Source organism: Cupressus sempervirens, chromosome 8 (genome assembly GCF_028749045.1).
Source record: "Cupressus sempervirens isolate cs-2001-9-10 chromosome 8, ASM2874904v1, whole genome shotgun sequence".
Lineage (NCBI taxonomy): Eukaryota > Viridiplantae > Streptophyta > Pinopsida > Cupressales > Cupressaceae > Cupressus > Cupressus sempervirens.
The window spans coordinates 451,378,423-451,450,511 of record NC_143125.1 but is presented as its reverse complement, the minus strand read 5'-3'; the positions used below and the strand labels follow the sequence as shown (position 1 = coordinate 451,450,511).

The 72,089-nt window shown below is 33.8% G+C and overlaps 1 protein-coding gene across 1 annotated transcript; it reads left to right on the top strand.

The window, feature by feature from the left end:
- The first annotated feature begins 11,988 nt into the window (after positions 1–11,988).
- LOC149543166 (putative proline transporter 2) lies at positions 11,989–37,594 on the top strand. The gene is made up of 7 exons (XM_089798053.1): positions 11,989–12,472; positions 12,714–12,938; positions 32,105–32,199; positions 32,721–32,910; positions 33,096–33,220; positions 36,111–36,326; positions 36,996–37,594. Exons 1-7 carry the CDS (start codon positions 12,358–12,360, stop codon positions 37,374–37,376), a joined length of 1,347 nt encoding a protein of 448 aa, XP_089654179.1. The 5' UTR covers positions 11,989–12,357; the 3' UTR covers positions 37,377–37,594.
- The last annotated feature ends 34,495 nt before the right edge of the window (positions 37,595–72,089 follow it).

Sequence of the window (72,089 nt, the reverse complement as noted above, 5' to 3'; positions counted from 1 at the left end):
TGAATGTGAATTTTTTCTTGAAAATTCATAGTTTAGCGTTAGTTTAGGAAAAAAAGTGAAACCCGTTATTGTGGGTCCACCCAATATTAGCCTACCAAACCCATAAAGCTCTAAATTTCACTCACATTCCAAGGAATTGACCTTTCAAGAATAGCCCTAATCTTGGAAGGATCCACTAAAACTCCATAAGCAGTGATGATGTGTCCAAGATTGTGAATTTGTTTCTGATAAAAAGTGCACTTGGTAAGCTTCGCATACAACTTTCTATCATGAAGGCACTACAAAACAATATGCAAGTGTTCCTCATGCTCCTCCATAGTTTTTGAATAAATTAGAATGTCATCAATGAAGATTTCAACAAACTTATTTAGACAATCTCGGAACACACTGTTCATTAGATTCATGAATGTTGCAGGTGCATTCGTAAGACCAAAAGGCAAAACTACAAATTCATAGTGCCCATACCATGTTCTAAAAGTTGTCTTAGCCATGTCTTCATTGTTTATTCTGAGTTGATGATACCCAGATCATAGATCTATCTTTGAAAAAACCTTAGCTCCATTCATCTGATCAAAAAGTTCATCCATCTATGGAACTGGATATCTATTCTTTATGGTAACCTTGTTTAACATCCTATAATCAATGCATAGACACAAGGTTCCATCCTTTTTCTTTACAAAAATCACCAGTGCTCCCCATGGTGACACACTTGGACAAATAAACCCTTTGTCCAGCAACTCTTGCAACTAAACCTTGAGCTTGTACATCTCAGTGGTGGTCATCCTATAAGGCATCTTGGATTGTGGCTCAGCTCCTGGCTTAATATCAATGGAGAAGTCAAACTCTCTCTTAGGAAGTAACTCGGGTAAATCTTCAAGACAGACATCCCAAAACTCCTACAATATTGGGTAATCATCTATGGAAGGTATAGGATCTTCAAGATCTTTCACATGTGCAACAAAAAGCTAACGACCCTTCCTCTTATCCTTCTTCATATGCATAGCTGAAATATGCCTAAGAACTATTGGCCTCTTAATCCCGTTCACTATTATTGGATTTCCAAAGTCATCCAAGCATTCAACTAGCTTATCTTTGCAATTTACTATTGCCTTATGCTCAGTAAGCCATTTTATTACAAGTATGACATCATGTGACCCAAGTGGAGCTACATATAAATTTACTTGCATGTGAAAAAGTTGGAAGTTCTAACTCACTGCAAGATAAATATTGCTCTACTCGATGCTCTACCTAATTTCCATACTCAACTAACTAGGGTTTATCCATATAACCAGCTTTAATTGGAAGTTTAGCTACTACACTAGGATCTACAAAAGACTCTGTAGCACCAGTATCAATCAAAATAGAGACTTCACAACTGTAAAGCTTACCAATCAACTACAAAAGAGCTACCTAAAACTCTACTTGCCTCTGATCCATAGCTACATGAATTTAATGCTTGACCTTTGGTCCATTTCTAGGTGCACTCCTCTGAGGGCATCTAGCTGCACAATGATTACCTCCACATACAAAACAACCATCATGAGGTCCTAACTGAGCTATTGGTTTATCATTCTTGTTATTGTTACCACTGTTATTCTTGTTGTTGTTACCTCCTCTACTCTTGTTCTGACCTTGGATATTCATGTTATTGCCCTTTTATGATTCTTGTTGTCCCTTTCCTTTCATGTTATTCATTTGCTATCGACCACCCCACCACTTGTTATTATCCTAGAATTTCTTCTTGAAAGAATGGTTGTTGAATGCTTTTATTGGAGCTGAATCTTTCAATCATTGTTCCTATTCTAGTGCCTTTCTCAGTGCATAGTCCATGAAATCTGGCTCATGCATCTCCACTTCATTAAAAATCTTTGGACATAGACCCATGACAAACTTGCGAGTCCAAAACAAATCATCATTTTGGTATTGAGGAACCTATTTAACCAAATGGAAAAATTGTACATGATACTGTGTGACTGACATGACTCCCTAAATCAACTTATAGAACTCTGATGCCTTCTTATCATAAAACAACTGAGGTAACCATCACTTCTGAAAATGTTGCAGGAAGTCTTCCCATGATATCTCATCGTGTTGTAGCTTCTTCTCAGTCATAACATTTTCCCATCATGTTGTCTCTTCACCAACTAGATGAAGAGTAGCCCAAACTACTCTGGATTTTCCATTGAAATTATGAATATGAAAATACTTTTCCATGGTGGCTATCCAAGCTTCTACCTCTTCTTGTTGAGATCTTCTACGATTTGGACCCTATCATGAACTAATATAGCCATCCTTTGGTCAACTTCTTCCTTATGTTGCTCTTCAACCCTTCAATATTCATCTTGCTTCCTCTAAACCTCAAGCAATTGGTCCTCCTCTCTTTTCTTTTGTACTTCTTGTTGACTCAAAGCTTCCCTACGCTCATCCTCCTTAGCTTGTCATCCTCTTATGGCATTTTCCATGTCATCCATACATTGTCCCTGCTAAGTGAGGAGTGCCACAATTTGGTCAAGCCTTTGGTTTCCAAGCTCATCTTGAGAACCATTGTTCCCTCCACCCTTATTGCCTCTACGAGAATACATGATGACAGATTACTCCTATTCCAAGAGTAAACTATGCAACATCAACATCAATAAGACCTTAAGTTTTTGTGTTTAACATAGCTTTGATATCACATGTAAGAACTGAAAACTCTAACATAGCCACATATGCAAAAGAACCATAAAATACAAAAAACTAAAATTGAAAAGTCAAATATCAACTACATTTGCATAAGTACTTATTCCCATTTCATCAAAGTTGAAAAATTAATTACAACAACATCAAACGAGTCACAAAGACAAAACATGTCATAAATATCATAATTTTAGACATAATTAATGTAGATTAAATCCAATACAAATCTGACCACATGTTGATACTACAAATGCATGAAATGCTGAAAAATACATATAACACATCGATCTTATGTCACAAACTATGTCGACCTGCACGTTGAACATAAGCATAACATTAGTACATCATATGGTATAAATCATATGATAACATAAAACATATAAATAACATGCCATCAAACCTTAGTGTCCATCTACATGAAGTCATGTCTCCAACTCATTAGAATGTTGTCCATTTGCTATCATGAGACAGAAGAGTGGTCTAGGTGCTTTTACCGCCCAACCATGGAGTGGTTAGCTCCCCAAGATTATTTGGTTAAGAAGAACTACCCAACCTTGGCACGAGAAGGCTAGCAACTTGACAAAGGCTAGCAACTCAACACAATTGTATCGAAAGGATCTGGTGCAACCTAGTGCCTATCTGCTTACACATATGTCTAGTAGAAACATACACAAGGATGTGGAAGAGGGAAAACAATGTAAAATAACCAATGCATCTCAATCATATGCATAAATGTTTTATTGAGCTTGGCCAAGCATCATGAACCAATTTAACATAAAAGACTGGCAGGTAATATCTAAGAAACAACAAACACAAGTTTTTAAAATAATTACCCTCCTCTTTGATTTCCACATTCAGCACCCCTCCAAGCATAATACAATTATATCTCTTAAGAATGAATCCATTCAATAACATAAACATTAACCTATACAAATTTTCAGTTCACATAAATCTATTCCAACTACAAGAATTTTTTAAAAAGAACTATACATAGGACTCCTCATTCACATTAGATAAGGCAACATTTTAATTAGACTACTACTTAATACTACTTTGCCTAAGCATCGACTTCAATGTTTTGAATAGAACAATAAAGTATTTTTCTGGAAACATGTTTTCTATTATTTTCCATGGTACCAAAATTTGGAAGATATCAAAGTTTAAATTTGATTTCAAGAAACTATTTTAGAAATTCAAAATGCTTACACATTTTAAGATGAACATTTTCTAGTCTAGAAAGTTAAAGCTTTGGTAAAAAAAATTAAGAAATAAAAGCACTTTAATCTCAATCCACATCTCTTAAGTTGAAAACAAAATCACAGAGAAACCAAAAAAATAGAAAAAGTAATTTCCTAAGTTATCAAAATGAATGAACAGCCAAATGACTCCCATCTAGTTCTCAAACAAAAAATAAAAACTTTAAACTATTTCCTTATAGTTGAAGTATTTACTGCCCATAGAACAGATCAATAGAGTTGTGACGACAACAAATGATTAAAATAAATCCTAGCAATATTATTGCCTTAAACTAGTACACAATTTTTATACGCAAACATAGCCTATCTCCCTCACCTGATTTCGAAATGTTTGTTTATCTAAACTCCAAAATATGGTGCGCCTTGCTAAACTTATCAATTTTTAACAAAAATTGAACAATCTAAAACTTAAGCAAAGATCATACCTTCTACACTTACATTCAAAACTTTAAGTGGTAATCTCAACCAAAAACAAAATTAAAATTTGATATTAGCTGCGACTCCAAAGTTTTACTATTTTCTTTCTCTTTTCCTATCAAGCATATCCAATCAAAATAACCACATGAACAGACATAGAAAAGGCATGGGATTGGAAACGTTAAGGTAGATTATAACTGTGTTGAAGCACTCGACTTCCAAACAAATGAGTATCATAGAGAAATTCGAGAGAAAAAAAAAAAAAAAAAAACATTACATTTAAGATGCAATTAACTTTTTAAGGGAAATAAGTGAGGAACCTAAATTGGTTGTGCTCAATGTAATATCCTTGAGCTTCCTCTCTCTCCAATAATAGTCTGCCCCAATTGAAACGTTTCCCCCTACCAACTCCTTCCTAGTACTCTCGTTCCAAACACTTATTATGTCTTCTCTCCCCCAACATTGTCCTCCCTCTTATTAAGATATCTTACTTAGTTTTGCAGATCTGTCCCCAACTAAATGCTATGTTACCTAAATCAACTACCTTCCCTTTCAAACAACACTTCTCTCTTTCTCTTCAAAACTCTAATCCTTCCTCCCTTTCCCAAAAATCACTGGAAATTCTGTGAGCCCTTCGTGCTAAGGAAGAAGTCTTTTTTATTTTCCTCTTTCCCTACATTGATCCCCCTTTTATGTCATAAACAAAGTAAGTTCATCAATTCAACTCCCACTACCCCCGAGATTTAGACTTATGCTTGGCAACTAGAAATTTAAAACTTACAGTTCAATTAATTCAATGTTATCTAATTCATGACCATTTTCAAGCTTTTCATATTTGAAAACAAACTATTTATTACCATTTCAAATTAGAGTTTGTAATTACTAATATAAAATAAATTAAGAGTATATTATTTATTTTATAATTTTAAATTTTAATATTTTTAAAACAATAAACAATCTACACAATTTATTCAATATTTCAAAAGAAGTAAATACTGAATCTTTTCATTTAATCATTTACGTTACTCATTAATAAAACAAAATGTTAGTCCATCTAGATAAATTAAAATCCAAAGCAAATGATTTGAAATCAAATAAAACTATGTGTATGTGTGTGTGTGTTTGACTACACAATAAAAATTCCAGGCCAACCCTGCCAAGAGCTAAACTCCTCTACCTCAACCACTCTTTCACCTTCAATACCTGCACACTCTCAAACCGACATCATCCATTGAGTCAGTAACGATATCACCATGATAAACAAATAAGATCTTAAATATGAATTTTTAAAAATTCATCATATATCATCAAATTTAAACATTAAAAAAATGACAATTTTAACCATTGTATCAAAATCTCATATGATCAATCATATAACAAAATCACTACATCGATAGAAAGTAAAATTTATCCATCTAATATCATCGACTAATAAAGTCTAAACAAAAATATAAAAGCATCCGACTCAAGTTGAGCCATACATAGTCTTAGTCAAAAAGTCAATCATAATAAGTTCGAATAAAAAGCATGTTGAATTTTGAGTCGTGACACTAATTTGTTCACATAAGATTATATTTATAATCTCCATGATCTCCACATTAGCTCTATTTATTTAACTTTTGATTTTTAAAATTGATTTAGGTTTTAGTTTTTAAATTTTTTTTTTTTATATTAGTTTACTTTTTTAAAATATTATTTTTTAGTTTCTATAATTTATTTAGTCAATAGAATATTTGTTAGAGACATTATTTTTTCATATTATTATTTTGTATTTCTCTTATTATTTTTTCATAATAGATTTTTTGATGGGATTTTTTAAATCATATTTTTCCATATTTCATACATTGAATTTAAATAAATAATATTTATTAATTTATTTAAAATATTTTATAAATATTATGTTATTTAAATTGAAAATTATTAATAATTGAATTTGTTCACATAAGATTAGATTTTTAAAAATAATTTTATTATCGAGCACCTATTGGCTTATCGTTGCAAGCACAAAAGCTTGCAACTGCTAGTTTAAACTATTTGTTAAGAATTCCATTTGTTTTGTAAGGAATGTTATATCAAAAATTTCAATCTGGTGATCATATGCAATGAAAAGTTTATATACAATTGTAACAACATATTCTATCGTAAAGTTTGAAAAATGTGAAAAAAAAAAATCTTTAATCTTCAATATTCGATTTATTATTTCTTTTTAGACGATTGTTAGTCAAATTGTTATACATTTTAATTTATTTTTAGTGTTAGATGATTATTATTGAATTATTTTTACATTTCTAGCATCTGTATATTTTATTACTAAAACTATTATGAGATTGAGAACAAATTGAGTTGTTTTTAAATTCAAAATTGTATATATTATTTTGTTAATATTTTAGAATTATCAATAGAATGAAGGAAATAGATAGAGGTGAGGATGGATAAAAGAGAACAAATTGAACAACTATAAGGGAAAATAAAAGAAAAATTTGAGCATAAAAATATAAATAGAAACGAAAGATAAAAATCTAAATAAAGAATAAACTAAAAAAAAAAAAATGAAAAAGAAGTCAACAAAAATAAATAAATAAAAACTAAATAATGAAAGAAAAACAGGAATAATACATCAATGTCAAATAGGTTTAAAATTTAAGAAATTTTCAAATATGTTAAGATTTTAATAAAAAACTAAAATAAATATGTTATTTTATTATTTTACTTTTAGTTAGAATTTCTCTTCATTTGGTGTTGGTCTTTTAATTTTATTTTTGTTCTTGTACAATTTATTCTTTCTCACTCATACATTAATTTGCATTAAAAACCTATTGCAAAAGGTAGGACTCTAGCTCGTCAAGAGCTCTTGTTCAAATTGTAATTGACAACATAAACTATTATTCTTTTTAAATTTTCACATTTTGTATCATAATATTTCGAAAAAAATATTTATAGTTCTCTTTTTTAAAATTTTAAAATAGCCTTAAATTCTAATTTTTTTTAATTAATCTTTTTATTTAATAGTATTGTTTTGATTTATTGATAATTTTATTTAAAAAACTTTCATTTCAACTGAAAATTTTGTAAATTTTATTTTACAAGCATTTTTTGTAATCTTTTGAAAATATTTTACCAATTGTTAAAAAATTTGAATAAACAACATATAAAAAAACTTTTGCTTCATGAATTTAGATACAAAATTTGAAACTTTATCTCTGACATTCTCTATTTTTTTAATGACTTTTCTGGCCACTGCTATATCCATTGCCTTTCAGACCTCTTTATTCAAGTCCATTTATATTGACAGAAAGTGTAAATCTTCAACCTTTAGGGCTCATTTGGATCGAGGATTTGGATAGGAATTAGAATTTGGAATCCTTAAAAATTTCTAATCCACTGTTTGGGTATACAAAATGGGATTGGGAATTCGAAAAATAAATAGAATTCGGTATTCTCATTTACCTTTGAAAACTAGGATTTGGTCTTCCATCTAAATAGGTGGAATAAGTCAAAAACCCATTCTAATTCCAATTTGCCAAAAATGGGCATTCCAAATTAATTGAAACAAATTTGTTTTTGGCATCCGCTCGCGTTTGACACTCACTTCAGCTATGCAAACACGAGATTTTGAAACTTGTTGCCGCCTCTACTCATGTTTTAGATATGGATTGCTCAAACCAATTGTATCTATTGATCATGTTCGTTTCACTAGTGGATCATCCAAAGTTTTGAGCTTTAATATGTCACCTATGTTGCACTATGTGCAATGGCATATTTTTGGGTCATCTAGACAAATAAATCAAATCCCTTTGGGTACGCTTCCATCTATTTTTAATTTAATTTTAAATGGGTGTTTGAGCATGGCCTTGACAATGAGCACACATCTTTATAGTATGCACCTTTTGAGAATGGTGTGCAAATGATCTCGAACTCAATCCATATCGCAGACATAGACCCCCTGCTTAGCCTGCTACTGAATCCTTTATTAGGTTGCACATTCTATCAAACATTGCCAGACGCTTCCATTGGTGAGTGGTGTGGTTTTCATCACATTTCTAAGCTTTTCTAATACAATCAATGTTCTTGGTGTCTTCTTCTATGTGGGATTTTCTTTTATGGCAATTGTGTTTTGTGCATTTTTTTTTTGCCAAAGACGAAGGGAAAAGCCTTGGAGGAGATTGTGTAGTACTTTAATAACATATCCAAGGGAAAGAGTGATAGCCCAAGACAATTGCAGCTTAGAAATGACAAAATTAGTAAGAACAGATGGTGGAAAAGCTATTGTAAAAAAATTTAAAAATGCTTATTTTGGTTGCTATTCTAATTCTAGAAATTGGCAATCAAATGGAGGAAATGTTTTGTCATTATGAATTCTTGATGAACCAAATGGTCCAAATTAAATTCCTCAAACTGTCATCTGGATTTCAAGTTCTAGAATCTCAAATCCAAGATTTTGAATGCCAATTCTCAAATTATATTCCAACAACCAAACAAGCCCTTAGGATTTCAAGAGTAGGGTGAGAAGGCATCTGTTGCATCGGATATCATAGGGGAATTGCTAAAGTTGAAGGCAGTAACTCAGACCAAATAGGCTTATCTATGCCTATGCACTATTAAGAAGCCAATTCAAGCATAATGCTTTCAGATTGAACAACAGGTATTGAGTCACTACATATAGGTAAACATAGTGTTTTATCTTCTTGGTGCAGATGACAAGAAAATAATTTGTTGACAACAACTTCTAGGATTCCATGATATCTCTTTAAGTACATCAATCTGAGGGCTATAAAGTTTTCTAGAAGACTATAGCTCTGATGTTCATATACTTCTAAAGGTGCATAGCAAAGTCAAGAATCGACTTTTTCTAATCACCCATCAATTTCCTATTTTTATTTTAGGTACTTTTCTTACCATTAGTGTGAACTAGCTTATGGCTCTATCATAGTGCTACACTTCAAGCCCGAGCCTGATGCACTTCACTTCACTGCTCTTGTAGTTATTTGTTATTGCTATACTCTAGCCCAAATTTGATGAACAATAACGTAGGAATAGATTAGTATGCCATAGAAGATATGTTGTTGCAGGGGACTGTGTTCTGGTAAGCTTTGGTGCCTGTGTCATTGGAATTGAATTGTAAAGTCTTTTTCTTGTGTCTATGGAGAAAATATAAGCATTAGATAGAAGGTATCCTAGCAAGTATTTTAGGCCATTCTCAAGGCACAATTTACGCAACTTGATATGTTTTGAAATGCAACAAAATGTCTTGCCAATGGGCAAATCTAAAAGGAACATATTGGGCCTACAATGTATGAAGCTTCTAGGACATGTTATCAATGATAGGAAGTGTTGGAAGTGTCGAGATCAATGCACAAAAATATATGTTATTTTTTGAATTTAAAAAATTAGGAAATCCCAGCAAAATTAGAAATAGCCAATAGTAAAAAAGAAATTAATGAAAGAAAAATATTTTAAAAATAAATCAATTTTAAACTTTTGAGTTTAAGTAAATGTTAACTAAAAAATTAATTACAATCAAGATAACGGTTCCTAGATAATGTTTCCCTACCTATAAATAGGCAAGGACTAATAATTTATTAAGCTTTTTAACTCTAAAATTGGTTCAATCTACTTTTTGAATAATTTTAACCCTTAAAGTCACTTTCAAGCATTTAAACATTTAAAACTTTCTACTCTCTTCCCATCAAGTTATGAGACTGAGGCACACAATAAGTTATTTTAATTAAAATGTCAATATTTGTGAACTTAATTAAATTTAGCTCAATAATACACCCAGCTAGGGACAATGGTTCAAATGCATTTGATTTGAAATCTGACTCCATGAGAGTGATCTCATTAATAAAAGATGATAAACAAACTCGACTTGATGACTTATTAAAATTATATTTCTTAACAAGAGGATGTTTGTAAAAAGTAAACATGTGGGATGAGGGTAAGGGAAATAGTTATATTTGACATTGAAGAAAGTTAAAATATTTTTTTGTTTAAGAGAACATCCCACGATTTTGACATCTATTTTTAAAGTTTTATCTTAGAGATTTTTTTAAAGAATTAGAGGAAACCATGTTTGATTGTGGTTGATTTATTGTTTTAACATTCATATTAACATCACAATATGTACAATATGACCCTTGCTCCTCTATTGCCTCATATGGTACATTGATACCATCTCCTATTATTTGAGCCAACATCTTGCCTTGGGAATGTTTAGGGCAACGACTAACAGGTAAACTATTTTGTTTGCCCCTTGCCGCTATGCCTAGGCCATGTACCGCCCCTTTCCATTACTGCATTTGACATCTAACCAGGCAACCCTTTCTTGGGAGCTCCCCCAACCATTTCACACGTGGAGAAGTAGTTGAGTTTGGCATCTCTGATCTTTCTGTGGGGGTTGATCTATGAACAAAGAGGAATGAACTTGATCACAACAAAGATAGTGAAGGGTTGGTGCTCCTAGCTAAGGCTCTCCCACCACTGAGTCAATAGTAGCATAATCGACATTGAGATTGGGAAAACAACTGGATCATCTGCTCAACCTGCAGCAACCAATTGACCCCATATCCAACCGCCCCTCGACATATATTATTATCCCTCTCGACCTTGACTTCTAAATCTGTCTATAATAGAGGGGTTGTCTTGTTTTGGAAGCATAACCGTGAGCATCGACAGTTGTGTCAAGACACATTCCCTCAAAAAAAAAATGGCATTCCCTCCAATTTGAATAGCCTTAAATGTCTTGGCATTCTCTGCAAGCAGAAGTGAATTGAATCAATAACTATTTGTATATGCCAACCACCCCAATTTTAATATTAATATACACTAATGTAAGGATGACAAACTCAAGTCTTTTCTCCGCGTGTAAAATGGCAGGGGAGCTCCCAAGAAAGGGCTGCTCAGCTAGATGTCAGATGCACTGATGGTAGGGGGTGGTACATGGCCTAGGCATAGCACCAAGGGGCAAACAAAATAGTTTACCCTTTAGCCGTTGCCAATGTTTAGGAGTCTATCTCAATCAAGCCCTTAAATTTAATTTAGCAAGATTAGATTTAGGTGCATTGAAAATTTACAACTTGATGAATCTTGGATAAAAGAGGTACAAGTAATCAAAAAAATCATTAATAATTTTTTTCCATTATTACTACTTTAAATACTTATATATTACCTATGTGCTCAATTAGTTCTTTTAATTTCCTTTTTAACAAACACTTCTATAATTGTAACTCCCAAAAAAATCATAACCATATATTATAATAATAATAAGAAGAAATTACAAAAATAAGTTGTGAGCCTCTTATTAAAAGATCACAGACACAACCATACACAATTTTGTTGAGGGGACCACCAATGCACCCAGAAATAATAAAAAGTAAGCATTAAAAACATGGAACCAAGACTTAAAATGATAAACAACACCAAAGTAAATTTAAAAAAAAAAGACAATTTCATTCCCAAGAAAAGATAGACAGTGAATATCCACCACCCATTTGAGCTTCCGACCCATCACGAGGAAATATTGACCACTATTTATTATTAAAGGTATTTATAAATATTCCTTTCCTCGATAAATATTAAATATTAAATGGCACGGCCGAAGGAAGAGAAATAGAAAATAGAAAATAGAAAATAGAAAATTCGAGGGAATAAAACAACGTGTTAAAGAACGTCGGTCATGTTTTCAAAGCCCCGCGGTGTTGAAACTCGATAGTATTTCAACGCGTGGTTAGTCAATTTATTCCCCATTAATAAATAAATGTAAAGAAAATGACGGCAGGCGAGAACATTGGGACAATGCATGCAATCATTGTGGAGATCGAATGGCGGTGATAATTTCTTCAAATTTTTGATTTTGATACGTTTACGATTTCTTTCCACTTTCCACAGAATCATTCTTTGGGGGCACCCTGGTTATGCTTAAAGTCCAGGGTGTGGCATTGCAATCAAATTCGAGCGGAAGATAAACAGAGACAGAAAAATCTGTGTGTTTTAAGGGTTAAAACGAGCAGCAATGGCAGACGTGGCTCAATTTAACGGAGTTTCAGAGCAGCCTGACGAGAATAATACGGACAAAGCGTCTGCAGATCTGGAGGCGTCGGAGGGCACGGCTCATCTCATAAGTCGTGGTATGCTTAGCCAGGGGCCTACAGCAAATACATTTCAAATAAATTTAAAATCGTCTAATTCTTTGCAAAAGTTTGAGTTTGTCGAATGCTTTGCAGATCCATTTCAATTTAATTTAAATTAAATTCGTTTCCTTTGGTTCTTGACAGTTTTTGTCTGTCGTATGCTTAGCTACTCTACAGCAAATGCGTTTCAATTCGTTTGATTCTTTGCGAAAATTTAAATTTTTGGAATGCTTTGCAGATCCGTGGTATCAAGTAGGGTTCGTTCTGACGACCGGAGTGAACAGTGCGTATGTGTTGGGATATTCGGGGGTTATAATGGTGCCGCTCGGCTGGATCGCAGGCACTATCGGCTTGATTGTGGCTGCTGCCATTTCTTTCTATGCAAATGTCACCCTCGCACGGCTCCATGAGACGGGAGGGAAGCGGCATATTCGATACCGTGACCTAGCTGGTCATATTTACGGTACGCGTTTCACTCTCTCTTCATTTCTGGAATTTCAAGATTCAGCTTTTAGGTTTTAGGCTTTGAATGCAAAGAATAGTATCAAATACGGTTCATAGAATCATTGATGAATCAGACGTACTGTGGATGTGTACGAGAAAAAGGAAACTTGTTTTTCATGTGCGAGTAATAATAGGACGAGTTGATTACGTGCTATGTTAAGTTTCAATAAAATTGCTGTTCCGGACGGTGTGCACACCATCCAACTCCAACTCTCCAACCTTTTCTCCAATACGCAGCGTAAATTTGATGGTTGTATGGCTGTATACAGCCATTATTATCACAGTATCACGTAAAGTGAACCTGTATACAAGTGAGCAATAATAGGCGCAATTGCCTCAATAACTAATCGTCTCGACTGTGTGCATGCCGTCCAATTCCGAACCTTTCTCAAAATAATATCTTACAGCGCACCGTGAGTCGCTAATAAGCTTAAATTTGATGGTCGTATGGAAATTTTTTGGACGTGCAATTCAAATTCTGCAGGATTTATTTATTTTGCATATGAGATTTGTAATATAATTTAAAACAAGGAATAGATTTAAATTAGTTGAAATGAAATTTAGCTATGACAACTGTTACAAATTTGGTTTGACGGGCAGGATCGACAGTCAAATTGGGGCCTGTAAATTTATACAGGCTAAAATCACAGAGTTTATACAGAAAGTTCCCAGTTCTTTTTTTCTTTCTTTCTAAGCGGAGTTATTTTTACGTTTTAATTTAAGTAAACTTAAATTTCGGAATCATGAAACTATAATTAGAATTCTTTAAAATAATTATATTTATATAAAATGAAAATATTTATATATTATCAATAATAATAATTAATTTCAACAATATATAATAATCAATCTCAACAAATATATAATAAATAATCTTAGCTTCAGTCTATTATCCATAAAAGAAATATATAATACTTTATAAAATTGTGAAAAAAATTCTTAATTACAAGATACTAATAATATAATATATTCAATAAGTATTAATTAGTATTAGATATTTTAAATACATTTGTTTAAATAAATTTAAGGTATCAAGTTGTATAATTATATTTGTTTAAAAATTATTAATTTTTTTAATTTGTATTAACTATTAATTATTGATTCAAAGTTATTTAGTTGATTTTAGAATTACTAATTTTTATTGTTAAAAACCTTCACTCTATTTAATCATTAATCATTTTCTCATAATTATAATTTTTGAAAAAGTAATTGCTGAGCTCTTTAATAATTTTAGTTATTAAACTCATGTTATTCCACTATATGCTGCTACTGGAATTGCACCTTAGCACAATTTGTTTCAATTTTAATGAATGACGTAGTATGTAAAATGTCAATGAAGATTTACGATTGTCAACAAATTTTTATTTGACAGAAACGTAAAATTTGAAATATTAAACACTAAATGTTACTCTATATCATTCTAATTAAGTCAGAGATGAGAGTTAATTTGTAGAACTTTCAGAAAGGGTGTAACTGAGTTTTATTTGAAATATTCATTCTAAGTTAATTTGGGATTTAATGGAGTTTTACTTGATTTCAGATTATTGGAGGGATGCAACTGAATCTTCTTTGTAACATTTTAGCTTGTTTATAAAATTCACTAAATATATGTGAGTGTAAGATAAATTGGTGAAGTTTGACATTTGAAATGTTGTATTCGGTATCTGCTGTTTTTGCACATTTGAATTATTGTATTCAATTCTATTCTGGAACAGAAACAGGAACTTTCAGTTGTAAATTTCAAATTTTCTTCAATATAAAAGAAATTATTAAACATTCTTTAAATAAATAAACTAATAATATCAATTATTTTTATATAAAATCCAAACAAGTTTAAACATCATCACTATCAAACTGTAACCTCAACTTTTTTTGTTCCATTATTTTTCAAGTTTTTCTAAATTTTCTATACTTATCCTTCTTATTCTAAGTTACCGATTCAGATGCGGATTCCGGAAGCGGATACGGGATGCGGGGATTTTTTTTTTTTTTTAATGCGAATGCGGGAGGAAACGTGTATATATATATATATTAACATATGCAACGAAATGCAAGAAATATACAAAAACAAATCATTTGATAAAGCATAATATGACTATGAATCTATGATACTTAACAGTTAATTGAACCCTTAAACAAAATTCAAGATATTTCAAAATTCATATGATATTCATATATCAATATCAAACAAAATTCAAGATATTTCAAAATTCATATGATATTCATATATCAATATCAATATGTGCTTGTCCAACATTAGCGTTTAGTCTTGACTCTTAAACAATAAGTTCAAATAGGTCATGTTCAAGATTCCAACAAAATAAAATTTAAAAACATGGTAAATGATTGAAGTCTGAAGATTCAATCAATCAGAGTCTGGCTCTGAATCATAGGGATTTGCAAGAAAATCCACATTCTCATTGTCATCTCCAACTACTGAAAGATCATTTGAACCAAGCATGGTTCCACTTATGCTAGATGCACCACGTGCCACACTAACATCATCACCGTCTCCAACTGTAACAAGCTCATGAAGTGTTGCATCCAAATCTGCACACTCAGGGGCTACATCCCAAAGCTTTGTTGCTCCTTCCTTGTAATGATCATTCTTACGTGACAAAAGACGCAAGTTGGTGTGGACAAAGACCAAGTCCTCAGCTTTTTTGGAGCCTAACCGGTTGCGCTTCACCGAATGGATAAAGGAGTATGTACTCCAATTCCTTTCAGCAGCAGAAGAACTAGCAACCTATATAGTTGTCACAAAACATACAAATGAAAAGCAAATTAATTTTATAGAATGTGTGAAACACTAAATTCTACAATGCAAGTGTAAACATAAAATTTTAAAACAAATTTACAAAACAAAATAAAAAACTTACTTGTGATAGGACTTTGATTACAAGAGGTTGAAGATGCTTGAAAGGTTGACCATACATGTACCACCATGTGATAGCTCCCATTCTATTTTGGTCCTTTAGTGCAAATGGAGAATGCTTTAACCCCGAAGCAAACAACCCAAATTCTTCCCTCACTTTTTCATGCATTTCTTCCAGTGGGAAGAGTCTTGAAAGGGCTTTGTGGCACCCCTCAGCAACCTCCTCATCCACAAATGGTGCAACTCTACCCGGCATACCAGCTATCTCCTCACTCTAGTACCTAGGAGATAAGGCATATGCAAGGAGGTGCAATGGGGTAGTCATCTTATTCCAGCGATGGTTGATAACTGCTTGCACTTGTTTGCATAAGGCTTCACATTGTGTGGGGTCACTCTCATGTGCTTGTATAGAATGTTTTACCTTCTCAACCATGGTGTCCATGCCATCATACACATCCCCTAAGCAAGGTGTATCTATATCAGCAAAACGGAGCATAGTCATGATGGGCTCGGTGAAATCCAATACATATGCCACACGAGCTCACCAACTCTCATTCAAGATCAAATTCCCAACTCTCATTCAAGATCAAATTCCTGATCCTTTGTGCTCTTTCTGAATTTGAGATCTTCCATACACCCCATTGATGACCGATGACCATTTGACTTAATGCATCTTTTACCTTGAGGAGTCGTCTCATAACGATTGTATGAGATGCAAAACGGGTCTCAGAAACCTAAGCAAGTTAACAATATGTCAATTGACAATATAATTATAAATTTTAATTTTTAACTAAATTACAAAACCATGAAACTTAGTAATTTAAAAAAATTAATTTACCTTCAGCAACTCCAATTTGGAGTATGTTCTAAAAATGGATTGTGACATGTGGTGGTTGGTCACAAACATCTGTATGTCCTCCCCCTCTTCATATATTTTCTTCAACCAATCTACTTCAGTGCCAATCCTCTGCATGATCAAGTTAAGGGAGTGAACAGTGCATGGAGTCCAAAAAATATGGTCATACCGACTCTCAACTAAAGCACCCGCACCCCTGCAATTTTTGGCATTGTCAGTGATCACCTGTACCACATTCTCACTACCCACCATCTCAATGGCCTCAATGAGAATTCTAGAAATGAATTCTGAATCCTTCACTTGCCCTTCACAATCAATGGCCTTCAAAAACATTGCCCCTTTGGGGGAAATTGCAATCACATTAATCAGTGGCCGGTTTCTTGTATCCTTCCAACCATTTGACACAATAGTTAGACCCGAAGTTTTCCAAGATTTTTTGATTGGTTGAAGGTCTCTCTCTATATGTGCCCTCTCTTGTTGCAATAAAGTTGTACGCACCTTTTCATAGCCCGGGCTTGTGTAGTCAGCTAGTGATTCTTTGATTGCTGCCACCATTTCCTTCCAATATGGTGATCTCGCCAAGTTGAAAGAAAGCCCATTCGCATAGAGGCAATGTGCAATAGCTTCATCAACGCGGTCTCTTGCCCCCATTTTAAATGCGGTGTCCAATGGACCTCTTTTACGGGTTGAAATTTCCACTTCTTCCTCATCCTCTTCTGGCATAGGTACCTGCAAGAATGGGTGTTGGGAGGATGCCATTGGTTCAGTGGGTGTCTTTGGCTTGCTCTTTGAGGAAGGACCTTGATAGTAGCTTTTTTTTTGATCTATTGATCAATGCATCAACAGCTTCTTGTTCTCTTACAAATGAAAGTATTTCCGCACTAGTCATCCCAGTACCATTTTTGCCTTTGCACATTCCAAATCCTTTGCTAGCAGGGCCCATAAAATGAAGCTTCACTCAAGAATATGAGCTATTGAAAGGTTTTCCTTTGTTACTTTGACAATAATTGCACTTCCAATAGTATGAGCCACCTCCTAAAACCTGTGATATCCGTGTTCTATGTCTCCACGAAGGAGAACCTACATCAATTTTGAAATTATCAGTCCCTTCCCCTCCTTGGCCCCCCACTGAACTTTGACTAGCACTACCACCGGTATCCATTCTTGCCTAGTTTTTTGCAACCTATTTTATAAGAAAATAAATAAATTTTAATTAGTTCCTAACAATGATGAACATCAATGATCATGCATACAAGTGGAAAGAAGTGAGAAAAACTACTAAAATAGATACCCAAAGTTGCTTCTAGATATCTTTCAAAAAAAAAAAAATTGAAAAAAAACTTTAAAAAAATCTTCAAGAACTTAAAAAAATCATCAAAAACTCAAAAAAATTCATCTAAATACTCAAGAAAAGGATTGATCACTTACCTTAAATGGTTTAAACTTCTTTGAGAAAGTTATCTCTCCCTCTTCGATCGATCCTCTTCGAAAATGCTGAACTTAGCTTCACAATGAAGGAGTGGCTGTAGGTGCAAACAAAACTCTAAAATGACTCTTGTGAATGCTTCTATGTTGTCTTCTAGGGTCGTTTTAGGGTTTTATTGTGAAAAAATGCTTTAAAAAATGCTTTTAGTCACATGTTTCATAGTTTTAAGTTAAAATATACTTTATTTTATTGGTTTTCCGCCTAACTCCCGCGAATGCGTCCGGATGCTCCCGGATTCCCTGCGGATGCTGCCCGGAAGCCACCCGCAGGCATCCGGATGCGGGTGGCTTCCGGGCAGCACCCGCAGCACGTCCGGAGGCTTCCCGCATCCGTCTGTATCGGATGCGAAAGCCAGGCACCAGGGCCACGAATCGGTATCAGAGTTCTTATTTATTACCAAATTCACTTTTAATTTTTTAAAAAATTTACACGTATATTTTTAATTTTCACCCATTCGAATTTTGTTCATTAACCTTTATTTGATCATCAAGTACTTAATGGCTCCCGGTTTAACCAAGACACAGTAACAATTGAAGTGGAAGTGAAGCCCATAACGATTCTTTGCATACATGAGAAAGCATGGAGTAAATTGAGAGAAAAAATTGTTACTTTTCTATTTTTCTCAACTCTGTTTTACTTCTTACTCTTTCACAGTGCTCTAATGAGAAATATCAATCCTATGTCATACATTTCATTCATTCTCTCCGTAGAAATGGTAAGCTAGCTTTTGTTGGAGAAAGATTTTGTATCAACATTAGATTATTAGTTTAGGAAATTGTGTATCAACACCATCTACACATGGGAGTTTAAAAACACTGGATCATAAATAAAATTAAGGTTTCTGTCAGTTACCTCAGGCTAAAGGCTCTCCTTTTAGGTCTATTTTACCCAAACTTGCATCTTATCCAAATTTTGCAATATCTCCTGCTATCTATTTGAATCAATCACAAGAAAGGTAATTTAGTCTGCAATCTAGTATGAGTTACTGAGCTGCCCATCTACAGATTATCCTCTGTTTGTTTCAGCAGAGATTAGTCTTCCCAAATACTCCACAAGGCAGCGATTTTATATTTAGCAGGCTTTCAGAACATGGAGGAGGAATCACAGCTGGCACATCAGTTCTGATATACATCATAGTTTGGAAAAAAAAACAGGGACAGTTATGCTCAAGTTTGTGATAAATACCTACTCTTTTATTTGCTGAAACTAATTTATAGTTTACCAAGCTTTTAGTTCGGAAATATATGTAATTTCATTTCAAATCCATATTGGTCGTTGCATGCAATTGAACGCTAAACATTTATAATAAATAATTGCAAAAGAAAAATCTTCTTGAAACGGGAAAAGATCATTTCAGTGATATCAGAGCGCAGTGACCCTGCAAACCTGTGAGGTTTCCAGTTGCATGTCAAGATTTTCAGTCGCATGTTAGATTATATGGCTCCATGTTGCTTCTAGTCATTTACATGTCAAATTGGATCAGTTCTATGCACTCTAGAGGGACAAGACCATAGAGATACTTTAACAAAAGTAGAGTTGATTAATAGTCAGAAGCATCTGAAGAAGAGAATCCTTGGTTTGATCAAGGCAACATGGCGGAACAAAGAAATGATGGGGGTAATATGGTCAACTGAACCTTTAGGATATTATGGCACAACAACAACAACACGATGCAAATGTTTATGCAATCTCACAAACAACTTCTTGCTGAAATTGAAATCCTAAGGGTACAACTGCATGCACAAAATTAGAATGGAGATAAAAGTGATGTTGGGAATGAACATCAAATCAGGACAATTCTAACGCTGCAAGGACAATGGACATCACAACTGATGGACCTCTTAGATCTGTTTTCCAGCCAAGGCCAATTGAAAAAGTGGTTCCAAAGGTAGAGGAAGAAGAGATGCACATCACAGATGATATTATGGTGGCATGAACATGCAACTACCAGCTCCTTAAATCAGTTATGAACCAATGTAAGGACAAGGCTAGAAACCATTTGGAAAGGCAAGAGATGAGACCTAGAAGACCAATTGGGCAGGGCACCTAGCCTGTGGAATATAAAGATTCTTTTTATAAAATATCTATACAAACCTTAATGGAACCTTAGTTACCAATGCTGCCCCTGGAATAGCGGGTGTGGGTGCTTGCAGATGCTGATATGAGCATAACTACCCTGTGGGTGCTTGTCGGAAGTTCACCTCAGAAACTTGTTTGGAGTGAGCTTCTGATAGGCACCCACAAGGCACCCCAATGCATTAGGGAGAATTTATGCACCAAGGAAACATACCATATTTTTCCAACCTTTTTTTCACTTAAAGCACATATAAACATGTGCTAATAAACATATTTTATTCCTTTTGTTCAATGCTAAACCCTTTAATAGCACTAAAAGAGGCCATTCAGCCATTTTTCATCTCATTTTGTTTGCAACTAGCCTCTCTTCTCATTTGGTCTCCATTTTGTCATTTTGAAGGCAAGGGGATTATTTTTGAAGATGATTGTTCGTGGGGCAAGAAATAACTTCCACAAAGGTGTTTTAAGCATCTAAGGTAAGCTTTTGATCCCATTTTTGAGTCCTTTAATGAATAGTTTTAAGTTTTTAATGAATTTTTTCAAGTTTGGGAATTATTTTTAAAAATAAATAAATAAACAAGTTTAGCCATCTATTTTAGTAGTTTTGTATCTTTTGCTTTTTTGCACTTGTATGCTTGATGTGTTATGGTAAATCGATTATATTGTAGTTGTATCAACAAAGGAGATGAAAGCTTCTTATATAGATTTACAAAGATGATGATTTTAAAAGAAACAATCGTAAACTAAAGACAAAAATAGAAACTACCTAATATACTAAAGACTAACTAATATGACCATTAAAGAAAACATTTTTGAAAACATTCCATTGCTGCTGAGACCCTCCCTAGATCTACAAAATGTTAATAACCAAAAAGCCAAAATCTGTCGAAAAAAGAATAGAGAAGGCCGCCTCCTCCTTTCAGAATGCTATGCAAAACGAGACAAGAGCCTACCACTGAGTCTGGCACTCAGATTAGTCTGCCACAAACTTTCTCAGAATCAGCAAAACATCTGATTAGAAATCATCACAAAATATCTATCCTTGATGTTGGATAATAAGAGTTGCTCTTCCCTGGACACAGAGACAAACACTGAGAACAACTGCCACGATTTTGAGGACAAATTGACAAACCCTTTAAACTCAACACAATTTCTTAGGGAAAAATTTGATCAAAACCCAACATAATTTTTGAGGTGAAAATTTAATCAAAACCTAACAGTACAAAGCTTTGTTTTTAATAGGAAAAACGGTAAAACCCACTAGATAATTTTTGAAGAAAATTTTTTATAATCCACCAAGGAATGCCACACAGCTTTGTGAATTACATAATCATAAATTTTTTTGAGGGAAAAAATTACGAAAACCCATTAGAAATTTTTTAAAGGAAAAAAAATCATGAAAACCTACCAGAATTTTTAAGGGCAGCAAAACATGAGACTTTGCATGTTAAACCAACACATGCAAGCAACATGCAATAAACATACAAGCTTCGAAAATCAAAGACTTTTGCCCAAACCAATAAATCACATAATGAAAACCCTTAACTAGGCTTGCAATTTCCAGCAAAAACTTTGAAGACGAACCACAAAAGTTTCATAAAATACCTCTAGCAATTCGTATTTCTAAAAATCGAAAAGCAAATTTCTGGAAAAAATTTCAGATCAAAAGAGGCTCCATTTTTTTAAAAAAAATTTGTCAAATTTTATGAAATCTTATTGACATGCTCTGATACCATGTTATGGTAAATCGATGTTGTTGTAGTTGTTGTATTAAACATATTAAACAAAAGAGATGAAAGCTCCTTATATAGATTTACAAAGACCATGTTTCTAAAAGAAACAATTGTGAACTAAAGACGGAAATAGAAACTACTTAATAAGCTAAAGACTAACTAAGATGACCATTAAAGAAACATTATAATATTCTAATATGATGTTTATAGTTTTTGTCTAATTTAAATTCATTTAATTTCTTATAATAGCAAGAAATTAGATTGTATTGTGCAAGAATGGTCTCCACTGGTAGTCAAAATTCAATGGGAGGCAATGAGCTGATAGTTTTAAAATTGATGTAGGATCTTCTTTATGAAGACATACTACAAGAATGTTGCAGGTTTCAGTAGGTGGCTCATATCTCTGAAAGTGTAATTATTGTCAGAGTAACAAAGAAAAACCATTAATTAACTGATATTCCTAGGACAAACTTCATTTTATGGGCCCTTTTGGCCATGGAATTGTAAAAGAACAAGAAGTTGTAGATGAATTGGTTAAAAGATCAAACAATTTTTTTATCAACCTCTATCCAGAAAGAAAACAATGCAATTGCCCATTGAACCAATTGTATCCTCCAAAGATCCATTATTTAAAGTACCTATACTAAGAGAGGAAGAGAAATAAGTAGAAATTACCACTTACAAAAGTGGTCCCTTGGACACCATATTTAAAATGGAGGCAAGAGAGCTTATTGATCAAGCCATTTCATGTTACCTTTATGTCAATGGTCTTCCTTTCAACTTGGTGAGATCACCATATTGGAAGGAAATGATGACAACCATCAATAAAGCACTAGCTGATTACACAAGTCCAAGTTATGAAAAGGTGCATACCACTCTATTGCATAAAGAGAAGACTTGTTTAGAGAGAGCTATTCAACCAATTAAAAATTCTTGGTTAGCTTTGGGTGTTTCTATTCTTTCTGATGTAGGGAAGGATATAAAAAACCGGCCAATGATTAATGTCATTGTAGTTTCCTCTCATTCAAGCTATAAAGATGGTGGGTAGTGACAATGTGGCTTAGGTGACTATAGACAAAGCTAAAAATTGTAGTAGTACAGGTGCTTTGGTTGAGGGCTACTATGACCATATTTTTTGGACACCATGCACCGTACACTCCCTCAACTTGGTCATGCAACAAATTGACACTCAAATAGATTGGGTGAAGCAAATATACCAAGAGGAGGAGATACAAATGTTTGTGACAAACCATCACATGTCACAATCGATATTCAAATCATTCTCCAAATTCCCAAAATTGGAATTGTTGAAGGTAAATAAATTTTTATGTCATGTTCAATTATCAAGTTGTATATAACTTTGCTTTATATTTATTGACATAGTTATTAACTAGCGTAGGTTGCTCAGACCCACTTTGCATCTCATACTATTGTTATGAGATGACTTGTCAAGGTGCAACAGGCATTGAGCCAAATGGCTATTTCTGACTATTGGGACATATGGAAGGCTTTGAATTCAGAGATGGCACAAAAGGTCAAGGCATTGGTCTTGGATGGCAGTTCATAGTATTAGATTTCACTGAATCTATTATGACTATGCTTCGCTTTGCTAATACAGATCCACCTTGTTTGGGGGATACGTATGATGGTATGGACAAAATGATTGAGAAGGAACTTTCCACACAAACACATGAGAATGACCCCATAGAATGTGAAACATCGTGCAATAAGGTGGAAAGCACCATTCATCATCGTTGGGGGAAGATGACCACTCCATTGCACCTCCTTGCATAGGCCTTTCTCCGAGGTACTCTAGTGAAGAAAGACTTGCTATGCCAGATAGAGTAGCACCATATGTAGTTAAGAAGTTATTACTGGGTGCTACAAAGCTTTTGCAAGAGGCTTCCCAGATGAAGATATGCATAAAAAAGTAAGGACAAATTTTGACTTGTTTGCTTCAGGAGGTAACTTGATCCAATTGCAATAAAGGACCAAAATGACATGGGCGTTGTCACTTGGCGGTACCTCTGTGGTCAACTATTTAAGCATCTACAACCCCTTGCAATCAAGGCCTTCTCATAGGTAATTATTTTCTAAAGAAATTATTTAACATTCTACAACTCTTTAATTTTCTATTCATTTTTATGTTAAATTTTGTGAACATTGTCTAGGTCACAAGTTCTTCCGCCACTAAAGGAAATTGGAGTACATACTCCTATAATCACTCAATAAAGTAAAACTGGTTGGGTTCAGAAAAAGCCGAGAGCTTGGTTTACATTCATAACAACTTGTGTCTTTTATCATGTACAGAAAAACACTACAAGGAAGGGGCAGCCAAGCTTTGGGATGTAGCCCTTGAGTGTTCCAACTTGGATGCAATGTTTCAGGATATTACTACAATCATAGCTGATGATGATGGTGATAACTTCATGACACATGGTGCATCTAGCACAAGTGGAACTGTTTTGGGTTCAAATGAATTTGAATTTGTAGTAGTTGGAGATGATGAGGATGCGAATTATCTTGAGAATCCTTATGATTCTAAATTTGATTAGTCAATCTTGAATCTTGATTGATAAACTTTGAATCATGAACAAAATAATGATTTTGTAATTGTAATAATTTTCTGATTTGCATTGGAATTTTGAACTTAGATGCATATGATATGGCTTATTAGTTATTTCAATTTGAATATTTGTTAACTATGAGATATCTTGATCAATGGCGAAGTATTATACTATCAAATGATTTAAATTTGTATATTTTTTGCATATATATATGCATCCAAAACTTAAAAAAATAATCTGCACACCTGTTTTTGCATCTGCATCTGAATCAGCAACTTAGAATGGAACCGATGGTATATCAACAAGGTCATGGGTCTTAAAGTTGGACACATCATTGGCACTTAAACTCATCGAAGACTAAAAGGATATACAGTTTGCTATCATGCACCTAGGGAGGTAGCATATGATTGGTGGCATCATTGATTTATCTTTCTAGACCATGCCATACTACATTCTTACAAAGGGTTTATTAAAAAGTTGGTTATTCAATTTGATTGAAAAGACATAGAAGTCTATTACAGGGAATTGACCCAACTTAAGTAGGTAGGACATGTTGAGACTTGCATAATTGAGTTTCAATTTTTTTTTGTAGTGGTTCCTGATGTGCCACAAAAAAGAGTTAGGATACTTTTTATATAAGTCTTAAGCGACAAGTTCAATGGTTTGGTTAAAGCTCATAGGCCTAGGTTACTAAATGATGCTATTGTATTAGCCCTTGACTTGGAAGTCAAACCCTCATTCTCACCTCTGAAGAATGATTTCAGTTCATGGAAATCTGATAAGAAAAATTAATTATCAAAAGAACATGAATTTCAATCAGCAGAAGGGCATGCCTTCCAATACTGAACAAGAATCTAGAATTGAATAAAGAAGAAGAAAATTATGCTTTTTGCAAGGAGTTATGTGAATTATGTCATTTCTACCTTGGAAAAGGCAAGGTATGCTTGATCGAGTTCCATTTTGATGATGAGGATCAATATCAGCAAGAAGACAACACTGATGAAGATGTTGCATAGGAGATTCAACCTGAATAGATAGAAGTGGAGGATACTATAGTCAAAGAAACTATATGCATTATCACTTTATTTCGAATACCTCACAATTGTCCTTTTGATTGAAAGATGTTGTAAAGGGACAACGAATGATTTTCTTAAAACAGTGGAGCCACTCATAATTTCATTAATCAGGGATTGATAATCAAGTGTGGGCTTCAAACTGAGAGGTTTCTTGGATTTAGTGTCATAGTTGTTGATCGGTTTCCTTTGAGTTACAAAGAAGGGATTCCTCAATTGAGCATTCAAAGTGGAGACTACACTTCAACAGGTGATTTTTATATACTTGAGCTTAGTAATATAGATGCCATTTTAGATCTTCATTGATTAGAGTCACTCGAGCAATATGTTCAAGACTTATATTGTATGCAATTGGAATTTATGGTTGATGGTAAGAAAATTGTGCTCAAGGCTATGGAAAGTGGCAATCAATGAGTGATTTTAGTGCAGATGGAAGCTCCACTCAGGCATGATGATGTGGAGTGGGCAGTCTAGTCTGTTTTATCTAGCGAAATTCCCCCTAGCAGTGGACCACAATATCATATTGATATCTAGCTTGTACTAAATTAGTATAGTGTAGTGTTTGAGATATTTCACCTGGTCATCCACTTGATCGTGGATTTGAGCATGTCATTAAGCTAGAGGAGGGCGCCAAGCTAGCTATCACTGCATCGTACTAGCACCCAACTTCATAAGGAGATTGAAAAAAATCAAGCATCTATTTAAATGGGTCACATATGTCCAAGTTCCAACCCTTTTTCTTCTTTAGTTTGTTTTGGTCAAGAAGGATAGAACATTGCGCATGTGCGTAGACTAAATAGCCATGAACAAGAAGGCCATAAAGAACAAGTACCCCATTCCAAGGATCGATGAGATTTTGGATGATCGATAGATGGACATTTACTTCTCTAAAATTTATCTTCATTTTAGTTATCATCGTATCAGTGTCTACGAAGGTACACATAAGATGAATTCATTGTCACTATGGGCACTTCAAGTTCCTTGTCATGCCATTTGGATTCACAAGCGCACCAAACAATATTTCAATCTAGCATGAACGACACGTCCTGTGAGCAATTGTGGAAATATGTTTTGGTCTTCTTTGAGGGCATTTTGATATACAACAAGACTCAGAGTGATCATTTGCAACATTTAGGTGTGGTTTTGAGTGTTATGGAGGACAATTTCTATTTGCAAAGGTTTCCAAATGAGAGTACAAAATGATTGAGATTTGTGATTTTAGAACAGCCACCTTCAAAGGACATTTCTAAATTGAGAGGATTCTTGGGTTTGTGTTGTTATCACAAGAGGATTTTGTGAGAGTTTTCACAGTTGGCATTATCCTTGGCATATTTTACTAAGAAGGATTTGTTTCATTGGTCTAGCGAGGTGCAAGTTACGTTTAACAAACTCAAGGAAGTCATGAGCACATGCCCAATATTGGCACTACCAAACTTCATACAACCATTCCTTATTAAGTGCGATGCATTAGGTCTAGGGCTTGGTGCAACTCTGATGCAAACAGGCATCTAATTGCATTCAAGAGTTGGAAACTTAGAAAACCAGAGAGGTTGTATTCTACTCATGACAAAGAGATGTTACCTCAATAACACACTAGCTAAGGTCAAACAATATTTAATGAATGCGAAATTTATTGTTAGGGCTGTTAAAAATAGTCTTAAGTATTTCCTAGACCAACTTGATCTCAATGAGCGACAACAAAAATGGGTAAGTAAGATATAGGCGTATGAATTTTGATGTGGAATGTGTCAAGGGGAAAATGGTGTTGTTATTGATGCTCTTTCCAAGAAACCCATCATCTTCTCTCTCACTAAGCTTTTAGCTGATTGGAAATCTTGATTGCTGGCTGAGTATTCTAAGAATATCTTTGCTCACATGATGGTTGCAAAATGATAGGTATGTTGTGGTAAATGATGTGAATTATTATAAAAACAAAATCTATTTGTACCAGAATCTAAATTTAAGGAATAGGTTATGAGGGTGTTGCATGATACCTCTCTAGCAGGTCACCTAGGTTTCTTCAAAACATATCATAGGTGCTTGAGAGGTTCTCTTGGAAGGGCCTTAAGAACAATGTATTACATGTTAGAGAATGTAAAGTATTCTAAGAATATGTTTTCTTCTATGATGGGTGCAAAATGATAAGTATATATTGGTAAATGATGTGATTTATTATAAAAATAGATTCTATCTTGTATGAGAATCTAAATTGAAGGAAAAGGTTATGAAGGCATTGCATGATACCCCTCTAACAGGTCACCTAGGTTTCTTCAAAACATATCATCAAGTGCTTGAAAGGTTCTCTTCGAAGGGCCTTAAGAACAATGTATTACATGGTAGAGAATGTAATCACGCAAAATGCTGATTACATGATTTGAGGACATATTGGCATGAATCTTAGACAACTGTAAGACTAAACAATGTAATTATGCCAATAATTTGGCATGTCTCCATTCAAAGCCTTGATCACTTGTAGATTAGTAAGGTCCCTCATGCAAAGAAGTCAATTTAGAGTGTTCAAGATAGTCTCAGAAAACTAAAAGATGACATTCAACATGCTCGGGATCAACACAAAATGTATGTCGACAAGCATAGAATCGAGAGATCATTTAAGGTTGGGAACTTGGTTTTCTTGCAAGTATAGTCATACCGACAATTGATATTGAAGAAGAGAGGTGCAGAAAAATTAAAATCATGTTTTTGTGGGCCTTACCAGATATTGAGTAAAGTTGGAGAGGTTGCATACGAGCTAGAGTTGCCAAAGGCCAGCAAAATACATAATATTTTTCATATTTCATCCCTCATGAAGGGTATTTAGTATTAGTTCCTGAAGGTACGGCTGATTAGAGAGAGAGGAAGTTGAGAGACAAGATGGTCTAAGAAGATTTGATAAAATGGAATGGTTTTCCGATTGAGGATGTCTCATAGGAAGGAGAGGAGATCCTACAACATCACAATTTGTGATTGCTAGAGAACTAGCAATCCAGGGAAGGGAGGACTTTAATGTCCCCTTTAGAGCGATGGTTAGCAAAGAGGAACTATCTAGTCTCTTTCACTTTCTAAGGCTAGGAATTCAATTAAATAATAAGGGCATGAATGAATAGTTAAATAATAGCCCAAAAGCTAAAGCTGATCAACAGTTTATTGAATTATTCATTATGGACTAAAGTGGGAGCCATTTGAAGTTGCAAATGATTTTACTGGGCGACAACTTCATGGTGGGATGCCTAATAATTATGCATATATTTAATGCCTAAGCCATATAGCCTAAAATCAAGGATTTATTGAGGAGTTTGCAGCTTTTTGGGATGGAGAGTCTTTTATTAAGAGGTCCGATGGGAATTGGAGGTGATCATTATGCATATTGAATTTTTTAATTTTCTTTTTTTTGAAAGAAACAAACAAGAGTCTTTCAGGACGAAACCCCTGGAAAATCCAGAGATTGGATGCAACCCTGGGCTCTCATGAACTCTCTATTCATCAATTTACAGGAAAGGCAATTTATTCTGCAATCTGGTATCAGTTATTGAGCTGCCTATCCACAGATTTTCCTGTGATCATTTCAGCAGTGATTAGTCTGCCCAAAAGCTCCAGAAGGCAGTGATTTTATTTTTAGCAGGGATTCAGCAGATGAATGGGGAATCACAGCTGGCACAGAAGGTCTGATATACAGCAAGTTTCGAGAAAAATCAGTGACACTAATGGTCAAGTTTGTAACAATTCCCTGCTCTTTATTTTCTGAAATTAATCTGTAGTTTACCAAGCTTTCAATACAAAAATATTTTCAATTTCATTTCACACCCGCATTGTTTGTTGCATGCAATTGAATGATAAACACATAATATATGATTGCAAAATAATAATAAAAATCTTCTTGATCCTAAAGGATTATTACATTTTCTGCTCTGAAACCCCTTCTAGTTGTTGAGATCTCTAATCATATAAGAAATTAGATTAGAATGAGGTCTGTAAGTGGATACAAAAATTGGGAACTTAACTAATTTTATTAGTCTAAAAACTAAGAGTAAAGCTATTTCTTTTTTCAACTCCTCCATAGCAAACTCTAACCTTTCGAGACAAGAATAAACTTTAATAAGGAAGAATTATTAAACGCCCTCTAAACATCTCAATTCCTCTTTTTTCTGGTGCTTAGCTAACTTCTTTAATCCACCACGTCACAGAAAAACCAGGAAAAGCCTAGCAGTGTTCAGGGGGTCAACATCCAATGTTTCTTCCATGTCAAAACACTCCCAGAGATACCAAAGGAAAAAACCATTGGAAAGCCAACCACCTCCCCTAGCTCTAGGCTGCTAACTCATACCCTTCACCACCTCAACAGTCAAACCAGATTCTTTTGATTTATAGAAAATTCGCTTGCAGTGTGTCAGGAAGCAACCTCTAGCAAAAGATAATCAGTCATCTTCATCTTACTACCCAACCTGATTTAGAAAACCAAGTGAAGGAGTTTCCTCCTTATCATTTGAGAGAGTTCTAGAACAGTCGTGATAGTGGTTATTATGTGCTATTTGTTAATATCTTATTAGTGTTGTAATTATGGAACATTACATGCAAAGTTTTGTAAAGTCTAAGGCTGGGTCTCATAGGGGGGCTTCAAGATCTATTTTCAAGAAGCAAAGAAATCATAAAGGAAAAAAAGTTACAGGATTAATTAGACTTTTTAATTTAATAATAGCAGCTTCTACATTTTAGGTGGGGCTAATGATTCCCACTCGAAGAAAAATAAGGAGAAAATAATCTTTATTTATTTATTTTTATCTTAGGGCTGATAATTCTCACTAGAAGAAAAACAATGAAAAAAATAATCTTTATTTATTTATTTTTATCTCTGTAAGTGCAATTTATTTCACAAACTTCCCTAAATTTTGGAACTTAAAATCTTAAGCTGAATGATACTTTTAAGTTCATGGAACTGAACCACCTTAAAATATTCTAAATTTCAACAGCACCCTCTTAAAGTTTTGAAGTGGCCCCCATTTGTAAGACCCTGACCTAAGCTATGTGCAGTTATTAAACTATTATATTGTTAATTTATATTTTTCAACATATTTTTATATATTAAAAATTCAATAATTTTTTGATAAATAATTTTAATAGCTGCTCACCATACTAACCCTTCAGTTGTCCTTAAAGTAAAAACAACAGTTATGGTCAAAACCATAAAGAAGAGGCTTCTTCCTACGAGATATAAAATACAATATCATAGCAAATTTTTGACTGTTTAGACAAGAGGCTTCTTACTACAAGATATTGAATAGAATACCACTTAGTTACCCAGTTCTCCCCCCAGCCCTTCGAACCGGGCGAATTTTGAACTGGTCCATGGTTCTGGTCCCAGTTCCCTTTTGGGTTCCACTTGGGTTCGAACCCAGGCTTTCCTCCAGGCTGAACCTAGGTAGAATCATTGTCAAACCAGGGCAGACACAGGTAGACTGAGTGCGAACCAGGTCCAGATCCATTGAGATACATTCTATAATTTAGTGCAGAAAATAATTATTACAGAATTTGAATAAAGATCTTTAACATTACAAAACAAAATTTGCTTCAGTTCAGATATTTATTCATCAAATTAAACTAGCACTCAATAATATCTTCCAGTGAAATTGTTATATCCAATTGCTGATAATGACCCCTATCCGACTAATTGGAAGCTTTCTATCGTGATAAATGACATTCTAAACATTAAACAACATCTTCAATAGGTGAAGAGAGTTGCAAGCTACTGATATAACATTTTTTAAGTAGGATGTTAATTAGAAACTAACAAGCTCTCTGTACAATGAAAAAGTAACAAGGATTTGACAACTTAGAAAGCAGAATGTCATTAGTGCAGCTGGTCCCATTGATATTGGCATTATTTGTGAATCAACTCTAATACCTTTGATGATGAGAAGAAGAAGATGAAGATTTAGATAATCCATTAGATGATTAAAACATAGTATAAAGTTCTAATTCTTGAAAGTCAAAAAAATGATACTTGGACTTGATATTATTTAATATTTTGGTGTTGATGATAGAAATGATGTTATGATTAGAAGTTTATAGTTTTTTTGTTGTTCTAATGATACTACGTGGCATTCTACTCTTAATCCATTCTATTTGGCTGCATACATATGTATATGTATGTATCTATGTATAATTTTTACATGTTTTTGTACTAAAGAACCCAAACGAACCCAACCTGCATTTCAAAATTTTGTCGTACCAGCGAACCAGTTCTTCGAACCTGAACTTGAACCCAAACTCAAACTAGTCACTTAGGAATACCACACTTAGCATCATATTCCAGTTGATTTGATTGCTTAGTATTGGTCATCCCAATGTGTGTTAAATGTATCCATTATTTTCATTGACATAGAAGTACTTACAGAATGTCATGTTGCACTTTCGTTGTGGTTCTAGCGTACTGCTAATGGATTGTTTCTACTCTCATGTTGACAGGTAGAAGAATGTATTATCTTACATGGGCTCTACAATATATCAATCTTTTTATGATCAACACAGGGTATATTATTTTGGCAGGGCAAGCTCTGAAGGTAGGTTTCCAATGTCCCTGACACCCCAAATTCTGGGGCCTCCAATTTTTTATAGCGGCTACTCCCAAAACTTGAAAAGTTAAGTCATCTCTGCTGTATTTTACGAATATGAATCCTTGGCATGGTGTCTGATCATCAATCTCTAATTTCTAGTTGTTGATTTTGTTTTGATAGTCATTTGTTCTGTCAAGCATTGCCCTATAAAGAAAGGTCATTTGTATCCCCAGTTCACAAATTTAAAGGGATAAAAGATGTATGGATCACACATTGGAAACATATTTGAGACACACACACACACACACACCAAATGGATCAAACTGAACATCCCACGTAGTGTATAGCAAAGAACTACAGTATTTATTGCAAAGAATCACATGTGAATATTCAATATAGGAAAACTGTGAGAAACGGTCATCAACATATATGCTGGTGATTATAAGATTGAATTTGATGCATTTATTACAATGCGATAGAGCAATTATTAAATCGCAAGTATGTATTCTTAAATTGATTCTATGCAGGCAATATATACTTCATACAGTAGTGAAGGGATGTTGAAACTACCATACACCATCACAATTGCAGGGATTGCTTGTGGTATGTTTGCTTTTGGCATTCCATACCTATCAGCTTTAAGACTCTGGCTAGGTGTTTCAACTTTCCTCAGCCTCATCTATATTGTTATTGCGCTTGGGCTATCCATAAAAAATGGTACCTTCACTGACTTATAAATTGAGTTTCGTTTATGCATGGTCACATGATTAAGTTCCTCTCATTTTTTTCAACATTCCTAATCATTCAATGATGAAAATTAATGGTTTAAATTACTAGCTAGCCATATCTTTACCAAAGAGCTTTTCACTTCATGTTGATATTCTGTTACTCTTGATATTTAGGTATCAATAGCCCGGCAAGGGATTATGGGATTCATGGCACAAAGGCAACCAAAATTTTTAGCTCAATTGGTGCTGCAGCGAATCTTGTTTTTGCATATAATACAGGGATGCTTCCAGAAATACAGGTATTATAAGAATACACTTCTTTTTATGTTTCTTATTTTAAAAAATCAGCATTTACTTCCTTCTTGAATTGATAAAGTTTGCAAACAATCAGGATGTTTTTCTCATTGCTCTCAATTCATTGAACTTCCCCATAGTATTCAGAATTAATGGGCGGCTTATTAAATATTTCAGTTTAATTCTACCCTCATCAATGAGCAATATGGTATTCTTCTGAGATTTTAGGAAGGAATCTCTTAGCCATTTTTCAAATGTATAAATTAAAAATAAATATAATAAATAAACAGACTTGATCAAGTGTTTGGTAAAACCAGTTATGTTCCTGGCAGGGCAGTATACATCAGGAAGCAATAACCCAGTGTTCTGTAACAGCAAGAGCTGTTGCGATGCATACTACATTTCTGGGCTAAAAACAAGATGTTGTTATCAAAGTCATAGTTGGATCAAAACGATGTAAATGTTAAAACTCCCTCATCAGTTTCAATAGCAGAGAGTCAGGATATTAGCAAAAATGATAACAATGCTTAAGGCGATCCCTTATTCATAAGCCTGAAATGTGTTTTATTTCCAATTTAAATATGATTCCCATATCTGCTTTGTGCAAATTCATTCCTCTGTTTTTGTCTTCATTTCAAAGAAATGTGACTTTCATAGCTTGTGAGTTAAAGCAAAATGCATTATTTAGAACTTCTATTTCTTATAATTCTTGTCTTGAAAACAATTGGAAGTTTGTTGACTAGTTGTCTTTTTATGAAACATAACGATAATATTCATCTTCTCTTCATTAAGTCACGTTATTGTCAATGCATGAAGAAATTTGTCTTAACCATTTTTACTGGAACCTATATGTAAAACTGTCTCATGACATAGTCATGATTGAACCACAGATTTTGAGGTAAAAATCAGCAGATCTTTGTTCAATATCAAATATGTAATTTATCTCGGTATCTGAAATACACAAGAAGGCATAGTTCGAAGATGTGGACTCAGACTTAATTGGCATTCCAAATTTTTGACTCAAACTTAGGATACAGCATAGAATTGATATAAAAACTCAGCACTGAATCAACAAAACAAAAATCCTATAATTAAGCACAAAAATGAAATCAAAGCATTTAGAGAACATAAAAATCCAATTTGACTATCAATTTGTCATATAATTCAAATCTTACTCATATCATATGACCCTTAACTCTCAAGATTTGAAATTTCAATCACTAGGGCTGTTATGTTCAGGTATCGGAATTGTCCAATCTCAAGGCTCAGGACAAGCCTAAGACTCAAAAGTTTTGGAGCAGGACTTAACTGGGTACTCTCCAAGATTTGTCGAGACTTGGCTCAAGAGTATGGTTGACTAGGCTTGGCCAGCTCAGAGACTTGCAAGTTTGGCAAGTTTTGCCAAGTAACCAGCAAGACTTCAAACTGGGCTTCAAAGAATCTCTCAACTATAAACCATAAATGAAGGCTACTATGACTAAACCTAGTTCAGGGAACCGCCGTTTACACTCATGCTCATTGTCTTCATCTCTGTTAGAAATAAAGCAAAGAGGAAATTAACTTTTGATAAGTTCATGTTGCTGGTAATCTTAAGTTCAAACAATATGAAAGATTAGATTCCTTATCTTACGAAACCAGTGCTTAGTTTATTGGTTGTACATTATGGTACACTACCTAATGACCTCATTATAAAGTAGGCCTGGTCCAGAAATTTGCCTTGCATTATCATTTCCATGCAGAATCATGTCACTCTAGATTAGGGTATAACTTCCACAGGTGCAAATGTCTGGTATGCTTTGACCACATATAATTTCACTCGTACCTTGGTCTACAGCAATATAAAAGTTTCAAAACTTGGGTTCATCTTCATAGTCAGGCTTCAATCAGAAGAGAACATTAACCAAACACAAAATCTTGACCAATAGAATTGTTGTTTAATGACCCCTTGGCACGGGCGTAATTGACAACTGTAGAATCTTAGAAATCCAATAGAAAGAGTCGCTGCCTATCCAAGTCCTCTCAAGATTGTATCTCAGGAACATACAGTTTATTCCATAAAATGCAGTGTGCTATAATTCTTACTTTTTCGACCATGTACCTTCTACCAAGAGAAAAGGTCCATCAACTTCAAATAAGCTTTAGATGCTTCTCTTTACTGAAATACCTTGTCATGAATTCCATTGTTTTCTGAATGTATATATGACTTTTGGTGAATATTAAGTGGCATTTTTTGAAACTGACTTAAGCTTATTGAGATCCATTTGTATCCAATTCAAACTGAAATGCATGGCAATGGAAGTGGGAGCAAACAAATTGAAGAAGGGCTTTGATCTGCATATGCATGGTTTATGGCATCCATGTCTTTGTTAAAATGAAATGTTTGCATTTTACCAATGCATGTTAACCACGACTCATTTGCTAATCAAGTGGGAATGCACAAACATGCTTACCAGATTGCCTGATTTATATTAGCGAGTCCTATCTTATAATCCTAAAAATGAGAGCATTGGTTTGAAACTTTGAATGGTGATTTTGGTCCCAGATTGCTTGTACTGGGCCTTCTTAGTCCATCAAAATGGAAACTTGGCATTTGTTTGCATGGAGAGTGAGTAATTAGGGAGAGATCAATTGAGGGTTTACCAAGGACTCAGATGTTGGAGTTCAATTTTGTAAATTGCAAAGTCAAATACCTTTTTTTTTCCCTGATTCTAACTTAGATTCTCCTGCTTTACAATATTTTTGTTTGATTATTTATAATGACTTCAAATGGCAAATATCAGTGCAAGTATATTTGATTTCCATAATATAGAAAATTCTCAGAAAATTTAGACGTGTGCATATACTAATACAATATACAACCTAAATAACTTTTTTGTTCTAATTGTTTTCTGGCAGGCTACAGTAAAACGTCCCTATGTAAAGAACATGCAGAAAGGCCTAGTGTTCCAATTTACTGGAGGAAGTCTCTTGTTATATGCAGTTACCTTTGCAGGCTACTGGGCCTATGGTTCATCAACTTCATCATATCTACTTAATAGTGTGGAAGGGCCCAAGTGGGTTAAGACTCTAGCGAATGCCGCAGCTTTTCTCCAGACTGTGATAGCCCTGCATGTAATCAACTAAACCTTTTAGTTTACATGTTGGCAAATGTTTTCAGAATCCAGGCATCCACCAGGATATCTTTTAATGGTTATTTTCTGCTGTTTTTTTAACCATTTAGCCTCAAAACATCTGGAAAGATTTAATTTCACATGCATATGAGATTTATTTGAATTTAAATGTAAACTCAACGTTTTCTCCATTTTACTGATGTGCTGTGCTAAACACGTGTGGCTTAAATGCAGACTCGCCAGCTTAAATGATGACAACCAGTTCTAACTGAATTCAATTCTGATTTTGTTCAAGTCATTTTTACTGGTGTCCTTGTTTTTATTAAAAAATAGTTTCATCGGGTTACATTTCTCCAAAAACAATGCGAACAGTTTGCTTTACTGTTTAGAATCAATCCATGACCAAAATGAATGAAAACATATTATATCAGATTGCGTGTTATGAAGCGTCCAAATAGTGATTGATAAAGCTGCGAAGTGTCCAAAGAATAAGAAAACAATTTTTCAAGAGCAATAGCATTCACTTATCAACTTTTATGGGCCAAATTAATGGATATTTTTAATACTTGAGATAGTTGTTTCCAATAAAATTTCCAAGCTTTGTGTTTTAGGTTTTGATTAAACTGGTTAACCATATTAACATTTTTTTTCATGGCAATGGTGGTTGCAGATATTTGCAAGCCCAATGTATGAATATTTGGACACAAGGTTGGGAAGAAGCAACGAAAGCATATACTCTGTATACAATTGGTGTGTAAGGTTGGGGGGAAGAGGGACATACCTGACAATCAACACACTCGTTGCAGCAATGCTTCCATTTTTAGGGGATTTTATGAATCTAACAGGTGCAATCAGTACCTTTCCCTTAACATTTGTGTTAGCAAATCACATGTACATCAAAGTGAAGGGCAAGAAGCTCAATACATTGCAAAAATCATGGTATTGGGCTAACGTGTGCATATTCTCTGTGCTGTCGGTAGCAGCTGCAGTGGCAGCACTTCGATTCATTGTCCTCGACTCAAAAACTTACAATCTCTTTGCTGATCTCTGACCATATCAATTCATTTTTGCTTATTTTTCTTTTTCTTTACATTTGTCATGATCGCCGAAGGAAGGAAAATGGGAGCAGCTCCCACTTTCTTGGAGCAAGTTGTAATTGCTCCGGCTTCGGAAGAGGAGAATTGCTTAGATTTTAACAGCTTCTTTTTCTTTTCTTTTTAATTTTAGCTTTTTTTTCCTTTTTTCTAATAAAGCAGTTTTCCATGATAAGTTTATGAAGTCTTTGGATGTATCTAAGACTTCTATATGATGAGGCCAATTTAATTTATTTATCATTAATTAATCTAATTTTAATTCATCATCACTTTTGATCATTTAAATAAGAAATGAATCTTTCTAATAATTTTTATGTTTTATATTTTCTTCATTTGATATTAGAATAATTAGTAGTGCAAATTAAAAAAGAGAATGTTAGAATAAATTGTAATTGTGCTGAATTCTTATGAGGAGAAAAAATAACAACTTACATTTGTAGGAATTTACTCAAATTTGAATCACATTAAATATGATAACTCAACTCACCAACTTATCTTAATTTTTCCTCACATCGAAATAAAATTTGGTGTTAAATGTTTCCTAAATTGGGAGCATTTTCAAATAACTAAAAAATTGATGCAAGAGGTAACAAATCCTAAGGGTTGGCTTAGTCACATTTTGCAAGCTTACAAAAATATAAAAGTATGACATCTAGTATGAGCATTGCAAAATAGTTATAAAACTAAACACCTTTTTCCTTCATCCATTATGATCTTGAATGTTTGAAAATTTAATTTCATATGACATAGACCATCTTGAATATGCTAAGCTAGTCTCTATTACAAAACAATGAGTCTATTGAGCAATGTATCTGGTAATCTTTTTTATTAAACAAGTTGAAGCTCATTGCATCAATCAGATTCCTCTTTCTTTTAGACCCCCTCTACCTTCTCTTTAGATTATGCCACCATTAACAACCCTCACTTGTGTTTACAGTAGGCTATCTTTCACTTTGGCCAACTCCCCTTCTTTTAATTGCCCCACTAGACCCTTCATGCTATTAGGATTGCACTCAATATCCACTAAATTATTAGAAAATTATAATAATATTAATATTTTTGCAAATGTTCATTCTAGATGGACTAGGCTTTGGACAAAATGAGTGCAACTTTTGGATTGTGCAAAATAAAAACAGATTCAGAAAAATAGCATTTGATCTTCATTTGGTGGAAAATCACAAATTATCGAAAAATAAAAATAAATTAGTGTGACTGGATCAGTAAGATAAGATTGGATGATTACTCTAGTTATATCATTTTATATATTAATTTAAGATTTAAAGTTTCAAATATTTTGAAATAATGAATATAGAAAATAAAAATAAACTTTCACAAATTCTTGTAATTAGGGTTCAATAATAAATATATCTTGATATTAGAGATTTTTTCCGATTGTAATAGTGAGAGTTTTCAAATGGCCCTAATGTTCTTATATAATGGAATAAAGATAATGAAGTTTAAAAATAATAAACAATCTCAAGAAGCCTTCAAATTACAAGAGGAACAAAATACAAGAGGTACAAGAGAAAGTACATATGGACCATAGAGACACAAACATGTAGGGTTACCATGAGCACACCAAACTTACATATCCACCATTAAAGATATTTTAGAACCTTCGGCCTTGTACATGATACCATTTTTCTCATGCACCTAGAAATCACCTAAGTGGCATAAGTACTAAGTTGTTGACTCAACTCCATGATTTTACTAAGGTATCTTAGAAGCAACCACCAAATTCACATTTCCTCGAAGGAAATTCTTTTAGGTTTTACTTGGAACTTTGTAGATGGCATAGTTATGCAAAAGGAGATACTAGCATATATGCAAAGGATTGTCATCCACTAGGAATACTATTGCACAATGGCTTGCCTTTTGGTAGTCACCATTCCACACAATGGACATTATTGCACCTTAGAAGGAAACTACTGTCAACTATATTTTTGGAACATTAAATTACTTCTCCCCTCTCTGCCCCCCATATTCACGCAAAAATATGTATAGAAAATCACATGCCTACTTTTAAGGGTTGGGTGTTGCATACTTCATATTTTGTGTATTCCTTATGTATGATCTATCATTAGTGAGGTTTTGGGTTGGGCGTTGACTAGGAGTTAAAAGGTCATGCATGGATTTCAAGGGGTGTTTACCAAAATAGGTGTTCAACCTATGAGTGTATATACATTATATTATATTACTATTTAATGGTTTCTTATCATGATGTACACTTAATATTTACATATGGATTAGGGTTAAGCAATAAAATGAATGAAAAGTGGTTAAAATTTCAAAAAGCCAATTCGTAAATGGTGTTGAGATTGCATATAAAATAAAAATTAAAACTCAATGTAGTGGTGATGTATATGTTGGAATCAAGGCATCATACACAACATAAAGACTAGTAGGGCGAGGGATGTGGTGATTAAGTTGTATCCTTAAATCAAAACTTTAAACAAACTTATGAACTCTAGATCTGAATGTAAAACATGAAAACACTCATCCACAAAATATATGAACACATAACACATATTTTTTATGTAGAAAACCCACAGTGGGGATCAAACCCACAATATGGTGTACTATGTTAGGAGTATTACAAAGGGGAATGCACACTACCTAGAGCTGACTACTCAAATACAAATGATGGCAACGATCCTATACGGACAACAATCCATAAATCATGAAATAATTGATAACATCTTTGGTATGCCAATACAATTCCAATGAAGTACCTAAAACATTATATCTTTGTCTTATTTGAATATTCTACTCATATGTCTTCACTTATATCTCATACACATATTCATCCATTACAAATGGATTCTACATCCTAATATTGATAAAATGCATCAACGTTATTTCTACAAGGTTGACCAAACACATCAACTACAAATATTTAACCAAATATAGCACAAAACCCCACTTGATCGATACCATGTTAGCTAAGACACATTAATGATATTAGTGAACATCCTCAAGCACACTCCAACTCCATAACTCCTGAAAGTTCGCGACACATTACAATAGAAGGTCATCTAATAACAATAAGAAACACCAATATGCCACGAGAAAAGTAATCCATTCCAATCACACCAATGAATATGATCCAACAACACAAATACAACATAGTTTAGGAACATCGTGAAGAAGTATTGCACAATATCACAACAACCTAATTAAATTTGTCATTGAATTAATCAAGAACTTTGCATTAAACTTATTAGGAACACCAGACAATAATCTTTGTCATTAAAGAAAATTACCTTGTAAGAAACCAAACCATGATCCCCTTGAGTCAAGGATACAAATGCATGTCCAAACATACCACCTAGTTAGCAACTAATGTTTTTGCATAACTAATCCACATAGATCCAAAAATTGAAAGATATATTTTCTTGAACACTCAAAATACCAGTCTCCAATAAATCAACCATAGCCATCTCAAATCATCATGCTAACCTGTGTAAATTGACACAATTCAACTAAAAACATCCCTCAAGCATCGTATAATTTTACACCATCTAATCTTCAATTTAATAGCTATATTGATCCCTTCTTCTCTCTCAACTCATTAAGAATTGACAAACATGAAGAAACATGTTAACATCAATGAAAACACATCTCTCAAATATGTAATGGAAATATCTATAGAAGGAAGATAAAGGATTGAAAGAGGAAATAGATTGAGTGACACAAAGATCTAGACAAGCAAGGTAGTGCTAAAACCTAATATATCATTGACTATTTTGATTGATGGTAAAAGCAAGTTTTGAAGGGACCCAAAAACCTTTACAATCTCAAAGAAGATAGATTTTCAATTGATTCAACATATACACTAGTTACTCCCAAAGTAGGTAACACCAAACATGACACAACAAAACACCAATAGACCCTCTAAAAATAAAACACACACACTAAAACATAGTCGATAGAAAATCAAAAGAGACTAGCAAAATAGGACCAGAAAGGACCGAAGTAGAACAACTACATAAGGAGACATTTAGTCTCCTTCTCTAATTCTTCTAGCCTCTATAATGATTCAATGATTTCAAATTTCATCTTGGAATTCTCCTTATTTTCTAGTTCAACTTCCATTTTCTTTTTTTGATATGGTTTTGTTAACAAGTCTAGTATCCATGACACTGGAAGTGCAAGCATTCTTATCTTCTGGTTCAATTTCCATCTTCTTTTTTTATATGGTTCTATTACCAAGTCCAATATTCATGACACTGGAAGTGCAAGCATTCTTATCCACATTGATGACCTCCCTAGCCTTGTAGCTCTGAAGCACTTCATGCAAACTACTAAGGTTCACTCTAGAGGCTCTAAGGCCTTCATAATTTTGGAGCAAGATATTTCTTAGAAGAGCTTCATTGAAGTTTCTATCCAGATTGTTGATTGAAGCCTTACTATTGTTGCTCTTTTGGGTTTCTTTAAATTTCTTACGAAAATCCTACAAACCCTCATTGAGTTTCTTTATTTGTTTAACCATCTACTTATCAAAATTGAAAGAGCAGTTATACTTGGCTTTGAGTGTTTGTAAGCCTTCTGGATTGACATTGATCTCTTCATTATACCTATTGGAATTGATGTCAAGATTCCCTTTGTCTCATGTGGCTTCATTTTGATCGAAGTTGTGCTCTTTCTTCCTAGTGTCATCTTGACAAACAAGATCCTTAGTAGGGTTAAGGTCTCCCCCATGGCCATGAGTTAGGGTCCTTAGTGTTGGTTGTGTTAATATTTCCAATTTCCTCCACTACCCTATGTTCTCTGATTTCATGAAGGATAATCAACATAGATCATTTCACTATTACTTTCGAATGCAGTGCAAGACAAGAGAAATACCCAATGAAGATGTCCTAGCCCCAAAAAAATAACCACATAGCAGAAGCACAACACAAGATATAAGATTTGATACCAAACAACTCTTTATTCATAAATCAACTGATTACATACAATTTTCCAAGCTATAAGGCCTTCCTGGTTATGACCAAATAGAAAACAAGTAATAGTTCTACATGATTCTCAAGATCCAACCCAAACCCTAGCTAGTCCAGATCCACACTCTAGTAGAATTTTGCAAGGAAAATCTAAACTTATACTCATAAGCCACCAAGAAATCTCCTTGTTTCCCAAGTCACAGCTACTAGCTCTTCTACTTCATCATTCTCTCCAAGTGTCTATACAAGAAGAGATAACACCTTGAGAGCTTGATTACAAATACTCATATGCCTTGCTAAAATAGGAACTTACCACCCAAGATGTTACAAACACAACCAATGTGGGTAAAAGGTAAATACAACTACCTTACAAAAAATATTTAATTCTCACTCAAACACAACTAAGCACCACCATTTGGTCAATTAGAAAATTACATTGCCTTTGTGGATAACAAAAAATATTAAATGAATGATTTAAGGAACTTTCCACAAAATTCTATGATGCCACCTACACCTCGATAAATGAAATGACAACCATTTTTCTCTGTTTTCTTTTTATGCCACCCATACAGCTCGATAAATGAAAAAGCCATTTCTCTCCATTTTTCCATTTTCTATTTTTTTAAAATTATTTTTCCTCTAACTTTCATCACTTTATCTCTCCTTTTTTTTAGTTATCGTGTCGCTTTTTATTTTGTAATGCAAGATCCTCCTACATGAGACTCCCTAGGTTGATAGAAAAGTACGTCCCATAATTTGATGCCAAAAGAAACTACTCCAACCAACTTCATCTTCACCAAAGGTTTCCAATCCATCCTAGATAAAAGAAAAAATTTGTACACCAACCATCTTGGTGTCATCCATACAGACATTTGAATTGAATAAATCTTAACAACCCAATCAAAATGCTCACTCTCAAGAACAAATTGAACATAATGATTCACCAACAATCCATGTAAGTTAGGAAAATCAGGAACACATAGATCCATAATATCATGTAGATCCTCAACCACATCAACAACATCCAACTCTACATCGCTATCAACATCCATATCAACCATATCAGAAATAACCGATATATCCTTAATCATCTCAACAACAACATATGAATGCAGATCCATATCAAAAACTATGCAAATCATTATCCATATGTAAATTCCCATAATTAGCAATCTCATCATCCACAATAAGATACTCTGCAATTTCTATGTCAGATCCAACCAACTAATCATGAAAAAAAATCTCTTTTCTAGTCTTAACAAGGTTAGAAGTCTCTTTTGTAAGCTTAGGTATCTTAGCAACAACCACAAGTTTCTCTATAGGTTTTATATCAAATTCCACAAATTGATCAACAAAACCAACCATACACACTTCTTCAGCTTCAGAAAATCATCCTTTACCTCTTCCTCAACAACAAATTGTCTTCTTCTCTGCACAATCTTCTTAATCAACCAGACCACTCTCTTCTGTACTAGTAGACTCCAGCTCTATAAATCTCTGTGAAACTCAACTATCCCTTCCTTAAAATGATCAATTAATCTAGCTCCCAACCAACTAGACATCTCTTAAATCTTCTTCTCCACTACATCACAGAGATATGTGGTCATCCCAGGGTCCAATCTTCTCAAAAGCATCTTCCAAGATCTTTGTAAACCCTCTACAATAAATCCATAGTCTTAACAATCACCAATCATATCAAGCTTTTAGTCAACAAGATTGAATTTCCACCTTCACAACCATTGATCCATTCACAAGTCCTTTGCAATTATAAGTTAGAACCGTGATTTGCCACCTCACAACAAATATATCTAGGACTTCAGAAGGAAAAATCCACCACAAGATCGATCAGATCCAATCATGATTAGAAAATCTTCACCATAGGTCCTGGTGCAAACTACATCAACATCAACGATCTGTCTACATGCTCATGAAAACTTTCTTTGATACTACTTGATGTAGTGCAAGGTAGGAGAATCCCCAAAGGAGATTTCCCAACCCCTAACAAATAACCACATAGTAGAAACACAATACAAGATATAAGATCTGATATCAAATAACTCTTTATTCATAAATTATCTAATTACATGCAATGTGCTAGGTTGTAAGGCCTTCCCAATAATGACAAAATTTAAAGCAAATAACAGTTCTGCAAGATCCTCAAGATCCAACCTAAACCCTAGCTAGTCTAGATCCACACTCTCATAGAGACCTACAATAAAACTTGAACTTTTGCTCACAATCCACCAAGAAATCTCCTTGTTTCCCAAGATGCTACTACCATCTCTTCTCAAAAAATTTCTCCTCTGCTTCATCCTTCTCTCCAAGCTTCTATAAAAAAAGAGGTTTCACCTTGAGAGATTGATTATAATTTCTCATATGCCTTAAGTAGGCACTTACCACCCAAGTGTTGGAATATGTATATTAGAAACAAGATATTTAGGGGGGGGGGTGTGTGTGGTGTAACTTTTGACTTCAAAACCATTTTTATTCATTCATACCTAATTCATCTCATAGATCTACCATTAAGACTTTAATGTTGAAACATAAATGAAATACATCACATCCATAAAGAGTTAAACACATAACACAATGTTTTGGTTACCTAGAAACACTTCAAGATGAAGATAAAATTGGGGTGGGGATGAAACCCACAAATCTTCATTGTTACAACAATAAAGTTAACCTGCTAGGTTTACAATGTCTAATCATAAAATACGATCTACCCTATGAGGGGTCTTCCCTATTAAAATCTTAAGATACTATTAAGTCTCACCTTGTTAAAGGATTTTACACTCACAATGAAGTAAGGACTTTGTTAGGAAGTTTACATAGGTTTGTTAGGACCACTCTGTTAAGAGATTTACCCTATCTCAAATATATTGCTTGACTCTTTCTTCTTCTTGGTCACTATTGAATACTCAAGAATCACTATCTTGCTTGGTATAAGCATTGTATGCTCAACCTTTACTAGATAACTTGTGTTAGAATTCTTTAGAATAACTGGGGGGCGGGGGGGCGAATCAGTTATTCAAGGTCCAAATGCCCTAATAATACTTTTTCTGCACTTATACACTTTTCATTCATCCAAACTTAAATCAACCATATTAGTAAGTTACAGTAAATCAACATGTAGAAATAAAGCATTCAAGATCAACACATGACACAATGATTTACGTGGAAACCCAATTTGGGAAAAACCACCAGTAACATGCTACTTGATTCTCACTCTTCTAAAGTGATGCCCTATTAAAGGCTTACAACACACTGTTAAATGTGACCTTGTTAGAGGATTTCACCAAACTATTAGGAATGGGCCTGATTAAAGGACTTTAGAACATTCACTTGGAATGTCACCTTGTTAGAGGATTTATCTCATGGCTATCAAACCAACCTAAGTCCATAGGATTTAAACTAATTGTTACAATTGCTAAAAAGTAACGATAATGGCCTTTTGATCTGATATAACTTACAACATACTTTGCATATTTCAGATCACACTTTTAGTTCAATCCTTATGCTTGGCTTCAATCACTTCAGCTCTGATTGCTTGTCTTCTTATCAAGCTTCGTCTCCTTGAGTCTTCTTACTCATCATGCCAATGCATCCATATTTGGGGTCTTCTTATTGAAATAGAGTAACTATGCTCTCTCTCCTCAGCACCTCCTTCAGCATTTTATGCTTGCATGCTTGACTGCCTCTCTCTCTCTCTCTCTCTCTCTCTCTCTCTCTCTCTCTCTCTCTCTCTCTCTCTCTCTCTCTCTCTTTTCCATGAACTTATGTCTCCTTAAATAGAAATCTAATTTTTCCTTTGCCGCTCAATTCCTCTTCTCTAATTTTAGGGTTTCAAAATGGATTAGGTAGGATACAATGTATCTACCTCATATCTTGTTCCCATCTAGAAACTTCGTTAGTTGTATCCTTAAAAAATGTTTTACATGGTGTTCTATGCCACCAACTCATCATTCTTATCTTCCATTTAATTTACAAACTTCTAGATAACAACCTTGTTAGCTTAGATCTGGAAAATCTTTGATTTTCAAAATAATGTAGCAACTCAGCATTATTGTTTTTACTGGTGCTCAGCATCTCTGTGTTACTTGGCACTATTAGTTTTACTGGTGCTCAGCATCTCTGTGTTACTCGACACCTATATCTGCTCAGCACTTGAAGTTTACTCGACACTTGATATCACTCGGCACTTGAAGTTTACTCGGCACTTGATATTGATCTTGCTCAGCTTCAACTAGGAATATGCTCGGCACTTGAAGTTTACTCGGCACTTGAAGTTTACTCAGCACTTGATATTGATCTTGCTTGGCTTCAACTAGCTTGCTCGTCTCCCTCTCTCTAATGAACTTTAGTTAGGCTTTATAGATGTCTTAGCTAAAAACCTTACATCTTTGATATGTTTCAGTGTGCCCATTCTCTGTGTCTTATAGTATGTCATCAACACACTTTTTCATCAATGGCTTAGCTGATCCTTGTACTTCATTACAACATCATAACTTCAAACTTTCTCTTGGTGTACTAGTTATATCTTATTGATTGCCTCCCCCTTGTCAATCAACTAATTGATAGTATTTGGATCACTAAAGCAATTGTCATTCCTGCAAATAGCAAGTTTGACATCAATGACAAAACAATGATTGAGAACATTCTTTACCATTTCCATATATCATTCCAACAACTTTCCTCATGATCTTTTCAATCATTACTAACAATCTCCCTCTTTGGCATTGATGGAAAACCAAACTAATCAATTGATCAACTTAGTTACCACCAAGATTGTATACGTTATCTGCTACTTTTCTTTGCTGGCTTCATCTTTACTAGTTGATCTCATATATCTCCCTCTTTCATATATATTTCCCTCTTTCTTTGTATTGATTAAGTTTCACATTTCTCCCTCTTTGACATAAATGCCAAAGATGTAGCATCTTTATTATGCAAAATATGAGCTTTGGCTTCTTGTTGTTTTCTCCCTCTGTCACCATGCTTGTGACTAATTTGGAGTTTCTGCTCCTGCTGTTATCCTCTGCATCATTCTTTTGATATTTCAATGATTCATTGCTAGTGATGTAGGGCAGCTTCCTTGTTGCTTTAAACTGCTTGAGTTAGGGGTATTACCCCCAACTTGCCTCTAAGATATTCATAAGCATCTTTTGGCAATGGTTTGGTGAAGATATCTGCAGTTTGTTCCTTTGTGTGAATGTATTCCAACTTCACTTTTTTGTCTTCTACTAGTTCTATAACATAATGATACTTGATTGCGATGTGGTTGGTTTTTGCATGCATTACTGAATTTTTGGATATGTTTATAGCACTTGTGTTATCAAAATACAATATCACAGGTTCTGTTACCTCTTCTTTCATTCCTTCCAATAGATGTGTGAGCCACACAATGTTTGTGCAATTGACTACTGCTACCACATATTCTGACTCTGCAGTGGACTGAGATGTGCATGTTTGTTTCTTGCTAGTCCAGGTAACTAGCCTTTTGCCTAAAAATAATGCACCTCCACTTGTGCTTTTTCTATCATCAATGTTGCCTCCCCAATCTGCATCTGTATATGCATTGAGCTCAAATTTTTTATTCTTTTTGTAGTATAGACCAAAGTTATCAATTCCTTTAAGATATCTCATTATTCTTTTTATTGCTATGAGATGATTTTCTTTAGGATTAGCAGAGAATCTAGCCACTATTCCAACTGCTAATGTTATGTCTGGTCTACTATGTACAACGTATTGTAGTTTCCAATCATGGATCTGTACATTGTTTGATTGACTTCAACTGATTCATCATTTTTGGACAACTTATTTCCTATTGCCATTGGTGTGCTGACCAGTTTAGAATCCTCTAATCCAAATGTTTTAAGAATCTCTTTGATGTACTTTGATTGTGTCACAAATATACCATGTTTGAGTTGATGTACTTGCAATCCAACAAAGAATTTGATTTCTCCAAACATAGACATCTCAAATTCATGTTTCATTTTGTTAGCAAAGCCTTTGCAAAGCACTTCCTCTCTACCAAACACTATGTCATCCGCAAAGATTTCAAATACAATAATGTCTTTACCTTCTTCTGCTTTGATGTACATGTTGTTGTTATCATCAGTTCTTTCAAATCCTATTTGTATTAGATACTTGTGAAGTCCCTCATACCATGCTCTAGGTGCTTGTTTCAAACTATAGAGTGCGTTATGTAGCTTACAAACCATATCCCTGTTATTTTCATCAACAAATCCTTCTGGTTGTTCAATGTAGACTTCTTCTTCTAATATGCCATTTAAAAAAATAAATTTTACATCCATTTGATAGACTTTAAAATCTTTATATGCAGCATATGCAAGTAAAGTTCTTACTCCTTCCATTCTAGCAACAGGGGCAAATGTTTCCCCATAATCTATTCCTTCTTCTTGAGCATAACCCTTGCATACAAGTCTAGCTTTGTTTCTAGTAATCTCACCATTTTCATCTAGCTTGTGTCTGAATACCCACTTGGTGCCAATCACATTCTTGTCCACTGGTCTGGGAACCAAACTCTAGGTTTTGTTCTTCTTTATTTGATCAATCTCTTCTTCCATAGCTTTATACCAGTCATCATCTTGTAATGCACCATATACTGTCTTAGGTTCAGATTTTTTGATTAGACATGATTCATGTCTTAGTCTGTTCCTTGTCATGGGTCTTGCATCTTTGTCACCAATTATCTGTTCAGCAGGGTGATGTCTTTCTACATATTGGATAATCTTGATTCTATCCTTGTTTCCATGTTTGATATTTCTAATTCAAGGTCACTATGTACTGAGTTTTCAAGTTGTTCTACATCTCTTTCATTTGTACTGACTTCAGAATCAGATTGTGCATTTTCTTCATTCTGTAACTCAGGTTCTGAATGAAACTCAACATTCACTAGTTGTGAGTTGGTTGAAACTGAAACTTGTTGTTGTGTTTCAATTTAATTAACATCATCCTCATCAGTCATTCCTTCATAAGAATACACAAAGATTCTGTATTCATCCATTATTTTTGGTTCTTTAGCTTGGACTTCTGTATGTTCATCAAAGTTTACATTTGCACTTTCCACAATTTTATTAGTGTTAGTATTCAAACATTTGTATGACTTACTTCTAGTGGAATAACCAAGGAATATGCCTTCATCGCTTTTTGCATCAAATTTTCCATTTCTAGCATCTTTAAGGATAAAACATTTGCAACCAAATACTTTGAAATGTTTTACATTGGGTGAGTGACCATACCATAATTCAAAAGGTGTTGTATTTGTACCTTTCTTGACTTGTACTCGGTTCAGTGTATGAACAACTACACTTACAGCTTCTCTTCAGTATTTTAGAGCAACAATCTTTTCCATCATTAGTGTTCTAGCACAGTCAATCACAGATCTATTTCTTCTTTCAGCAATTCCATTCCGTGGGGGAGTTCTAGGAGCTGACGTTTGTCTTTTGATTCCTTTATCATTACAAAATATCTCGAATTCATTTGATGTGAATTCACCACCTCTGTCTGATCTTAGGCATTTCAAGCTTTTTCCTGTTTCCTTTTCAACTCTAGCCACATACCATTTAAACATTTGAAAAGCATCAAATTTTTGTTTTAAGAACATAACAGTCATCATCCTGGAACAGTCATCAACAAACAACATTATGTATTTGTCTCCTCTATAGCTTTGTACTTCCATTGGACCACATAAGTCAGTATGAACTAGTTCAAGTACTTCTTTGGATGTATAGTTTTTGCTTTTGAAACTTGACTTTATCATCTTTCCTAGCTGACATTGTTTGCACATGATATTATCAGGCTTCTTCAATTTTGGTAAACCTCTGACTTTCTTCATTTTACTGATCTTGACCAAATTATCAAAGTTGACATGACATAATCTTCTATGCCACAACCATTCATCATCAAATTTTGCAATAAAACAAGAAACATCATCCATATCAAGGTAAAATAGATTACTCCTTGTTTGATCTCCTTTTCCTATCAGTTTACCATTAGTATCATAGATTTTTGCAGTTTTGTTTCCAAATTCTACTTTGCATCCTATATTGCCTAACTGTGAGACACTCAGCAAATTGTAGTTTAATCCTTCAACATAATATGCATTATCACATGAATTTTTTTTTGTGAGCTTAATGGAACCTTTTCCTTTGATTTGACATGGAGCATCATTACCAAATCTAACACTATTTCCATCATTTTGAGTAAAGTTAACAAACTTACTTTTGTCTCCTGTCATGTGATATGAGCATCCATTGTCTATGATCCACCTGTCATTCTTGTTCATATATGTTACCAGTGTTGTGGGCTCTTCTTCATCAGATTGATCCTTCATGGCTACATAAACAACTTCATCATCATTGTCATCAAAATTTTCTTCAACAATATAACATTTCTTACCTTTTTCTTTGTAATCTCTCTTGTCATCATCTCTTCTGAATTTATTTTTGTTGCCTTCCTTGTAATCCTTTTTCCGTGGACAACTAGCAACAATATGACCTACTTCATTGCAATTGAAACAAATCATAGGCATCTTACCTTTGAATTTTCCTTTACCTCTATGAAATCTTCTAGCAAGCAATGCTTCCAATTGTTCCACATCTTCCTCATTAGTGCTACTGTCACTAGATACATACTTCATTTTTCTTCCTTTCTTTGATTTCACCTGTTCAGTATCTTTTAGTGATAACTTGGCCTTAAAGGCAGATTCAACATTCTCTGGTCTGTAGTTGTCAAAATTAGATAACTCAAATGCAGTGAGTCTACCTATTATACCTTCAAAACTTAGATTGTTTCCTAGTATAAATCTTAGTTCTTGTATTGCTGATACTCTAATAGCATAGATAGGGAGAAAGATTCTTAAGAACTTACTATTAATAGTATCTTCATCCAGTTGACCACTTAAGCATCTTATTGCACTTACCACTTCTTCTATTCTTGTGCCATACTAAGCAACATTCTCATTTTCCTCCATTTTCATATCATCAAACTTTCCTCTGAGACTTTCTCTTTTTTCTCTTTGTACATTCTGATCTCCTCCATAGATGTCTGATAGGGCTTTCCACATTTTGAATGCAGTGTCACATCCTTTGATATCATCAAATTCAGCATAGTTGAGTGCAGAGGCAATCTCCAGCATTGTCTGATTGTGTTCCTGCTTGTTTTTCATGTTTTCTGCAGTAAGAGTACCAGTTGGATCTACATGTTCAATGACAATTGAATTTTGGGCATAATCTCCTATGGATCCAAGATCTACGTAGCTTCATCAAACTTTTCCATGCAACAAAGTTGTCTTTGTTGAGCTTGGGAACTTCTCTCTTAGGCATTTTGATCTTTTCTGCTTATAGTTCCTTTAAACTGAATCAACAGTTTAGCTCTGATACCAATTGTTAGAATTCTTTAGAATAACTGAGGGGGTGGGGGGGTGTGAATCAGTTATTCAAAGTCCAAATGCCCTAATAATACTTTTTCTGCACTTTTAATAAATCCATACACTTTTCATTCATCCAAACTTAAATCAACCATATTAGTAAGCTACAGTAAATCAACATGCAGTAATAAAGCATTCAAGATCAACACATGACATAATGATTTACATGGAAACCCAATTTGGGAAAAACCACCAGTAACATGCTACTTGATTCTCACTCTTCTAAAGTGATGCCCTGTTAAAGGCTTACAACACACTGTTAAATGTGACCTTGTTAGAGGATTTCACCAAACTGTTAGGAATGGGCCTAATTAAAGGACTTTAGAACATTCACTTGGAATGTCACCCTGTTAAAGGATTTATCTCATGGCTATCAAACCAACCTAAGTCCATAGGATTTAAACTAACTGTTACAATTGCTAGAAAGTAACAATAATGGCCTTTTGATCTGATATAACTTACAACATACTTTGCAGATTTCAGATCACACTTTCAATTCAATCCTTATGCTTGGCTTCAATCACTTTAGCTCTGATTGCTTTTCTTCTTATCAAGCTTTGTCTCCTTGAGTCTTCTTACTCATCATGCCAATGCATCCATATCTGAGGTCTTCTTATTGAAACAGAGTAACTATGCTCTCTCTCCTCCTTAGCACCTCCTTTAGCATTTTATGCTTGCATGCTTGACCGCCTCTCTCTCTCTCTCTCTCTCTCTCTCTCTCTCTCTCTCTCTCTCTCTCTCTCTCTCTCTCTTTTCCATGAACTTATGTCTCCTTAAATATAAATCTAATTTTTCCTTTGCCGCTCAATTCTTCTTCTCTAATTTTAGGGTTTCAAAATGGATTAGGTAGGATACAATGTATCTACCTTATATCTTGTTCCCATCTAGAAACTTCATCAGTTGTATCCTTAAAAAATATTTTACATGGTGTTCTATGCCACCAACTCATCATTCTTATCTTCTATTTAATTTACAAACTTCTAGATAACAACCTTGTTGGCTTAGATCTGGCGAATCTTCGATTTTCAAAATAATGCAGCAACTCGACATTATTATTTTTACTAGTGCTCGGCATCTCTGTGTTACTCAGCACTATTGGTTTTATTGGTGCTCGACATCTCTGTGTTACTCGGCACCTATATCTGCTCGACACTTGAAGTTTACTCGGCACTTGATATCACTCGGCACTTGAAGTTTACTTGGCACTTGATATTGATCTTGCTCGGCTTCAACTAGGAATCTGCTCGACACTTGAAGTTTACTTGGCACTTGATATCACTCGGCACTTGAAGTTTACTCGACACTTGATATTGATCTTGCTCAGCTTCAACTAGCTTGCTCGGCTCCCTCTCTCTAATGAACTTTAGTTAGGCTTTACAGATGTCTTAGCTAAAAACCTTACATCTTTGATATGTTTCAATGTGCCCATTCTCTGTGTCTTATAGTATGTCATCAATACACTTTTTCATAAATGGCTTAGCTAATCCTTGTACTTCATTACAACATCATAACTTCAACCTTTCTCTTGGTGTACTAGTTATATCTTATTGATTGCCTCCCCCTTGTCAATCAACTAATTGATAGTATTTGGATCACTAAAGCAATTGTCATTCCTGCAAATAGCAAGTTTGACATCAATGACAAAACAATGATTGAGAACATTCTTTACCATTTCCATATATCATTCCAACAACTTTCCTCATGATCTTTTCAATCATTACTAACAAACTTGATCATAGTGATGACCTTGTAATCTTGCCTAGTAAATGACTAAGTGTTTGGACACTAATAGAAAACATATGCTTAGAGATCAACAATCTCCCCCTTTGACATTAGTGGATAAACACTTGGTCATGAGTAAAATAATCATGTATGTCAAAAATGAATACTCCCTTTGAGACCATAATTTGATCCTATAAGATTTGATGTTTGATCTTTAATCTACACATTGCTTCTCCTTACCTTATTCTATCATATCCCCTTTTATTTAATATCTCCCTTGTTTTTGTCACCAATGGAACTTGGGGCTGTAGGGGCTAACTAATACTTATAAAAAAAATCATTGATGACTTGCCACAATATTGGCATAGCCTTCATTACATCTTTCCTGTACTTGTTCCAAAATTTGAAACTGAATCTCTAGCTCGGCAGCTAGATCAATGAATCCTGCAATATGTGAAAAATCCTTCTAAATGATCTCTATATGTGGCAATAACTAAAGTTGAATCAATGTCAACTTGTGTCTGATCTCTGTATCTCTAGCCATGAGCTTGGCTAACCTCTTTTGATTGAATGTCAACTCATGGTAAGAGGATGAGATTGAACTTGCATTCTTTCCCAATGTAATAACATTTTCTCTTATGTCGTCATCCAATAGCTATAATGAGCATGTCGTATCTACTATAAATAAATCTATATCAAATGATTTCAAATATAAAGAATTGATGGTTGTCAAAATTGTTTTCAGCTTAGTGAATGTTGTAGAAAGCTCAGCTTGTCTATGTACAAGTTTTTGTGAAACTTTTTGTAGCACTTTATGCTCCATTCTTCTTTCAAACTGCTATAATAATTTCTCATTGGGTTCTATGTCATCTAACTAAATCTTTTCAACTAAATGTGTTAGTTAATCCAAAATTGTATGCTAATTATTCAGATCTATGATTCCAAATACATCTGTAAAAATATCTTTGATAGTATGAAGTACCTATCTTTTATTTTGCTCTTTTCTTAGTTGTTCTTGTTTTTCCTTATGACTCAACAAGGTTTGAAGCTCTTGCATCTGCTCCAGTGCAATATTATTCAAATCATATATAGGTAGTGTAATTACCTCATCAAGGCTCATTGACTCATCATCTTCCTCTCCTAAATAAGTCAAATCATAAGATTGTGAGGGTGTATCAGTTGGTAGTGATAATTTCAATTGTTTCCCTTTTTCACTCAATCTTGGATTTGGTTGTTGCATTTGTGTAGAAATCTCTTGTTGCATAGGTGTTAGATTTTTAGGTTCTGCAACCTTTGTACTCGAAAATTGAATGAGAGTGTGAGTATCTTCTTTCTCTTTCTATGTGACTTCATCCTCTACCAATTTAGTGCATCAGTCTTTTTCAAAATTTTCTTTCTTTTTCAAAATTTGCATACAAGTTGGTGGTATATATACAATTAAAGCCTTACCAAGTTGCTTGACACTTGTATCCTTTGTAACTGATGTGACATTAACATTATTAGACTTCTTGACTTAAAGCTTTGGATATTCAACAATCTATAACAAAATTGGGTTAGTATAGAGTTTTCTTGAATCATTCATTAAGCCTTGAATTTTCTCTTCTATTAGTATATTTGGATTAGGTGGAGGGATGTCAATGGCATATTCAATTGTGACAGTCTCTTTCTATTTACACCTACTAACAAGTTGTTGAATCTCCTTGGCCAACTTGGCCATTTCTTGTTTGTATTCGTCTTCAAATTTTATGGCATCTTAGCCTTCCCTCACTTTCATATATGGATTAAGCACTCCAAATGCTTCCTTCCATATTTGAATACTATCTTGCTCAATTCCATGAACTTTATATGTCTTGTCCCTTGGCATAAACTTCTTGATAAAATCTTTAAGGGATATAGACATATGAGTCTTCCCTAAATCTAGCATAGCTTGTTCCAATGTTGTCTCTCTTATTTTCTTCTTAGTGGACAATGCCCATTTCCACTTAGCATCCACTCTTTTGTACAATCCCACTAGAAATCTAGTTCCTAGTTCAAGGGATGTGTGCCTAAACTTGATCATAATGTCAATCATTGTGTCTTCAAGCTTAACTTGATCATCATTGTTTAGAGAATTGTACTAGATGTCTTTGAATCCCAAAATACTTCTAGATTCTACCAATTTTGTACATACCTAATCCATGGTAATTGAAGGGGGGTCTCTTCACTATTTTTAATTTATTGGTTTCATTAGACTATATCTTTTCATCATCTTCCTCCTCTTGTGCTACGATCAACTTTCTCTTTGGCTTGGCTTGGACTTTAGTCATTTTCCTCCTCTTGGATGGACTTTCAGTTAATAGCTCGACAGGAGGCTATGTAGTCCTTTTTCTGGTGATGATCACCTTTCCCTTTCATTATGAGGTGTCACCATTTCTTACATGTCCTTCTTTAAGTTGACATGTACCTTAGGTTCTATAATAACAACCTTTTTTTGTTTGGTGGCCTTTGGCTTCACAACTACAAGCTATTTTCCTTTTCCTTCCTCAACTTCTGTAGGTTGTCCAAACCCTTCTCCTTGTTCCTTAATACTAGCCTCAATAACCTTTCTCTTTCTTTGCTTCCCTACTTTAGGTGTACCAAATTTAGAGGTCAATTTGACAATTACAGTCTTATATGTGCCAAATTGCTCAACACTAACATCTATTTGCTTTGCCAAAAGTGCAATAACTATTGCAATTACCTCATTTACATTTACTTCATAATGCATTGGCCTTAGCCATGCTACCCTTAGTAACATTGCATGTGCATATGCAAAATATGTGTCTACAATAAAACATACTACATCATAATATCTGTCCACAACTAGTTTTGGAATTCTCATTTTATTCTTCATTTTAACCTTGAATTCTTTAAAGCAGTTGTCCATTTTTGCTTTAAAATTTTCTCCCAATCTACTTATTAAGTCATGTAGCTACTTCATAGCATTTCTATTCCTATCCCATGCAACTATTCCAATGGTAGGAAAAATATTATGTACATAGAAAAATATGAAAACTATTAGGGATTCAAACTTACAAGAGGTGTTCTTTTCTTTTCTCAGTACCTCTAGGTTCTTTGTAAGTTGGTGTAGTTGCACCTTCAAAAGATCATATGAATGATATTTCTTCACAATTTTGTATCCCAAATCCACTACTACATAGGGCACATTATTCAATTTACTAGATTGATAGAACTTGTGTGCAATCACACGAACAATAAATTCAATTAATGGGTCTTCAATTCCACCAATTGACATTACACAACCATTTCACTTCACCTTGGTCAAATTTTCAATTTCATTCTTTATTTCTCTCCTTATGCTCTTCGGTCAGTCCAATGTAGGGTACCCAGTTACCTTGTGAATCATTTCCTTTTTTATGTTGATCGACCCACCTTCTAACTAAATTTTCATATCGTGAACTCGATTGAGCATAACCTTAATCCATTCGAGTTTAAAAACTTTTAGAAATCCTAGGGCATGGGTAAGCCCTTTCTCAACAATGACCTTATATTTGTCCTTTAGGTTTTTATCAACACATAGCTTCTCATAAGTTGCTCTAATCTCAAAATCTTTGATTTCACTAACTTTGCATTGATAACACGATCTTAAATCTTGAATGGTCAAGACTCTAGGTGGAATTGATGATAAAGCTCTGATATCATCAACAATGTTTTCAATGTCAACTAAATTTCTAAAGTTGGGTGGACTTTGATGATTCCTAATGATTTTTGCAATGTTATCCGTCATCATTTCACTTCAAGGTGCCATTTTTGAACTAGGGTTTTAAATAAAACTTTCAAAAATATCTTCACTAAATATTTAACTCAGCACCGAGAATGAACTTACTTTACTTCACAAATTTTCTATTAAATTGTTATGATTCTTTTGCTCTAGTCACTAAAATCACTTCAATCACCTTGAAATCTTCTTTTAAGCTCTTTGATTCCTTGGTGAGTGCAAATTAATCACCAAATTTGATAAAAACCTTCAATCTTTCATTTTAGGTCTGCAATTAATTTCTTCATACTTAGTTGGTGTATGATAGCTAGCTCAGTCTCCATTTCATCTTGGTCAAGGTTATTCACTTGGTCATAACCAATTCATTTAGTTAGTATATTATCTTCCTTGATCACTTGGTTTATACTGCAAATCTCGGTCAATATAGACTATACCACTGATGCTTGATACTTTATGATTTTCTATTTCTAATGGTTCCTAATGCATTTTATTTATGTAGATATGAAATTTTTATCACTTTGATGCTAGGAGCTAATGTATAATATAGCATTGAGTATATAGTTCCTACATAACTTTTCTCTTTAGTGAGATGTGGTGTGATCACCTGATCCATCTGATTGGGTGATCATAGTTTCATCTACTCGACTGCTTCCATCTCTTACTATTTATATCCACATTTTATTTCCATAACTTGGTGTTGGTGCTCTAGTTTTGCAATTTCTACTGATGTGACCAACTTTGAGACAATTAAAACATACTATCTCTCCATTTAACCATTTCTTGTAATTTCCTCTGAAATGTGGCTTGATGCAATTCTCTAGAATGTGTCCATATTCTCCAAAATAGTGATGACTATACCATGTACTGTAATCCCAATTGTAGGAGTTTCCTTTCCTTATTGTATGAGTTTGTTTTTTAGGTAACCAGTTTGACTTTTTCTTAAGTCTGTACTCATGAGTTCTATGTGCATACTTTTGACAAATGTAGCAATGACCTTGGAATTTAGATATATTTTTGGTTGAATGTTTGTTCTTTGATTTACACTCATGTGCTTGATGTCATGCTTTCTTGCAATTAAAAAAATTACTACTTGCTTTTGGTTTGGGAATTTTCTTACCATTTTTACTTTTGAAAATGTTGGTTGTATGAACAATTTTCCCATAGTAATGACATGTAGGTTTACCTTTTGATTTTGCATTCATTTGTTCTCCACTTTTGGATGATTCTCCATCTTCAATAGATGAGGATTGTTTTTTGTATCCAAGTCCAAAAGTGTCTTTTTTCTAGGTGACTTCATCATGTCTTCAAAGTGCTTGATTACTTCATTTGGTTTGTTCAATCTCTCAATGAGTTAGTTTTCATGCCTTAGCTCACTTTTCAATTGCTCATTTTGTAGCCTTAGATTTGTGATCTCCAAATATTTTCTATTTTCTTCTTGATTTGTAATTACTAATTGATTTATCATATCCAACTAATTATTTGTAAGCTTTTTTACTTGAAATGATTGCTCTTCAAGTCTTCTAGCCATCTATCTTTTGTCTTCTTTAGCCATGAGCTTGTCTTCCATTGCTTTCTTGTTTTGTTCAATTGCTTCACAAAGTGTAATTGATTGAATATTTTGTTATGTCTTAAGATCTTTTACTTCTTTTACTAAGGCACTATTTTTCTTTAGTGATTATGTCATTTCTTCATCATTGTTACCAGTCTTTCCACTATCCAACAGTCCTTTTGTGTAGCTTATTTTTATTGAGTGTCATTTAGATGAATAGCTATCTCTTTTCTTCTTTTAAGGATTTTCCTTAGCTCCTCTTTTACTTCTTCTAGTTGTTGCAATACAATCTGGATTTCCATCATTTGATTCTCAATGATTTTTCCCATCTTATAGACTTCCATCTCCATGATCTTATCCTCTCAAGCTATCAGGTTCGTGACAAGAGAACTAAGCTCTGATACAATTGTTGGAATAATTATGTGAAAAATAATATACTTAGGGGGGGGGGGGTGGGTGGTGAATCAAGATCTTAAACTTTTGACTTCAAAACCAATTTTATTTATTCATACTTAATTCATCTAGTATATCTACCATTAAAACTATAATGCTGAAACATAAATGAAATACATCACATCCATAAAGAGTTCAACACATAAAATAATGATTTGGTTACCCAGAAACACTTCATGATGAAGGTAAAATTGGGGTGGGGATGAAACCCACAAATCTTCACTATTGCATCAATAAAGTTAACCTATTAGGGTTGCAATGTTTGATCATAAAATATGATCTACCTTGTGAGGGTCCTACCCTATTAAAATCTTAAGAGGTTATTAGGTCTCAACTTGTTAAAGGATTTTACAGTCACAGTGAAGTAAGGAATTTGTTAGGAGGTTTACATAGGTCTGTTAGGACCACTCTATTAAGATATTTACTTTGTCTTAATTAAAAATAATTGATTCACTACTTGACCCACTATTTGCTTTGCAAGCTAATCTTGGGTATCCTCTTTGGTGTATCTCTAATCTTATAACTTTGTTGAGTCCTTCACTTCTTTGATTCCTCTCTATCTACTCTTCCTTGAAACTTCTTCCTTCACTCCTTCACATGCGCATCCACTCTTATACATCTCAACAACCTCTCAAATTCTAGGTTTGAATCCTCCTTAAATAGATGTTTTGTGAAGTTTCTAGATATTAATTGATGACTTACACTTCATCATCTTTTTCCATTTCCATCATATTTTCTGTTTGGCTGAATTGCACACCTTGGGATTATTACCTTTTACAATGAAACATGATCAACTCCTTATCTGGCTCTTGAAATATTAAATATCATAGAAAAGTAGGCCAAAATAGTTTACATATGTGTTTGTGCCATTGCAAACTTATATGTCAAAATTGAACTACTCGACACTTGAATGATCCGACGCTTGGTCATATAAACATCTTCATGTTGTTACTTGACTTCTAGATACCTACTTTCTCAACACTTAGTAACTTGTCAACATGCCCAACCTCAACTATATTGCTTGGCTCATTCTTCTTCTCATTCACTACTAAATACTTGACAATCACTATCTTGCTCGGTATAAGCATTGTATGCTTGGCCTTTGCTAGATAACTAGATCTCAATGATGATCTTGTAATCTTGTCCAATAGATGACTAAGTGTTTGGACACTAATATACAAAATAGGCTTAGAGAACAACACAAAGATATTACAAACACAACCAATGTGGGATAAAAGGTAAATGCAACTACCTTACGAAAAATATTTAATTCCCACCTAAATAGAACTAAGCACCACCATTTGGTCAATTAGAAAATTATATTGCCTTTATGGATCACAACAAATATTGAATGCATGATTTAAGGAAATTTCCACAAAATTCTAAGATGCCATCTACACACGTTGATAAATGAAATGACAACCATTTTTCTTATTTTTCTTTTTATGCCACCCATGCGCCTTAGTAAATGAAAAAGCCTTTTCTCGCCATTTTTCCAATTTCTATTTTTTAAAATTATTTTTCCTCTAATTTTTATCACTTTCTCTCTCCTCTTTTAAAAAAAAACTATTTTTATTTTTATCACACCCCTTTTTATTTCATGATGCAAGATGCTCTTGCATCACTTTTTAACCATTGTAGTTGAATATCTCTTAACTAAGTGGACCTAACAATCTTATATGAATTCCATTGTATGGTGACATTCTATTGAATATTTTTAAAGTGCTTTAGAGGTCACTGTTTAGATGTTTCAAGAAGTGATAAGGTCTAGATGATCTTGGTGAAAATCTTCTAACAAGGTCACATTAACAATGTGTATATAACCTTTAACAAGGTTGGCTCCTAAGAGAGCTTCCTTTAAAAGACCAAAAAAATTGGCTTGTTAGTTCCCAGGAGTTTTTTTCCCTTAGTAGGGTTTCCACATTAAATATTTATGTCAAAATTGTGTGGATGCTTATTGTATTTATTTTGTGTTTATCGTTTATTGTTGAAACTCAGTATAAGCTAGAAGTTTACTCTGATACTCGACATAAGAAGTTAAAAGTTGTTTGGGTGATTAAGTTGAATGTTGCATCTATTTACCAAGTTAGTGATTTGAAAGATTAAAGAGTTTAAGTTTGTAGAAAACTATTTTAAGGATTATAGGATAACTAGTTATAATTGATTCAACCTCCCTCTCAATTTTCCAACAATTGGTATCATAGTCGAGTGCTTGAAGGAAAAATTTGAAGGACTTTAGCTAAAGATCCAAAGACATATAAGACAGAGGTACCAAAGCTAAACACGGATCATTGATCTTCATTAAAAGGTAGAATGAAGTTTAACCTATTAGGTATTAGAGATAATGCATTCTATTACTTAGATAACTGACACACCCCTCCAAATCCTCTTATGACAGTAGAGGAGATGAACCAAAATAAAGAGCGCAATAGCTTGATGATTGAGATTGCTTCTGCACTAAACGATGTTTAATTTGATGATGTCAAGAATTGTGCTACTGTTAAAGAGATGTGAGACAAGCTGATACTTGTGCATGGTGCACATCAAAATTTATTGAGAGCTAAAGCTGAAATCCTAAGAGGTAAGTATGATGACATGAGGATGAAAGGAGAAAACATTATTCAATATAGTAATTGAGTCAAAGAAGTTGTGAGTGCCATCAAAGTTGCAGGAGTGATTAGTGATGGAGAATTTGTATGTAAAGTAATGAGAACTTCTTTTTCCCTATTTATGCTATTAGAGCATCTTCTATTCAAGAATTCAAAGTTATGGCTAGTAATGTTCTTGCTCTTGATGCTTTGGTTGGTAGATTGACTGCATTTGAGTTTAGTAACTTTGATAATAGTGTGCCTAAGATTGAGAATTATTTTAAGACATCACTAACCATTGGAAGTTCAAAGAAAGAGAAGAGTAGAAATCATGAGAGTGATTTAGATTGAGATGATAAAGAGATGGATGAGATTGAAGCATTGTTGGTAAGGAGGCTCCCAAAAAGTAAAGGAAGATTAAAAGGTAAACTATTTTTGATATGTTTTAAATGCAATAAAGTTGGTCATATTTTTGACAAATGTCTTATTAATAATAGAAGTGGAAAAAATGACAATAAGGAGAGAAAACATCGAAAGAATAAAGATTACAAGGAAAAATGAAATAATTTATGCTATGTTACTAAGGAGGAGCATGCTGAGTCAGATTTTGATGATGAGAATGAAGGTGAGGAAGTGTTATATGTTGTTGTTAAAGAAGAATTGGATGAGGAAAGGTATGAAGAAGGAAACACCCTTATTTCACATGTTAGTAAAAAATGATATATGGATCATCGATAGTGGATGCTCACATTACATGACTGATGATATTAATAATCTTGATAAGCTAGAGGAATTGTTAAACATGGAAATGATGTTCCATGTCCTATAAAAGGTAGAGGTTCATTGATGCTAAATGATAAAATCATATGTGATGATGTTTAGTGGGTTGAAGGACTCAGGTATAATTTGTTGAGTTTTACACAACTAAATAATACAAGTCATAGATTGGAGCTTTATAGAAAAAAGGTGAAGATATGTGATGACGAGAACTTGATTGGTACTAGACAATAAACAAGAGGTGATCTTTTTTTAATCTAGATTAGGTACTATTAGTACATCCCTATTTTCTAGAATTAAAGATGCATGGTTGTGGCTTAAGAGATTGTGTCATGTAAATTTTGAGAAGATGGTCAAAATGAGTAGAATAAAGAAAGTGAGAGGTTTACTGACCCTACATAAACCTGATAATCCTACGTGTAAACAATGTCAACTTAGTAAGATTACTAAATCTAGTTTTTTAAGTATGTCACATTCATCTAAGGATATTTTGGAGTTGGTACATAGTGATTTTTGTAGTCCTATGAAATTTGAGATGTACTATGTAGATAGATATTTCATTCTATTTAATGATGATTATTCTAGAATGATGACAGTTATGCTTTTGAAGTTGAAAATTCATACTTTTCAAATATTCAAGTGGTACAAAGCTATAGTCTAGAATGAAATTGGTAAACAACTAAAATATTTGAGAGTTGATAGAGGTGGTGAGTTTGTGTTTGATGAATTCACTAACTATTGTGTTGAGCATGGAATTAAGAGATAATTGTTTGCACCAAGAATGCTACAATAGAATGGAATCCTAAGAGAAGGAATAGATATATTGTTGATTGTACTAGAACACTATTGATTGAAAAGGGTTTTGGACAAAATGTTCTAGAGAGAAGTTGTAAGAATTATTTTTTACATCCTCAACTAAGTCCAACTGAAGAAAGGAAAAAAAAAAGACACCATATGAACTGTGGTATGGTCATACACCAAATATAAGTTATTGAACAAAATATTTGGAAGTAGGTGTTATATTCATAAAGATGTAAGGAATAGGAAGTTTGAATCAAAAGGTGATGAAGGTATATTCTTAGGTTACTATTGTCACAAAATTTTGCACCCTTGTCCAAAGTTTTTACCTAAGGACAACCTTGTGAAACATGAAAATAACCTCCAAGCTGTGGGACTTGAACTACGAGGTTGAGTCTCCAGAGAAGGCCAACTTCCTTTACTATTAGGATGCACCTAAATACTCTTGGAGAGGAAAAGAGAAGGAATGCATGTAACACTAAACTAATCTATCCTAAGGAGGTGATGCACCAAAATAGAGTGTTCAAACCAATCTCTTCCCAGACATGCTCACTTGAACTATTCTAACATCAAAGATATATAGATTCAAACTTGTTTAAATACAACAATCACATGCAAATTAGACAACCAAAATGAATAGCACAAGGAAGAAGAGAGTTCACTTATATATCATTCATAGGTTAAAGAGATACAACCATGCAAATTGCAAATGGTCACAAAACATTAAAGAGAGACAAGTAGATCTTGCACAATCATTAATGGCTATAGGAGATAAGGAAAAATGCAATTAAGTTCAAAGGAAAAGAGGATTTATAGTGAACTTATAGAGAAATATCAGAGAAAAAAAGAAGAGTCAAACATAAGAAATAATTACAACTTTGCTTTTATAGTTCAAGCATAACTAAGATATTGTTGACTGAAGTTACTACACAACCACTATCATTAAGTTCTTAGAGAACTACCAAGGCAATCTAAACAATAAATTTGATTTGGCACACTTGTAGAGGCATGAAAATCATGGAAACTTGACATGGAAGAAACCCTAAAGTGAAAGAAATAATGCCAATCAATGTTAAAACCATCAAAATGGAAAATCAAGTCACTTAAAATGGATAATCAGGTGATGGAAGGAATGCCTCTACATATTTTCCATCACATCAATAACTTTGGAGTGGTTGGGATCAACTAGAAGATTGGATCATGTGAGAAAACCATATCTTCCTCCTCTCAGACTCAACAAATCAACAAAATTAGTAGGTCAACCTAGTCAAGCAACCAAAATGAGCCATGTAGACCAACCATGTTATTTCACTATGCTAGCTCGTGAAGTCTTCGCGTGTCTAACCATCAAAACCAACAAACCACACCACCCTTAAAACTTAACTACAATGGCTCACAACACTGTAACCTAACCATAATGTGACTGTAGTTGTTACCTTTCAAACTGGACCTACAGTGCATATGTGTCAACGTCTCACTTTATCACATGAAATAATTACCTTGCATCTTCACAAAGTGACAAAGTGAGAACCATATATCTTATCCCATCTAACGGCTTTGAAAAATACACCAAATCTATCAATGCATCGACCAATAGAAATATGGCCCCATGCTAGCTCATCTGACACCTTTCCCACTTCACCCTTGGCCCACATAAGGAAAAGGGCCCACCTACCACATGTCAATTTCTCACCTTCTCGCATTGTTAAAAAACCTCACAACTCCAAAATGAAAAAAAGTGACAACCCCCAGATGATCTAGATCTAATGGCAGATGAAAAGCTCAACATTAATTGCACTAACTAGAAGAAAAGGGGCCCATGGTGCTACATAGAAACATGTCGCTTTGTTGCTATGACAAAAAATATTGCAACTTTTGACAGTGACAAAGTGACAATCGTGGATCCATCTTAATTTGACGATAGATGAAACATGGGCCCGCAAGGAAATTAAATCATGTATACTTAGGAAAATAAAGTATAACCCAAGTTCATAAACAAATTATTTTGTGTGTTCTAAAATATTTGAAAATACGAATACATGTTACTGTGTTTGAATTGAAATGTCTCCATTTTGGAGGGAAGATGAAATTAGCCAATAGTTACTCTACTATGAGAAAGACATATAAATGTTTGAATAAAGTGATTGAGACAATGATTGAAAGTGCAAATGTGAGAATTGATGAGTTTGCAGATAAGAATGATGAGGAGAGAGAGGAAGAACTTGATGATGACAAGAAGTTTTTTTAAGGTCAAGATGATACAGTTGCTACTTACCTAAGCACCAAAAAAAGTGATTATAGTGGTACACTAAGAAACAATAGAGAGATACTAAGAAATAATCTGCATTACCCAAGTCATAAATATAATAACCCAAGTAGAATATTTAACCCTAATCGAGTGAAAATAATACTAGATATCATAGAGTTGAACTGTCTTAGCAAAGTATGTGAGAAGGAACCATTCATAAGATCAATTTATTGAAGACTAGAGTGTTGGAATCATGTAAAGCAGTAAGTTGAAGTAGAATACATATTTGATTGTTGAAATTGATCCTAGAACTATGAAAGATGATCTTGACAAGGATGGCTGGATCAATCCTATGAATAAGGAGATAGATAAGATTGAAAAGAATAATAGATGGACATTGGTAGTGAGATCCAAAGGAAAAAATTTGATAGAAACCAAATGAATATTCAAGAATAACTTGAATGGGAAAAGAGAAGTTGTGAGAAACAAGGCCATAGTTGTTTGTAAAGGTTATGCCCAGGAAGAAGGAATTGATTATGGAAAGACCTTTGCATCTATAGCTAGATTAGAAGGAGTTATAACTATTGGCTTATGAAAATTACAAGAGGTTCAATGTATATCAAATGGATGTTAAGTCTACATTTCTAAATAGATTCTTGGAGGAAGAATTCTGCATGAAACAACTTGAAGGATTTGTGGAGCCAAATAAGAAGCACCTATCATGTAAAATAAATAAATATTTATATGAATTGAAGCAAGAACAAAGAGCATGGTATGAAAGAATGCATTCATATTTGATCATAATTGGATTTGTTAGAACAAGTAATAACAATAACTTGTCAAAAGCTAAATGCTCATAAATCAAAAGTTTACTCTCTTCACATGAACGTATCTCTTGCTAACAAAATTGTAGATATTTTGGGTTTTTCAGTGGACTAATTACTGTCAACATATTTGGGCATCCCTCTCTTTGTGGGGAAAACAAGTCTAACTATTGGTTAGCTATAATTGATAGAATTAAGGGCAGAATTTCAACATGGAAAGCTAGGTGGTTATCACTATCTAACAAAATTTTATTGATCAAAATAGTTTTATTAGCTATTCCCAATTATTACTTGCCCATACTTAAAGACCCAACCATGTTGATACATCAAATTGAGAAATTGACCAGAGAATTTATTTGGAAAGGTAATCTTTAGAGGAGAAAAAGATACCTCTTATATCCTTACAAGACATGGCAATATCCAAGGTTACCAAAGGAGTAGGGCTCCATGATTTGAGTAAAAGGAATAAAGAATTTGGGGGTAAATTAGTGTGGAAAATATATTCAAAGATGAATAGTAAGTGGTGTTAAATAATGCAATAGAACTATTTGGACAATGGTGATCCCACATGTGTTTTTATAGCCCTTAACCCCCCAAAAGGCTCCACAATATGGAATTTTATGATGTCATCTCATCATTTAGTCTCAAAATTTATTACATGGGAGTCCACAATGTATCTAAAGTTTTGTCTTCGATTGACTCATGGAATGGAAATCTGCCATTAGCTCTCACACCAATGTTTGAGGACATAATGAATATTTCTACAAACACTTTAAGAAACAAGCTAATTAACCATGTTGGTGCAGTTAAAATCTTCACAGGTAGAGTTATTTGGAAAAATCCTTCTAAGTTTCCCATAGATGTAACACAAAGGTAGTGTTTATATGCACCCTAAAATTGTCGCCTAGACTATGGGCCCCAATTCTTCAATTTATCAACTTCCTAAATCATTGCATTGCAATATTTTATTGAATCAATTCAACTAATTTTCCTTGATTGAATTGAAATTAATTTAATCATTTCAATATTTCCTAAGGTTTGATCATTTCATCAGTAATTTTATTTAATTAAAAGAAAATATCCCTTTAAATTTATAAAATAATCTTGTTTAATTAAAAGAAAATCTCTCTTTTAATTAAATAATTATATCTTATTTAATTAAAATATCTCTTTTTATTAGATAATCTAATCTTATTTAATTAAAAGAAAACATCCTTTTAAATAAATAAAATAAACTTATTTAATTAAAATCTCCCTTTTAATTAAATTATCTTATCATAGGAATTTGAGCATTAGGGTTTGAGCCTTAGGGTTTAGAGATTGGAGCTTCATTGAAACTTCTCTCCTCTTGTTTTCTTCTCTCATGCATCCATGGCTTCCATCATCATGCTTTGTCTTTACATTTTCATATTAGTTTAGAGTCACATTTGCTTCATAGATTAATCTTGCATTTTCATAGATTAGATTTCCTTTCTTGAATTGTTATCATTTAGATTAGCTTGCATTTTTATTTGCATGTATATTTTGATCTTTAAATCTCTCATTTTATGGTGTACTTGCATGGGCACAAACTAAGTCAAATTGAGGACTTCCATTACAAATGTTTGCACTCCATGAATGGAGAGCTATGAGTTGCCGTTTGGGACCTCATTCTTGAGCAATCTTGGACATAATGACTCATAGAAGTGTGTCGACATTTTAGCACATATTTTTGATGCCCATTGTGGGGCAACCCACCTTTACATGCTAGTTTTGGCTATTTTGGAGCTAATCCCCTTGTGTGGATTTGTTTGGAGACGAAAAACCCTAGATCTTAAAGATTTTATCTTATCTCCCAAATGACCTAGTATTTTGGTCTTAAATTTTTTTTGCAAGTTGGATAACTATCAAAGAATCTTAGATTAAACATTCAGATTTTTTTCGAGATAATTTGTATTTTCATAATTTTTTCTTTATGTTTCATGAAAAATCATTTTTGGGTGCAAATTAGCAATTTTTTTGGAAAAGTATACATTTTTGGAAAGGTTTCTGAATTCTAAATAAGGCTATTTCTTTGAGTTTAGAGATTAGAGCTCATATGAGGGCTTAAACACTTGATTTACAAAAAAATGGTCTATTTTGACCAAATGGGTCCCTAGGGCACAAATGAAAATATTTTTCTAAAATGTTAATATTTTTGGAAAGATTTCTTTTTTTTAATAGGGGTATCTTTTTTGTATTTAGGGTTTTGGATCCGAATTCATGGCATATAGGTCCAATCCAGTTGGCTAGGTCAAAAATCAAAATTATGAAAGGGCATTTAATGATTAACTTACATTTAATTTTCACATGGTTCAATGCATGATGTGAATTTTCATTTGGGTTATTTTTTGGTTACTATTAATCCTAGCAATCATATTTTTATATCTAACCCTAGGGTTTGCATAAGACATATCTATCTTGTATTAGTTTTCTTGGAGCACTTGCTTGGTTCATTATATCAGTGGAGTGATACATGCACATTGCTTTGGATCTCATCTATTTGTATGGTTTTGTAATGGATAAAGATAATCACACCATTGTCTCTCAAGGATACTATATCTATTTTTAAGACTACCTATTCCATCATGAAATATACTTGAATTGTCAACCCAGGGACATAGGTCTTGAAATGGTTTAGCATGGTATGTGCATTAAGTTCCTTTAAGAGTCTTAAAACCTATGTTGTAGGAAAGTAAAATGCATGAAAAGAATCTATAATACTATTAAAAAATAGTAAACACACTTGGACTAATAACATATAACTATAGAAAGCTTTGGAAAATGAACCTAAACTAGTTAACAACTCAAAACATCCACCATGATCATTTTCTGCAAGTGCTGCAGGAACTTTCACAGTAATAATGCTACAAGAATAATACAGTAAATCTATCTTGAAAAAAAGAAATTGGAAAGAATGAATCTACTCTACCTAAATCTATTCCACCTCCCAAGTGGGCCCCTTTGGTTGGTTTCAGATAACTACGAACACAACAAGTATTCCAAAATAACTCTTTCATTAAATCCTTCTTTGATTACATCAATTGAATAATTCATGAAGAAAAGAAAAAGAGTAATTTCTGAATCTTAAACCAAAATTGTCTATATTCTCATTATTATCTAACTAAGATGATCCAAATCCTTTATATAGAGATTTGAATACTTATTAAAAACATGACATAAATGTCTTGAACAAACATCACCAGAAAAGAAGGTAGAAGATCAACCATGACATAATACATTTATTACTAAGCAAAAAAATAACACTTTCAGGAAATATATCAAGTTGTGTCTCCTAGATTTCTTGGAATAGTAACTCCTCTGTAGGCACAACTAATTCATAGGAACTGAACTGCACTTTCTCTTGCCACAATCGATCTCCATCATCCTCTTCCTTTAATGTAGCAATCACCACCCTTTGTAATACTCTTCATTTTCCTAAAAGTTAGAAACATCCGGAAAATATATGCAAGATAACACTCCTACTCTTATTCATATATTAGAACATAGCTTAAGATATTTATATGAAATACTGCATTCTATGTATAATATTAAGCAAAGTATGTCATACACACTACCCATAGGTTTAGTAAGGTCTATCTATCTCTGGCATAAGTTCACAAGATATTTACACAAATGTTTTGGAAATGTTTTTGAAAAAGCACAAAGAGTAAGTCCAAACTATGAAAACTATATCAAAATTAGGACATTAATATGCCTCATCATCTGCCCCCCACTATTCAAATGCTTGTCCTCAAACATTATACCTCCTTGCCATATATATGAAGTCTCCCACTATAGTTTTCCCTTCCTTCCCACTTCTAAAAGTGTAAAAGAATCCTTTGGTGCACTTCCAATGTTCACCCAGGTGTTCCTCAACCAACAGATCTAGTGTAGTAATAGCATTACCATAAAGAGGCCAAAGAAGGGTAGGAGGCTGAAAAGTTAATGGCATCCATAGTTCCTTTATGATTTGTCTTCCCAGATGTATCTACTTGGCCACCCTATTAATAACTACCTCATAATTGATAGGGCTATGTGGTTCTTCCTTTTTGAAAGCTTTTGGCAATCGGTTCCATCAGTTCCTAAGCCCTATAATAGCTCTTTATTGTATAAAGTTTGGAAGTGTTTGGTAATCTCTATAAACCTTTTCTCTTTCTACAAACACTTTCTCCTTGATCTCTGATTTCGGTCTCCCACAGGTTAGTCTAAACCATTCTCCTAGAAGATCATTAGGCTTGTGTGATTCAGCCCGTAGTGGTAATGGTCCAAATTTCTCAAGATCTCTATAGGCATTTAACTATCATTGTTTTTCTCATTGTGCATCTAGGACATTAAAGCTTTGAGGTGAACATCCTGTAAGAAAAGTAGAGGGTTCCACTCTATCTCATGTGGAATTATGAAATTATGTAAATAAAGTTCACACAACAAATTCTTCTACCATAAAGGAAAAGTCTGATACGCATTGTAGAAATCTTGAGCATTTTTAAATTCACAATCAACATCCCTTATTGTCATCATAAATTGAAATAACAAAAATTGCTCCTCCAAACAAATGGAATACACCCTTGGTGGTGGCCTACAGGCCATTATGTAGTCAGATAACTTTAAAGCCTTATTTGTTAATTGTTTTTGTTTCTCAAGTTGCTCTTTCAGTGACTCAATTTCCTCATCTTTGTCAAATATTACTTTCTACATTTGGTCTCTTTCTTGCCTCCACAAGGCCTTTTAAAAAATGAAGTGATTATGCAAACCAAATAATATAGATTAAATTGTAGATGAAGCAAATTCTTGAGCCATAGGTTTCTTCTTTTGTTCCTTAGCAGCTTGCTAAAAGTAATAGGTATACCAGGAGGATCTATAAGGCATGATAGAAATATTAGAATATATAGGGACTATTGGTAAAGTAGGTTAATCATTTTTAAGGGCTTTTTCTAAGACAATAGTAGGGTTTGACTCACACATTTCTTGAATTCCTTGTGGCATTTCATTAATAGGCTTGTTTTCATTTCATTAATAGGCTTGTTTTCTTTTGTTTTCACATTTTGGGGTTCCAATTGTATAGGAGAGTCATCTAAAATATTCTCAACCACTAATTCTATATGAGATTTTGAGATTGAAGCATTTAGCTTTTCGGTGGAAACTAGGAATACTTGATTTCACATATGATGACTTTGACTCATAGGAACCTCTTTAATTTCTACTATTTTGTGGGTCTATTTTGGTTTAGGTGCTACTGGGGTAGACACTATAGAAGTGGCTACTATGGGAATATACCTTTTTCTCTTTGTCACTGTAACAGTAGGGTTTTGGGCTTCCTTTTCAAGATTAGGGTTCCCTTTACCAACCTTATGCTTGCCTTTGTCTTTGGAAGAACTAGGTATTTCATGCTCTGAAATAGGCTCAATAGGTTTATTAGGAGAGGGTAATGCTGGTTTTTTTTCTATTTCAACTGGATTCTAACTAGGATCTATAATTTCATCTTCATTCCCTAAATTTTTTGGAACAAGGTTGGCTTGAGGTTGCAAGATTTTAAATTCAACAA

Bases quoted from the DNA above. Each gene is read 5' to 3' on its own strand.
- LOC149543166 (XM_089798053.1), top strand. From the start codon at position 12,358: ATGGCAGACGTGGCTCAATTTAACGGAGTTTCAGAGCAGCCTGACGAG. The intron at 12,473-12,713 runs GTATGCTTAGCC...AATGCTTTGCAG, and splicing joins GGCTCATCTCATAAGTCGTG to ATCCGTGGTATCAAGTAGGG. The intron at 36,327-36,995 runs GTAATCAACTAA...TGGTGGTTGCAG, and splicing joins AGACTGTGATAGCCCTGCAT to ATATTTGCAAGCCCAATGTA.